The sequence below is a fragment of the Mytilus californianus genome, unplaced genomic scaffold (genome assembly GCF_021869535.1).
Source record: "Mytilus californianus isolate M0D057914Y unplaced genomic scaffold, xbMytCali1.0.p SCAF_4, whole genome shotgun sequence".
Lineage (NCBI taxonomy): Eukaryota > Metazoa > Mollusca > Bivalvia > Mytilida > Mytilidae > Mytilus > Mytilus californianus.
Window position 1 is genome coordinate 72214583 of NW_026262690.1, and position 72089 is coordinate 72286671.

The 72089-nt window shown below is 31.2% G+C and overlaps 3 protein-coding genes across 12 annotated transcripts; 2 read left to right on the top strand and 1 right to left on the bottom strand.

Annotated features, from left to right (window-relative positions):
* Positions 1–524: 524 nt before the first annotated feature.
* Positions 525–20159, bottom strand: LOC127738465 (uncharacterized). 8 transcript variants are annotated; one of them, XM_052249722.1, is made up of 26 exons: positions 20105–20159; positions 19071–19214; positions 18022–18117; positions 17238–17438; positions 16648–16854; positions 14712–14849; positions 13447–13512; positions 12932–13045; positions 12212–12322; positions 10924–11046; positions 10473–10568; positions 9720–9833; positions 9293–9412; positions 8568–8690; positions 7888–7983; positions 6438–6551; positions 6026–6145; positions 5601–5723; positions 5206–5295; positions 4764–4877; positions 4287–4370; positions 3621–3734; positions 3198–3317; positions 2482–2604; positions 1328–1816; positions 525–588 (listed from the first exon to the last, which is right to left on the bottom strand). In XM_052249722.1, exons 1-25 carry the CDS (start codon positions 20148–20150, stop codon positions 1338–1340), a joined length of 3276 nt encoding a protein of 1091 aa, XP_052105682.1. In that variant the 5' UTR covers positions 20151–20159; the 3' UTR covers positions 525–588; positions 1328–1337. The 8 variants fall into 8 exon arrangements, with proteins under 8 accessions (XP_052105682.1, XP_052105681.1, XP_052105683.1 ...); XM_052249721.1 differs by having other exon boundaries at positions 13447–13515; XM_052249723.1 differs by lacking the exons at positions 4287–4370; positions 4764–4877 and having other exon boundaries at positions 13447–13515.
* Positions 20160–26278: 6119 nt separating this feature from the next.
* Positions 26279–38949, top strand: LOC127738468 (uncharacterized). 2 transcript variants are annotated; one of them, XM_052249731.1, is made up of 14 exons: positions 26279–26330; positions 27676–27861; positions 29302–29397; positions 29807–30007; positions 30616–30828; positions 31945–32070; positions 32570–32704; positions 33022–33150; positions 34156–34287; positions 34654–34782; positions 35317–35826; positions 36832–36960; positions 37895–37948; positions 38890–38949. In XM_052249731.1, the coding sequence occupies exons 1-13, from the start codon at positions 26285–26287 to the stop codon at positions 37945–37947; spliced, it is 2085 nt and encodes a 694-aa protein (XP_052105691.1). In that variant the 5' UTR covers positions 26279–26284; the 3' UTR covers position 37948; positions 38890–38949. The 2 variants fall into 2 exon arrangements, with proteins under 2 accessions (XP_052105691.1, XP_052105692.1); XM_052249732.1 differs by having other exon boundaries at positions 32573–32704.
* Positions 38950–48544: 9595 nt separating this feature from the next.
* Positions 48545–70942, top strand: LOC127738467 (uncharacterized). Of its 2 annotated transcripts, XM_052249729.1 has the most exons (23): positions 48545–48596; positions 49342–49482; positions 50884–50979; positions 51415–51615; positions 52310–52522; positions 53352–53477; positions 54141–54272; positions 56116–56244; positions 56806–56937; positions 57247–57375; positions 57940–58068; positions 61810–61938; positions 62340–62471; positions 62872–63000; positions 63431–63847; positions 64836–64931; positions 65592–65792; positions 66487–66699; positions 67482–67607; positions 68078–68209; positions 68516–68644; positions 70096–70149; positions 70885–70942. In XM_052249729.1, the coding sequence occupies exons 1-22, from the start codon at positions 48551–48553 to the stop codon at positions 70146–70148; spliced, it is 3231 nt and encodes a 1076-aa protein (XP_052105689.1). In that variant the 5' UTR covers positions 48545–48550; the 3' UTR covers position 70149; positions 70885–70942. The 2 variants fall into 2 exon arrangements, with proteins under 2 accessions (XP_052105689.1, XP_052105690.1); XM_052249730.1 differs by lacking the exons at positions 57247–57375; positions 57940–58068.
* Positions 70943–72089: the final 1147 nt, after the last annotated feature.

The following is a 72089-nucleotide window of genomic DNA, read 5'->3' on the forward strand; positions in this document are numbered from 1 at the left end:
TCTGTTTCGTTGCTTACTTAATGTTGTCAATATAACGGAACTAAAAACAACCGTCATACCAGTGGGAAGTTTAGCTAGCTATAAATACAGGTTTAACCCACCATTTTCTTCGGAAAACGCCTGTACCAAATCAGGAATATGACAGTTGTGTTACAATTGTTCCGTAAATTGATAGCGTATGATTTTGTCAGATTTTATAGACTTCCCCTATTTGAATTTGACTTGGAGTTCAGTATTTTTGTTTTTTTCCCGAATGTTAACGTGATAGTTCACCGGGTAAAAATCCACAGGTGTTCATGTCACCCATCGAGACATGTTTGTCTGCCTCAGACCTGACGAATGTTTGCTCGTATCTTACAATTCGCAAGCTTGGTGGAAAAGTTCTAATTTGTTAGTCTAGCTTTTTTTATATTTAGACATGCATTGGACTCTTGATGTCCCTCACATCAGCACCATGCTACCGATAATACAATTATGTAGTAATTTTATTTCAGATATGAGAGAAAAAACAAGTAACAGCGATATAGATGTTGATAATATATTTATTGTTTATCTTTTATGTAAAGTTTCCAACAAACCTTCACAATTCTGAAATAGAAGAATTAGGTTTATGTTATAACAAATTAACTGAGTAATTGTATATAATGCATTTATTGGTCAAAGATCGTCAATGGTAATTTTAAGAGGTTTTTTAAGTTTATAAGCACATAGAAAAGCCTTCGAATTTGGGTTTCGATCGGTTTTCGTATTTGAATTTATACACTAAAAGATAGTACAGGCCTGCAAAAGATTTTTTTTAAAAGATATATCTCTACATTGTTACAAAGTAAATTTCATTAAAAAATTAAAACAACACGTTATAAATTTCATGCTTTAACATAACGATAAAAAGATCTAATTAAAGCAAACATCTGTAATAGAATGCAACATTAAATAGAATTTGATTGAAGTTGTTTAATTTCTAGTAAGTAACCTCGATAACCATTCATCGACAGATAAACACTTTACAAGAAGCGACCTCTGAGGATTCATTATAATACTGGAACTTAGTTTCTAAGATTTAATTGGTAATTGTGAACCTAAATTTTAAGTGTCTAACGAATCACAAATTACAAATAAGCTTGTTTACAGACTTTTGTAAAGCCATGTACCAACGAATTCACGACATTTTTTTCCTCCATCCACGAAAATTGACCCCACGAAAATAATGGAATCAATAGGTTCATATAAAGGAAATTTTTGGCTTATGAATTCATGAGATTTGAACATCGGCAAACTACCGTTACCTTTAACTTAGATAAACATTAAAATCATATAGTACACTTACTCGTTCATTTCTATTTGTAATATCCGTAAGAACCATGGCTGACTGTCTTTATCACCGTTCCGGCGGGTGCATACACACCTCCCTTTGCATAGCCATAGTGATGGGCCGCTGCGATTGCGTGTTCATGTTTAGTATTTATTATTTCTTTATTAATCACATGGGTTTTGTGTTGGTGTTCACGTTCCATTAGGTGACGCTTGTGCTGTTCTTCTAGAGATTCCAGGTGTGATTTAGAATGTTTTTGTAGACGGTACAGATGGTTATTTGCAATTTTTAAGAACCTTTTAATGTGACTATTGGCCTCAGATGATAGTCTGTTAACATGTTTGTTGGCTACGTCGTGTATATTTCTGGCATGGGTCTTGGCTACAAGGTTTATCCTTCCAATGTGAGAATTGGCGACATTATGGATCCTTTGCACATGGTGAGCTGCAATCTTTTGATGAAGGTATAGATTCTTTCTCAGATAACTATAATCGTAATTTGGACCTTTAAATAATAAATATAATGCAAATTAAGCAGCTAAAATAAAGGAATACGTTTCAGTCGCATGTTTCTAATTTTGATCAAGCATTTGAAAGCGATACAATAATATATCTGAGACGAAGTTATAAATTCGTGAGGAATATAAAAGGAATTGTCAGTTGAAATTGATAAATTTTCGAACAATATAGAATTAATAACCATTTGAGGTACTTTTTAAAATTAAATGATACATTAATTCAATAAATTTGTGCTTAAACTAGGTTGGAACAAGATATGTTTGATTGTTTCTTTTTTCTTTAGGTTTCTTTTGAGTTTTTTTTTCGTATTTATTGTGAAGATGTGGTGGTGGTGTAGGGGGCTGTTTTTTTATTTATTTAATGTCCAATGGCTTTTGTTACTAGGAAATGTTTAATAATTTAGGATTTGCCCTGGAATGAAATTATACGAGGAACCCATTTTGACCAAACTTTAATCATTTTATTAACTGCTGGAATGGCCAATTACAGAAAACAAGCCCGACGATAAATTTATAGACAAACAATCCGAAAATTAATGAAAATAAAAATATAAAACTAACAATTTTTGCTAGAGTACTACTGCAGATTACATGTTAATAGGGTAAAAATAAAAAAAGTAAATAAAAATTTACAAAAATATTTTTATACTACCTGACTTTATAAAAAGATGTTCATTGTAAAGTCTCCCAAAACATTGATCAACATTATGGTACGAGCGGTAACAATAATTCCATGCTTTATAAAAGCGGGCTTTGCTGCAACTCAGTTTGAAACCTGGTAAAAACATAAATAATGGAGAATTCTTTGTTAGTTCTTGTTGAAATTTCCTCTTATTATTCCTGGTGATATGAAATTTAGTCAAACTAAAACAAGCACAACTTATAGTTTTAGTTATACTTGTGGTATTAGTTTAATGCTGTCATCCTTGAATTTATTGTTTTGCTTCGATCTCGATTGATAATATAACAATTAAAGTTTACATATGAACTCGAGGTCAACGTAAGGTTATATCAACGAACAGACATATATAGACATCGGCCATTACCTTTAGTTGATAAACATGTATGTCAGTTAGGTAGATTGAATCTCATACAAAAGCCATAATTGTATAATACATGCATAAATATAATGGTTAAAAACTTTGAAAAGTATATTTTTTTTTTGAAGTCGTCTATGTTTTTTCTGCGCTTAAATTTAAAACAAAATGCAGCAAATATGTAGGTTACAGACTTTTTAATTTATCCTTTCTGGCAATACACAACCATGGAATGCTTTAAAGTATCGTAATATCTAACAACACCTTTCTTTATTGGAATACCTACTCATTGACAGAAAGAGTTTTAAATACCTTGTAGAGAAAAAATTACCTGCTCCTTTATAGAGGAAGTTTCCACCAACAATACTAAATCCATGGTGTGCTTTATAATATCCATAGTCTCCATTGTAACTAGCACCAATATGAGCATGACCGTAATCACCATAGTAATCTTAAATTCAAAGTGTATTATACATGAGTAGTGAATTTAACAAAATGTAAACACATTCCCTTTATCTATTTACAGAAACTCTTATTTCATAGTTACTAGACATAGTATCGACAATAGAGATTTTGCAAGTATGTTCATGAACAATTGTAATTATGAAAAAACATGGTCAGATTCTATATGATTAACTTCTTTACCCATATGATATCTCATCTGAACTTTATCATGGTAAATCATATTCAAATAACATGTAATAAGATAATTGTTATAAATTAATTGTAATATCTAAATAAATAAACATGTTACCAAAGATGTGTCGTTTGAAGAGATTGTCAAAGCACACACTTCTGTCGTGGTAATGGTTGTAGCAATTGTCCCATACTCTATAAAAGCGTCTTCTATTACATTTTAATCTGTAAGCTGAAAAGTCAAAAGAACCCAACAGTAAGCTATCCATTGGCAAGGTATGTGTTTCAAACTGAAGAATATTTGTCAACATATTATTTTTGTCGTTTGAATTTTAGAATAAACACGCACAGATGAACCAATTGAGAATATAATCAAGTTTTCTAATGTAAATTTAAATTCCTTTGCCTAGCTATCAAAAGAAACATCAATATTAAGTCAAATTTATACTCGTATATACAGTTAAATTTCAAAAACTTTGAATTCATATTTTGTAAATTATTTGTAATTAAGGAATGTATGTCCCCCATGCATATATCTCTTATTCCTTGTCCAGGTTCGGTTTTTGTTTGCTCCTTTTTTGGATTTAGTAGCTCTCAAAGATTGTATTCAGTTCGGATTTAAAAAATAATGAAAATACTGAAATATATTTGTCGAAATGCACGTCTGGTGCATTAAAATCATTACCGCTGAAATGTTTATTCAAAAAATAGAAAAGAAAAAAATGCTGATTGAATAATAAGAACGAAATGTGACACTGCCACTTTGAAACCATACTTAATTTACCTTTCCCAAGATATGAAAATCTTCTGTGACGTATCTTAAATCCGAGGTATTTGTATCCATGATAATGAGAACGGTGTCCATAGCCTTCATTATAAAAAATCAATATAAAAACATTTAATACGTATATGTACATTCTTAATGTAGGACTTCTTTTTATAGAAAATAATTAGTACCGGGAAAAAAGAAGAGGAATAGAAAAGAACATTTTTTTTTCTCAATATTTTAAAGCTCTCACGATAGGTGAAATATGACTTGCTATAGCATATTTTGTTAACAGTTCAACATAAATTATCTTCTTAACACAATAACTGAACACTATCATCCAAAATTATAAAAAAAAGATATGATTAGGCACCTTAATTTATTTATCCACAAGATCACTCGTCTTAGTTTTAACATCACAAATCGTATTTAAATATCATGTAATGTGTTGTTTCTTTTAAATTAAATGTAATGTCTGAATATATGAATACTTACCGAAGATGTGTTGTTTGAAGAGATTGTCAAAACACACACTTCTGCTGTGGTAAGTGTTGTAGCAATCGTCCCATAGTCTATAAAAGCGCCTTCTACCACATTTTAATCTGTAAGCTGAAATTGAAAGACTCGTACATAAAGCAAGCATTTAGTAAGTGTTAATTTTCAAACTTGGGGTATTTTTCACCAACTTATTTTTGTCGTTTGATCTATAGAATGAACACTCGCATTTGAACATTTCTTCAGGTTTTTAAATGTTCATTTTAATTCATTTGCGTAGTCGTTTACAATTACATTCAGGTAAATGTGAAAGAACACTTGTTTATACATTTACATATAATAAAAACTGGAATTCTGATTTAGTAATTCAGAGAAAAGATATTTACTTAATTACAAAAAAAAATTATTTGACATTGTTGTTTTGAAACCATACTTAATTTACCTTTCCCAAGATATGAAAATCTTCTGTGACGTATCTTGAATCCAAGGAATTTGTATCCATGATAATTAGAATGGTAACCATGGCCACCATCTTGAAAGATAGAAATAAAACACATGATACGTCTGTATACATACTTTTATGAAATACTTATTCATAGAAAATTGTATTCAGGAATTAAAACCGTTTTATAGTTGTCAGTTTTAAGCAAAAGGGAATAAAAAAGTACGTTTTGTTCAATACGTAAACAAATTGCAAATATTAAGGCAGTTCAAATATTTAAATTGATAAATGATTTCGAATAATTTGAAAATGAAGATATTGCACAATGAACTCCGATGAAATATCACTTGCAAAAATAAAGATGTTTTACAGTTAAAACCATCATCATAAATTACCTAGGGCCACAAAAAGATGGTCGTTCAACAATTGCCCGTAACATACATCTACACTATGATAAGTGCCGTAACAAGATCTCCAAGCTCTGTAAAAACGTGTTCTGCTACAACTGAGCTTGTAAGCTGAAAATTTGTAAAAGAGAGAATTTGATTACATGTAATAATCACCAAGTAAATGAACTTAAATATCAAGCAAAGTAATAATGGAAAACTATTAAATCAAACATAGAAAAAAAAAATAATAAAATATTAAAGTTTGTCTATGAAAAAAAAAATGATTATCAAAGGTATATTAGGTTTTCTTGTATGACTTTACATGCAACTAAGATATCTTCTGCATACAACAGTTATGATTTATATCCCGATTAATTCAGAATTTGTGGTTTGGTAAAGTAAGTAAACTCTGATATGGCAAGGAAACTCACCTGCTCCGTTGTAGGAGAATCCTCCGTTTACAATACTGAATCCATGATGAGCCTTATAGTATCCAAAGTCGTCAGTGTAATCACCCCCGTGCACAATGGAAGATGTATCATGGTAGTAATCTTTATAATATTTTTAAAAGAAACAACACATTTTGAAATGAAAGCATATACGGTATTATATTTTAATGATTGTAAAACGACAATTAAAAATTGAAAACAAAAATCGTCTAAACACCTGCGTTATATAATTTTAAACAAGTATGATAATTTTATTCGAAAAAAATTAATTCGAAATGATACGACAAACAAGAATAATAACGATGTGGAGTCTGGTTTAATCATTGAATAAGTGTATTTTTCTTTTTAAAATTTCAATGAAATAAAATGTGTTATTGCACATATATGTATTTACCAAAGAAGTGTTGTTTATAGATTTTGTTGAAGCACAAATTTCTGCTGTGGTAATGGACGTAGCAGTCGTCCCATAGTTTATAAAAACGTCTTGTACTACATTTCAGTCTGTAGGCTGAAAAAAAATGTCATTTTGAATATCAATTTCACAAGTTGCATCTACACCTTTCTGCTATAGACTGAAAGGTCAGATATTTGATTCGATATGAAAACCTGTGATTTGTCTAAAATTTAACATTTACCGTAAAATAATCTGATCTTTCTTGATTTATGCAGCCTAATAACCAGAAATATTGAACAAATAGTTAAAATAGTACAAATAAAAAGCAAAAGAGACAATTGTAACACATTACAATTGCAGCAGTTAAAGGTTGAAAGCAAAACGTTAGCAGTACAACTTGCTTCAGACAGATTTAAAATGCATCAATGGTCGTTAACTTTTATATGATAATTGAATCTTACCGAATTTGACCAAACTATTGGATTTAACTACTAATCAGAACGAAGAGCATCTAATGCAAATAAAGGCAACAGTAGTATACCGCTATTCGAAATTCATATATCGATTGAGAAAAAAACAAATCCGGGTTACAAACTAAAACTGAGGGAAACACATCAAATATAAGAGGAGAGCAACGACACAACAGAAACACAACACTAAAATGCAACACACACAGAAACGAACTATAATATATTAATGGCCATTTTCCTGACTTGGCACAGGACATTTTAAGAAAAAGGGTGCTAATATTCAGAGCAAATGCTATCAATTAGGAAATACCTGTATTGTATTTTAAGCTTGGCCTTCGTAAAACGTAGATTTTTCCTGTCTCAAATTGAGTTTACCTAGCCTAGCTTAAAATACAATACAGTTATCTCCATTCCAATTCCACATATTAAAATAAATTCCATTTTAGTAAATATTTTGGCTTAAAAATGCCATTAATGGAAAAGTCCGCGAAACTGTTACATCGTCTTTGGCATCTATACAATTTGACGTCATAGGTATACTCCTGATTTCAAACATAATCACGAGAAGTATTTACTAGTATACTTTTCGTGCTCTTCTGAATGGTTTGAATATTGACAAAAAGAAGATTATGAGGCAAAAAATGTGACTTTTTTGTACATTTTTTTGAGAAATTAGATACCAAAAAATTTTCGAAATCAAAAGCTAATTTCTTGGTTACGGACTGGTATAACATGGAATCTAACCCTTCAAATATATGTCAACGTCCAATGAAATCATCATTATAATCGAATTGCATTAAAATTACAATTAATGCTTAATAATAACATTGGACTATACAAAATAAAATATAAACCTCATGAAATGCCCTTATTGATCCTTTTAGTTACAGAGGAGCAAGTCAATGCATTTCCTATTAATGATACACATAATTAAAATAAAAATGCAAATAAATGTAAGGTTATAGTTTTATAATTTTTACCTTTTCCATGATAGCTAAATCGTCTATGATTTAACCTGAATCCAAGATATTTGTATCCATGGTAACTAGTGTGTACAGGGTATGTATCTCCATGGTCTAAAAAGATAATGAATTATAATTGCAAAACTAGTTTAGATTTCATATCAATACGAATTTAATTTTTAACCAAATTATATATTTGTATCCATGGTAACTAGTGTGTACAGGGTATGTTTCTCCATGGTCTAAAAAGATAATGAATTATAATTGCAAATCTAGTTTAGATTTCATATCAATACGAATTTAATCTTTAACCAAATTATAATTTGAAAAATACAAATATTCTTCTAAGTCTAAATTTTGAAAGTAAGATGGTATCCTTGACCACTTTCTATAAAAATAGAAATGAAACTTATGTTACGTCTGTAAACATACTTTAATGTCAGGCATATTTTTGTTTTAAATGTTGTATTCACGAATAAAAAACGGTTTTCATATTATATAGTTTAAGGAAAAAAGGAATGGAAAAGCACGTTTTTTATACCGTGACAAAGTGAAAATTTTTAGACATTTTTAAAAAATAGTAGCGTAAAAAATTATAGTTTATAAACGTAAATATTGCAAAATTACAATGTAATTAGATGTAATATCGCTTGCAAAAGTATAGATCTTTTACAGTTAAAACCATCATCATAAATTACCTAGGGCCACAAAAAGATGGTCGTTCAACAATCGATCGTAACATACATCTACACTATGATAAGTGCCGTAACAAGATCTCCAAGCTTTGTAAAAACGTGTTCTGCTACAACTGAGCTTGTAAGCTGAAACATTGTGATATAGCATTTGATTAAATGTGTTAATTACCAATATATATGTATTGTATATCCAGATATTTACTAATAACCAAACAATTACATCAATTTAAAAACATACAAACTAATAAAATATTGTTGTTCAGTGGTTGTCGTTTGTTGGTGTGGTTCATTGGTGTTTCTTGATTCTCGTTTTTTATATAGATTAGACCGTTGTTTTTCCTGTTTGAATTGTTTTACACTAGTCATTTTGTGGCCCTTTATAATAGCTTGCAGTTCGGTGTGAGCCACGGCTCCGTGTTGAAGGCCTTTCCTTGAAATATCATTGTTAACTTTTTTGTACATTGCGACTTGAATGAAGAATTGTCTCATTCGCGCTCATATCACATCTTCTTATTTATAATAAAATATTTACTTATTTAAAGATATGAATTTGTCTATGAAAAAGGATTGATTTCTCAAAGGTGTATTTGGTTCTTCTTGTATGGCTTTGATGCACGAAACTAATATATAATTTGTATACAACAATTATGCGTTATGTCTCAATTAATTACGAATTTGTATTGGTGATTTGGTAAAGTATTAAAATCTAATATAACAAAGGAACTCACCTACTCCGTTGTAGGAAAATCCCCCGTTTACAATACTGAATCCGTGATGAGCCTTGTAGTATCCAAAGTCGTTAATGTAATCACCCCCGTGCACAATAGAAGATGAATCATGGTAGTAGTCTTTAAAGTATTTCGAAAGAAAGCATATTTTAAAATGAAAGCATACATAGTTTTACACTATATCCTTGAAATGATATTACAAGGATTAATTAAAGATAATGAAAGCAAAAATCGTCTAAAAACCTGCGTTATGTATATTCAAACTAGTATGATCATTTTGGCTGAAAGAATATATCGAATTAATATGACTAACAAGATTAACGATGCGTAGTCTGGTTTAACAATGGAATAAGTGCTTTATTTTGTTGTTTTTTTTTTTAAATATTTCAATAAAAAGAAATTTATTATTGAACATATATGTATTTACCAAAGAAGTGTTGTTTATAGATTTTGTTGAAGCACAAATTTCTGCTGTGGTAGTGGAAGTAGCAGTCGTCCCATAGTTTATAAAAACGTCTTGTACTACATTTCAGTCTGTAGGCTGAAAAAAGATGTCATTTTGATACTAATCGTACATGTTACTATTCCGTTCTGCTATAGAATGAAATTTAAATTCATCTATCTAATTCGATAAAAAAAAAAACTATAGTTTTGTCGAATTTAACATTAACCCGAAAATAACCTGTTCTTTCTAAATAACCAGACATATTGAACAAATATTTTAAATAATACAAGTAAAAAGCAAAAGAGACAATAATAACACATTAAAAGATATCATCACAACAGTTTGAAGTTATTAAAAATAATGCTAGAGGCACCCCTTGCTTCAGACAGGTAAGGTATGCATCTTTCGTCGTTTAGTTTTATATAATAGTTGCATCTTACCGAATTTTACCACTTTATTGAATTTAACCATTGATTAGAACGACGAGAATTAAATGCAAAATAGAATGTGCTAATATTCAGAGCAAACAATATCAATAATTAAAATATGCTTGGTAGTAACGGTGACGGTTTAAACATTGTACTATATAAAATGATAAATATCTTTAAATGGCCTTATTGTTCCTTTTAGTTACAGAGGAGGACGTCGATGTATGACCTATTAATATTTCACATAATTAAAATAAGTAGACAAATAAATCATGCAAATGTTGGGAAATAGTTTTATCATTTTTACCTCTCCCATGATAGCTAAATCTTCTATGATGTAGCTTGAATCCAAGATATTTGTATCCATGGTAACTAGTGTGTACAGGGTATGTACCTCCATGGTCTTAAAAAGATAATAAACTATATTTGCCAATCTTACTTACATTTCATACAAATACGAATTCAAATTTTAACTAAATTATAAACAATGGTTTTTCATTTATCTTAAAAATATATATATAAATAAAGAGATACATATTTGAAAAATAGAAATATGCTTCTAAGTCTCGCATTTTTTTATCAATTGTTTTAGTTTTAGTTTCAAATTTCAAATTGTGATGCAGAACAGTATGTTTCAGCATCAATTTCAAAATCTTAAAATATTCTAATTATAAAAGTAAGCCTTTTATTTTGCATAGATAAATGTTCGTTTTCAACAAATGAATTGAAAAGGAATTTCAGATATCAAACCAAATTACCTAAGGACACAAACAGATGGTTTTTGTACAATCGTCCAAAACATACATCTACACTGTGGTAAGAGTCGTAGCAATTGTGCCATGATCTGTAGAAACGGTCTGTATTGCAGCTCAATTTGTAAGCTGTAAGAAGCAAAATATAACCAATATGTCATTGCAACTTTTAAAAGGATAAGGTGTATTAGGACTCATTGGGCCTTGTTAATTCACCTAAAATAAAGCATTGCTTGATTTCACCAGTAATTATATTTCTTAAGCATCTGAAAAAAAAAGCTTTTCAAATCTTTTTGATATTAGCTTAGCCTTGATGACACAATTTGACTGTCGCGACTTTAATATGATGTCCTACTGCGATATTTGTCTGATTTTAGCAAGGATAGACCGTATAAGAACATTTTGGTTAAATTATCGTAGAGCACAATCATCATTAAAATATTTTGAATAGATAAACTAAAGTATACTTACTGTATAAATATCTTAAAAAGCGACAGCTCTATATTATTTCTTAGTAGTCATGATGTTGCATGATTTCACAGTTTAACGAATTTACGGTCATTTTTTGCCGGTTTAACTCATGCAAAACCAAAAACAACATTGTTCTAATAAAAAACATATATTCAACATTTAAGTCTGAGATAGTTTGAAATATATTTGATTTTAGGACCACTTTGGACCCAGATCGTTGTCGATATTCAAATAACATAAATCCGTTAAAAAGGTACAAATCGTATTTAAAAAATAAACTTAGTTAATCGCATCAACTCCAAAAAGAGCGAGACCGGGCGCATCTTAAACTATCAATCATTATGCTCTACTTTCTAGAAGAGACATCGATTGTCGAAATGCGCATCTTGTGCAGTAAAATTGATATCGTTTGAGTTATTCTAATACAGCTCAAACAGAGTTATATCCCTTCATCAGGCATAATTTAAGAGCTTGTCATTTGTATTTACCATTGAATGGGGATCTAGAGTTTTATATAGTTCAAACTGTTTTGCCATCCATCCTTTCACCTTTTCTATTTCTTAGTTTTAATACGTTTATGTATATGTGTTTAAGGATTGAATTCCTTTTTTTATTTGTAATGTTATTAGAGTATAAAAGAGTTGACCGAAGCACCGTTACATACTTAAATGTGCGCTCGATCAACGCTTTTATAACCCTAATAATTTACAAAAAAGAGCATCCAATTCTTATAACTATATTTACATGCTACAAACATGAAATTACTTAATTCTAAAGTAGTATTGTTATACAAATCCTAAATAATTTGTTTTCAGCACATTACCGACATGCTTGTAAGTGAATCCTCCATTAACTAAATGGAAACCGTGATGACTGTTGTAATAGCCAAGGTAATCAAAATCACCACTTGCATAGCCACTGTCTATATGGTAACCTTTAAAAGATAAATTTGTATCAAGCAATTCTGTCAAATAAAAATCATCACCACATATTTAACAATTTATAATAAATCTATTTTAGGCGATTCGTAGATTAAAATCCCTTTAATCTGGTGTTAACCGTAAATGCTTAAGGTTCCATATGTTTATATATATAAAAAAGCTAAAAAAAAAAATGTCAACGGCACTTCTACATGTAGCCATGTCTTCCTTCTTCGGGTGAATTTATGGCTGTTTTTTTCCATTTAAATCATTTTTTGAAAATATTTCCGGAAGTAGTTTTAACCATTGGGTACTAACATCAATGGGATTCTTGACTTATGTCCCCCTACTTCCATATCGCTATTTAGCGCTTGATATATTGTAAAGACATCTGTCTATCATTGAAGATTGTACGCAAGATAACTTTTAAATTTCTGTGTCGTTGGGTTATTGTTGACATTGACGTATACCCCCATTTAATGTACCTTTATTGATACCATTTTGTTAATGCAATGGTTTGGGCAAAGACTGAAACCGCTATTGGTGCATTAAAATAATCTCACTGATCAATAGGAATTCAATTACTTTCTAAGTGCATAATAGAAGCGATAAAAAATATTTACCAAATAGACCCTGTTTATAGAGTCTGTCAAAGCACACACTGCCTTTGTGGTAATGTCCGTAGCAATCATCCCATAGTCTATAAAATCTACTCTCACTACACTTCAGTGTGTAAGCTGAAATTTAAGTATTTGATAGTTAATTCATTGTAATTATAAAAAATCCTTAATTCACAAGAGTTATCATACAACACAATACAATAACAATCAATAGACTAAGTACCCTTACAAATTTCATATTGTAAAAATGAACTTCTGAAATTATTAATGCCATTCTAAAAAGAACTATAAGAGACGGATTTTAAAAAAGTACTAGTATGTTTACACATTCAAAAAAAAGCTATTAAAAATAAAGTTAAGTCATAAATCATATGCAAACGAATTTTCCTTGTGTGAAATTTTAGAATTACGTAAAGCATCAAGTATCCCCCAAATCACAACCTTTACTTTTAAAATGTAAAATGTAAATGTTTGTGCAATTAGATACACTCTTCGCCAGAATTTTTTTACTATTTTACCTTTTCCGTGATATGAGAATCCTCCATGAACTATTTTGAATCCAAGTTGATCATATCCATGGTATCCTACATGAAAACGAAAAATTTACAATTTCAGTATTTCTTTAAAAATATCCATTACACAAATAGAGTAAATGCCTCTTTTTTCTCAATTCTTTTTTTTTTAGGATTTTATTTACGAAATGTTTTCATAAGACTTTGTTTTCAAAAAAAAAAATTATTAACTACATATAATATTCAAAAGAACAATGTTCAACCTCCAGAAGAAAAAAACTGTTATTTTATCGCACGATTTGATTTAATTTGCATATTGAGCTCATTTAGATATGAACACGATGTGTTAAAAAAATACCGACTGAAGTATGAACACTTGTGAGTATGAATCATGTAATATCTTAGAATCCATTTATATTCAATGTCAGATTTTATTGTATGACGCAATTATTTATATAATTATCCTCTTTCAGAATAAACTGGCTTAATCTTCTCTAATAATTTTTGCATTTGCATTTGCTGTTTAATTTCATTTGTTGTTATATATAAATGACATAGTTACAAGTGCATTGTAGTTTCATTAGTTAGAAATGTAAGCATGGTATTTAAAAGAAGTCATGAACAACTAATGGAGATTTAGAACGATTCAGATTTCAATATTAAAACGAATTCTTAAAAATCATCGACTGAAGTATGTATTAATCATAACCATCTCGTTGTCGAGTGGTCTAAGTAGTCCGTATGCAGTGCAGTTATTACTTAGTCTAGCTTGTCGTCACTGGGGTTGTTAGCTGGTACCCCACTCGAAGCAAGGTACGCTCAAATTCGATCTTAACTGATAAGGAAAACAATTTTTTCGGCCAAAAGGCAATGGTGTTTTTCGGGTACTCCTTCTTCCTGTACCAATAAAATCTAGCCACCATGAGAAAAGGCCTGTTTACTGAAAGTGGCGTTAAAGACCAACAATCAGTCTTTCATAAAAAGCTTATTGTCTTGCATTTTAACAACATTGAGTGGATTAAAGATGTTTATGAGAATAACAGTTTTGGCATATTGAAAAGTCCGATTCTTTTAAAAGTGTTTTTGTTTTGAAAATGACCAATCTTATTCATCTTGATACGCTACATCAATACTTTTGAATATGTGAGTAATGACATAAAAACTAGTTTCGTATTTGAAAGTAGAATTTTATGAACTAAATAATAATATTGATACAACAAACAGAAATAATTCGTGATCAAATTAAATCCATAATATGAAATCTTAGGTACCTATTGAACTTGAAGAATAAGACACAAATAGATGTTGCTGTTGAAGATATCCAAAGCACCGACCCACACTGTGATATTGGGTGTAACATTTATTCCACACACTGTAAAAACGAGTTCTACTGCAGCTTAACTTGTACGCTGAAATTAATTATAAAAAATAGGCATACTAAAAATATACTAGTATGTTCTTGTTTTGTGCTGTTATGCCATGCACTACTCACGATTAGGGGAGGGTTAAGCATTTGAAAAACTGTAGCACCGTTATATTCTGTATGTGCCTTCCTAATTAAGTCAAGAGCCTGTAATTCAGTGGTTGTCGTTGATCGCTCGCTGTCTATCATATTTGTTTTTCGTTTATTGTTTTGTACATAAATAAGCCTGTTTGTTTTCACGTTTTAATTGTTTTACATTTTGTCATGTCGGTTGTCTCATGGGCAGTCATACCACATCTCTTTATTTGTAAATTAGTTTTGTTATTTAATCAATTATTTATCAAATGAATAACAGATAGTTTTTACGTCACATCCGGTTTCTACAAAAAAGGGTCGAAAAAAATGTTCCCTTGAATTTGACAGTTGTAGGAAATTAACCCTGTATTTCATTGCAGAAAAAACATTCCTGAGTCATAAACATATACCTTGGGTGTTTCAAAGGACCATTATTTTTTTTTTTGTGTTTCTATAAAAATATTTTGGAAACTTGAGGTGACATGGTTACTAAAGCTTGTTAACAGGGAAAAAAAGCGGTGAAAATTTAATTGGTTTACTTCTGGTGATGGTTATTATCTTATTTGCAATGAAATGTTATGTGAAATTTTCAGTGTAGTACTGGACAGGATAAAACTTCACCCCATGCCAAATATTTCTTTATTGGAAACAAAGATAGGTTCTGCGCAATATTTTGTAAAAGCCAATTTAAGGTAGATGGGGTGTCTAAATTATAATCCATAGAATTTTTTAATAATTTGCTAAAATGAAGTTTATATCATGATTTAAAAAAAATAATAAAAAGAATGGGTCACGGGGCTTATTTTTACGCTACAGGTTGTGCAAAATTGACAGATTTTGTATAGATTATGCATGGAAAACCCAATTTTCTGCCATAAAACGAAAACTACACCATAGAATTTTGAGATAAAATATGAGAAGATAGCTCTAGTATTATGCTTTCAAATAAGAAAAAGAAAAAATGGGGTCACGGGACCCGTTTTCTTGCTACATAATAAAATAAGTAAATTCCAAACACATTCTATTGTAAAAGTAACTTTATCTGAATTTTCTGCCCTTACATTTGAGTTGCCTCCCCTCATGTGGCAAAGTTAGAAAAAAATGTTTCAAACAAAAGTATTCTGTTTTTTGTAAAATACAACCATAAATATAATAAAACATGTCATTTTCTTTATTGAAATGAAAATTCTTACACGTGAATTACCTGTTACTCTCAAAATTTGCACATTTTATTAAAGATCTAGACCGACTGTTTTCTGGTATTTCAAAATCCAAGATGAAGGAAGACACCCTATTTACCTTAACAAAGACTAGTAGGTGAAAACAATGGTGGTATTACTCCTGTATATATAAGTTTCGAACTGACGTTTTTTGAGTTTGAGTTGTTCCCTTTGTCGCCATTTTGGCGGAGAAATGGTGGATTTTCTTATTTGACTAACTTAATAGAGACATGTAAAATAAACAAGTTTAATGAGTTGCAGATCCTTACTAGATCGTAAATGCATTAATTGAGGCCTATAAAAATTAAATGGTTCCGAAACAACATTTTATAAAGTCCAGCGGTCAGTATAACAAGACGAATTTGGCTGATAATGAAAGAATTTTAGCATGTAGGCCTCTAACATGGTGACAAAGGGGAAATAACTATTGTTCTAATTGCGTCAATCAGAATCTATCTTATAGAACGATAAGTCTTTGTATAATATTACCATGTCCATGGTAGCTGAAACGACCATTTACTATTTTAAAGCCATGGTAACCAGTAGTTCCTCCAACAACACCAGTTAAAGGATGGGGTGCTCCAATCAAACCTTGCTTTTGTAATTTTGGCACACAAATGCTTGCATGATGGAAGGCATTATAACAAGATGTCATTGTCCATATAAATTCCAATGACCTTACATGGTAATGGTAAACTGAAAAAAAAACAGATTTTGATAAGAATATAGAATTGTAAGATAATGCTAGAAACCTTTTTTTCTTAAAGTATTGCAAGGATAAAAATATTCAACATATGTTAAGAAAGTAAAATTCACATGCATGCACTTTCAAATCTTTAAATTTTCTCCCCTCGCATTACAAAATACTGTTTAAAATGAAAATAACTTATATGCTATCGTACATACATGTGTATTGTAAACAGATAAAATTGACCATAAAATTGTCATATAAAAACTTCATAACATTGATTAGATTAGCCAAAATGATAAAAATCATATTACATGATAATTTAGGCTAGGGAAGAAATCCATAAGCATACAAAAAAGTCATAAAAAGTTTGATGTTTTTCTTTACTGACCGGTTTCATGATAAATAATTCCTCTCCTCACAAATTTAACCCCAAGTCCAAAGCTACGACCATATTTCTGGTAGGCGTGGCGATGTCCAATCAGCCCAGTCTTTATAAGACCCGGGAAGCAATCTCCTATCGATCCATTGTCATTAAAACATGCACTGAATGCATTGTATAACTTCAGGGGTTCACATTTACGTGCATAATCTGTGAAAATATCAATTAAATTGAATAACTGATTTTATTTTCTTCCCATAAATAAATTGATTTTGTAGTTAAAATGTAGAGATTTTTATTTTGTTTACTATTATAGACATGTCTCTTATAGTCTGTGTCTACATTTATTTATTTATTTAATTGTTTTCTCGTCTTGTTTTTGTAAAGATTGTTTTCCTTGTCTGTTCTGACGCTTTGATTTAGTCTTTGCTTACTTATCTATATCTCGTAGTGTGTAATCGAAAAATAAATAAAACCATCTTAAATCTGGTACATCATATGTTAATTTCAAAAATGTATTTCTTATCAGAGGTGCTCGACATCAAGTATAGGAAATGCAGAAGCATAAAAATTGAATAATAATTAATCCAAAACATGATTTAAAAAAAAAGGACAAACTGAAAAAGTAAAAATTCTTCATTTTTTCTATGCATAATTTTACATTAAATTGCATCTCAGCGGTTACAAAATAAATTGTCAAAATCATCTTTATTTAAAATCTGGCGCCCACGATTATGAAGATACCAGAATTCCTATTCTTGTAGCCTCATTGAAATACTATATATTTACTTACAGTAGTTTTTGTAGCGGAGGCCGTTTCCAATCAGATCAATACCGAATTGATGGAAGCGCCTATAAAGACGTCCGACCACTATTTTATGAAAATGTCCTGCAAGAATATAAAGAAATAGTTATCATGACACTCAATAGATTGAATAGAGATGTCCCTAAAAGACAAAAATGTCTTAAGTTAAAAGTAAATATGCATTGAATCCCGAATAAAATAAGCATACTAATATACAAGTTTTGATTAATTGTTTGGTTAATGTTGTTTAAATTGGTTAAAGGCAAAAGAATATAGCACTCCGTACTTCAAGTTTATAGATTTTATTTTAATGAACCTCTTTAGTAAGAGGTGAAAATTTCATAAATCTTATTTTTTTACATTCTCAACAAATCACAGCTTTTGCATTCGATAATAATCAAATCATAGATTTTTGTCAACAATTGTGCAAAAGTTGTTTTTTACCTGCCGTGAATGTTTTTTGATATCTACGAATGAATGTTATTTGTTTTCACTTAAGGATGTTTGCTACTCTGTTTCAAAATAACAAGCTTTTTAAAACACTGTTATAAATTGATAGTATATAAATGAAGGAACAAAAAAGCAGAAAAAAATGAAGGGTCCGTGTGCTTGTTTTCGAGATATAAGCCATTGAAAATTGGGCGGGGAATGATTCTCTCTAGTTTTTTAAACATTTAACATTGGCACCTTATTTCTTTCAAAAACAATGAAAGATTTTATAAGATTTTTAAATATGGTTTTTGAAACTATATGTAATGAAATAAAGAAAAGAAGAGAAGGGGTTAGCAGGCAAACCTTTTAATGGCACTACATGGATAAAACCAGAGAATTCCGAATATCTAGCAAACAATCAAAAACATGAGGAGCGAACATCCTTAAATATACTGATACGTATATGTTATTGGTTGCATTGTCATCCAATAAAATTATGTGAAATGGTCAAATGTTTATAACTGTATTATTTTATACACAATTTAAGGATAAGTTATCAATCAATTCCTCAACATTTTATAAGAAAATAAGATTAACATACGCACCAGAGTGTTGAATGTGACCTGCAGCGTAATCGTTGCCATATCCAGTTAACAGATCCTTGTAACTATTAAGATGGTTCTTATATAATCCAGTATGTCCTAGTATGCCCCCATGACGGTAAGAGCCATATCCTTCGGTGATAGTGGCTGTAATGAAATATCGAAAATGACAATTTTATGTTATCATATTTTTACAGCTTACAAAATTGGCCGGTTATAACAAAAGACCAACTGTATTAACTCTAATCCACACATAAATAAAGAGAAAATGAAAAAAAAAATCTGCTTTAAAGGATGAAGACACTAGTAAACAGAAAATAGTAAACGACGAGACTTGGCACAACATCCATCATTTATCTTGATAGAATTTACAATTTGATGCTTTAATGTCAGGTTAAAATTAAACAAACTTAAATAAGCAGTTTTTTTTTCTCTCGATATAAGGTTTAGAATATATGTCTGGTGAGTCATATCAAAATGTAGAATAAAACGAATCCACCCTATCAGTTTTCCAAAATTTCTTAAATATTGAAACATTCGGCATGAAATTTTTGTACCCCCTTTATACACATACAATAAAACTGATGAAAATAATAATTACATTTATCTTGGATTATCATTTTTAGAACCATCATCATTATTGACTATGTTTATTCGCCGATAAACACACAAAAAAACCCTTAAATCTTTAGACACAGAATAATTAACATATCTCTCCTATATGGACAATTTCCACGTGTGATTAAAAAAACAGCAGCTTAGCTTGTTTTTTTAAAGAGTTATCTTTCTTTTCAGCAGTCTGCATAGAAAAAAAAAAACACTTTGAAATCCGAAGTTTTCAAGGCATAGAAAAATATCACAATATACAATAATATTTTGCAGGTAAACCTTGCGTTTTTGAGAGTGCAATTATAAGAAAATAAAATGTAATATTAAAAATGAAGAAACTAGCCTTGCACTTTCGACAATTAAAATAAGTGAAAAATCATATAAAATTTATGACATGGATATGCCCAACAGTAAGTCAATCAACTTACCTGCCACACAGACAACCAGTAAAAGAGTGAACACTCCTCGAGTCATGTCGATGGTTATGTTGCTGTATCATCATCAAGTTTCTTTATATAGTATTATTCACTACCATGTGTTGCATAATAAGTATCTTGACTTTTGCACATACCATGTAAAGTTTCATAGAAGTTATTCCATGCGTAGTATGTTTGTGTTATCAATTTTATTTCCTCATCAAAGACTTATCTTATTTTGTTTACATTTCATTTGCTTTGGATGATTTATCTTACATAACCTGCATCTTTTTTTTTTATTATTTTAACAATTCGTGAAGTTGTAAAGACATATGAAAGGAGCAAGGTCATACTCAAAAGTTGCTAGTTTTGCATAAAACTTACAATAACATTTACCATGTAAACGTTTCGGGTTAATCTTTAATGCTCACCTAAGCAGCTGAAATTCCTTCGAATTATTTTTGAAGAACACTAAAAAAATCGTTAAAACCTTGAAATCGTTGATACCTTGTATATAGACCTTAAATCGGCTTATATTATGTCGATAACAAATTAAATATTGATTTCAATGTACATGATGTATGCAGATGACAAGGGGAAAAACATACAGTACTCATTCAACTCGTTGACATTTCTTACGGAAGGAATTTTTTTTAAAAAGATAAATACAATTTTTTGTTTTAATCAAATAAAACGAAAATTGTAAAACATTAATTGTTATATGAACACAGATAAATTCTACTTTTGTTTTGACGTGTGCTGAACATTTTTTTTTTAAATTCGTTAAAAAAGAAAACCAAATTTAGCAGTTATCAGAGATGTTCTGAGCGACACTTAAGTCCAAAGTCCATGGTTAACTTGATACTTGACCTTAAAATTTAACAGTTTGTATCTGCAAGTCAGTGTCTTTTATTGATGCAGAAAAATCCATTCAGTGGAAACAATTTGAGATATTAAGGCATAATGTATATAAATATAAGAAGATGTGGTATGAGTGCCAATGAGACAACTCTCCATCCAAGTCAAAAGTTATAAAAGTAAACTATTATAGGTCACAGTACGGTCTTCAACACGGAGCCTTGGCTCACACCGAACAGTAAGCTATAAAGGGCCCCAACAAATTACTAGTGTAAAACCATTCAAACTAGAAAACCAACGGTCTAATCTATATAAAAAACGAGAAACGAGAAACGGTTTATATATAAATAAAGGAACTAACAGGTACACGACAATGAGGGTGGTAAAGGGTTATTTTCGTGCAACGTGTTTTGCCATTTTTATTTCACGTGCAACGTGTTTTGCCATTTTTATTTCACGTGCAACGTGTTTTGCCATTTTTATTTTACGTGCAACTGTGAAAAAGGTTCGTTATTCATCGTGTTTCGTGAAATCGGTAAAAATATCAACGTGCAAGAAATTTTTAATTGTTCGTTCATTGTGAAATGACAATTCTATTTCGCGTTCTTCCGTGCAGATACCCCCCCTTTACGCCCCTCGACAATATGACAACACAAAAAACCAAAATACATCTTGAGGTCAACATACTGCCATCTACAATAAAACTCAAAACTCAAGTTATAATGATTTTGTTTTAAGTAAGCTACATTCATACTAAATATTATTGTTATACACATATGAACTTTCACGTTACTACAATCTGTCGATACCTATATTTTGGCGTTGCACAAGATTATGTTTTTCTCAGACTATTACTAAGAGTCTTTTATTACACTAATTCCATTGGAAGTTGGATGTGTATTGATTGATATTTAAGTCTTAGATAGATATAAGAAGATGTGGTATGAGTGCCAATGAGACAACTCTCCATCCAAGTCACAATTTGAAAAAGTAAACCATTATAGGTCAAAGTAGGGCTTTCAACACGGAGCCTTGGCTCACACCGAACAGCAAGCTATAAAGGGCCCCAAAATTACTAGTGTAGTGTAAAACCCTTCAAACAGGAAAAACAACGGTCTAATCTATATAAAAAAACGAGAAACACTTATGAACCACATCAACAAACGACAACCACTGAACATCAGGTTCCTGACTAAGGATAGGTGCAAACAAATGCAGCGGGTTTAAACGTTTTAACAGGCGCCAACCTTCACCCTAACCTTAAACAGTGGTATAACATTACAACATAAAAACACACATAATAGAATATCAATTGAAATGACTTAACTCGATCAAAAATACAATACACAAAAACAAGTGAATATACACTGAACGAATGTTTGATCTGTGACACAATATAAATAAAAAAGATGTTTCAATGTCAAAAAGACAACTTTAACCTAGGACAAAATGGCGTTAAATAAAGTAACGTACACAAGTACATTTAAATATAATAATTTTGTTGTAAGGAGTACAGAAACATTTTGTACAAAATACATTTGCTATTCATAGTACGAGTACAGAAGTGAAAATTTTTCCTTATACTAAATACTTGGTAAGGTGGTACATATTAAAAATAGTAAGTTATCTTGTGCAATGCCAAAATAAAAGTAACGACAGGCAGTAGGATAGTTAAGATTTAACCTTATAATAAATATGTATTTTCACTTCGTACTATGAACATCAAAATTATTTATTTTGTAAAAATAATTCCTTTCTCTATTGGTACTGTACACGTATACCTAACAACAAAATTATTTTCATTTACCTGTGTTTAAAGTTTTTGCAAATGGATGGTATTTTTGTTCGAGCATATAGTTTTTCTTTAATTGTTTAACATTTCTTACCGATATAACATGTTACTTTTATTATTCTTCCCTTAGTTTATTTATTTTGTATCAATATTATTTATTTTGTAAAAATATTTCCTTTCTCTATTGGTACTGTACACGTATACCTAACAACAAAATTATTTTCATTTACCTGTGTTTAAAGTTATTGCAAATGGATGGTATTTTTGTTCGAGCATTTTGTTTTTCTTTAATTGTTTAACATTTCTTACCGATATAACATGTTATTTTTATTATTCTTCCCTTAGTTTATTTATTTTGTATTTACATTGTGTCATAGGTCAAATTTATTTGTTCAGTGTATTGTCAATGGTGTTAATATGTCCTTTGATTGAGTTAAGCTATTTCAGTTGATATTTTATAGTGTGTCTTTCTATGTTGTGATGTTACACTATTGTTTCAGAAAAAGGGTGAAGGTTTGGAACCATTAAAACGTTTAAACCCGCTGCATTTGTTTGCACCTGTCCTAAGTCAGGAATCTGATGTTCAGTTGTTGTCGTTTGTTGATGTGGTTCATAAGTGTTTCTCGTTTCTCGTTTTTTATATAGATTAGACCGTTGGTTTTCCCGTTTGAATGGTTTTACACTAGTTATTTTTTGGGGCCCTTTATAGCTTACTGTTCGGTGTGAGCCAAGGCTCCGTGTTGAAGACCGTACTGTGACCTATAATGTTTTACTTTTATATATTTTGACTTGGATGGAGAGTTGTCTCATTGGCACTCATACCACATCTTCTTATATCTATGATGTTATGTATAGATAAAACAATTTCTAAATAGAAAATGAACGTGGGTGTGTATATAAACATCCCAAAAAACCATTCGAAAAGAATTCAAATTAAGTTATGTTTTAATTTGTTGATGACAAAATCGATGCTAGTGCCAATGAAAACAATATTCAAAGATCTTATTACAACATTAATAAGATAACCTTTACTAATAACTTTGTAAGTCTGTTCAAAGGTTCGATAAGTTTACACGGATCACATGGTGATTTCCGCGCTTTTAGTACAATATTACCCTAAAATTTAGGATGTGCAATACCATTTTAAAGTTTTCTACAGGCACAACCAAATTTACTACTCAAATCTTTGTATCTATGATACATGACTTTATGTATTAGTAAACGTTGTTATGAACTTTCACCTAGCTGTCAGTAAATGCGAATACTCTCGGATCTGTATTTTTTGTGTCTTTTTTGTTGTAAGGAATGTATAAGTACCCTGCTACGTCTGGTCTGTCTCATTGTTTGATGTTTTTCTGCTTTGCATCGATCTGATGAGTTAAGTCCTTTTTAACTACTTCTTATGTTTTGTTTTTATGTTGTGCTGTAATACCTTATGTTTTTCTGTTGTGCTGTAACACCACTGTCTCTGGTTATGGGAGGGGTGAGCGCTCACAAACATGTTTAACCCCGCCACATTCTTTGTCTGTGTGTCCCGAGGTCAGTAGGTCAGTGGTTGTCGTTGGTTCATGTCTGTCACTTTTTTTTTAAATTGTTTTGTTATGAATTATGCCTTTAATTTCTCAATTGAATTGTTTCACATTTTTCATGTCAGGGCTTTTTATAACCGACTGTATAGTATGGGTTTTTCTCATTGTTGAATGCCGTAAAGTTGCATATAATTGCTTACATCAACTTCATTTCAACTTTGGTGGATAGTTGTCTCACTAGCAATCATACCACATCGCCTTATTTCTATATTCTAAACTTTTTGATAATTGTTTTCAATATATAAAAATGGCAGCATTTGCTATAAATTTATTGCTTTGGGATAAAATACGACATATTTTGTTAATAGTTAACAAAAGGTAAAACATGGTAAAACACGCTTCACAGACGAGCAAGTGATAAGTATGCTGAAGTTTCTCATTGACAGCACATTTGTTGAATTTGGAGGTAGACTTTTTCAGCAAGTTGTCGGCATTCCTATGGGAACGAACTGTGCGCCTCTCCTTGCCGACCTCTTCTTATTTTCATATTAGTCGGAGTTCATTCAGACACTTGTCAAAAACAAGAAAATCAAAGAAACCCGATCATTTAATTTCACATTCAGATATATTGATGATGCTCTTTTCATTAACAATCCAAACTTTTCTGACTGAATTTTGTAATTATGAATTTTCCCGACCTTAGCAGCAATATACCAACTTCACCTGCATATTGGATATAAATTTCCAAACTTATTTGGTATTCAAGAGCTTGCAACTACTACTCAGACTTGATAAAACGTTACAGTGTCTAAGCAGAAAGTTGATGAGCCAAGGTTATGTCAAAGAACGTCTCGTCCTGTTTTTAAAAAAGTTCATTGGAAGAAACCAAGACCTTGTTGATAAATATTCCGTGTAAACTTCACAAATGATACATGATGGTCTTAAAGTATAGATTCTAGGTACTGGCGTTGTGTATCATCTTAATTACGTGTTAAAGTTCCCCCGTTGTTGTCCTTGTATATTTTTAACCTTTACTGTTTATCCATATTTGATTATATATTTAAGACGTGGATCGGTACTTATACATCCCGCCATTGTGTTATTGTGCTATGGTCAATTTTGAGTTCTTGTCTTTCATTTTTGCTTATGTACTTTTTCTATATGCCATTTTTTGTTTCTTTGTTGAAACAGTTATTTGTTTTTATAGTGATTAAGATTATATTACAATGTTGACTGCTGTACCCCAATTTTTGACGTTTTTACCTATTATGTCTGTTTGTTTTGCTCACACATTGTTGTCAATATAATGGAATTCTATGCGACTGTCATACAAGTGAGAGGTTTAGCAAGCTATAAAATCATGTTTAATCCACCATTGTCTACATAAGGAAATGCCTGTACCAGGTCAGGAATATGACAGTTGTTTTCCATCCGTTAGATGTGTTTGAGCTTTTGATTTTGACATTTTCTAAAGGACTTTTTTTTTTTTTTTTTTTTTTGTTATTTTTTTTTTTTGTTTTTCGTCTGCTCTTTTATTTTTGTGTATTACGTTTTGATTGTTGAACGTAACTACAATATAAAGAAAGTGTCCATGATTGAGAGAAAAATATTCAAAATATTATTGCTGCACAATAAAAATAGTATTGAATATTAACTAAATGATATGTTTACATCCACGTGTTAATTAAACCATCATCTTCCTAATTTTCATGTACAATTGGAATGTTTAATATCTGCCTTTCATGTACAGAAAATATGATTCATAAAAGAACAAGAAATATCAGACAATATTGTCGACTGATTTCGTAAAAATTAATGAATTGGAAACATACTTTGATATAGTTTCTGAGGAGGAAAAGCAACACAGGATCAGACGTTATACGACATGTTAACATACAACAAGAAAAAAATACAAATAATTTTATTGTATTCAAACAATGAACATGCAACATATGGTTTTTTTAAAATAATATATAAGTAGGTACTTTGACTTTTGAAAGTACATCCGTAAAAATGGCTTGTGGGATACTAGTCCTTCTCATTGCAGCAATTGCTGCATGTAAGTATTCACGGGGATTTATAATTTGCTAATTTCATTTTACGCTTTATTCTGAAAAGCTAATTGAATCTAGAATTTAAATTTCTTTCTAACAAAAGGATTAGTTGTTTTGTATGTTAAAAGTATTGGAAACTATTATAAAACAAAAGACAAAATACTAATGAAAATTATTCCAAAACAATGGACTTAAAAGTAATGAAAATTATTCTAAAACAAAAGACTTAATAGTGATGGAAAATATTCTAAAACGAAAGACAAAAAAGGAATGAAAATTATTCTTAAAGAAAAGACTGAAGTAATGTGCAAAATTTAATGAGTAAATGAGAAAAAAACGTTGTGGGACTCAATCAGCAGACGATTTAGTTATTAAATGTAGAAAATAAATTGTGCTGAAAATATATTTTAAGTTCCTTCGTGTTCATAGGTGTGAACTGAGTCTTCTAGTATAGTAGTCTCTTGTTTGAATTGTAAAGAAATTTAAAGCGTATTCAATTACATCACTGTTACAGTTTAGCTTAAGATTCCACATAACCACATAAAGATTATGGCTATGTATTGACCATAAGTTTTTTCTATCTTGTCTTCTGGTAACTTAAGAGTCGTGCAAATAATATGTTTGTCTTTTTTCCTTGTTTGTCCTTAAGTTAATATTTAAATGAATATCTTTGCAAATCTAAAAATCGTTTTAACAGAACCGACTGGATCAAACCAAATACTCGAAAATTGGAATTTGCTCATCCTCCACTAGGCAGGTGGCATTTAGGAGTAATAGCGAACACGTGTTGGCTGCGAGTCATAATAATGTCTGAATAGGGTAACATGTCTTCCTGTACTTTATTACTCTTGTTAACTAGCACTAAAAACGCGGCTCAATGTGTCGATCTAGTCAAAAGTAGGGATTATATGCATAACGTATTAACATGTTCTCGTCCTGCATGTAATATTCGACATTCCACATTGAACGTTACTCACCAATCAAATTGAATCATTAGCATCATTCTCGACATTATGACTGTACTTTGAGCCGCCGAGGAAAACAATTAAATATTGTATTTTGTCTATATCCCATTTGAGAATTATAAGATTAGTTATGTTAAGTTCCAACTAAGGTTATACTGCCTTTTATGATAGGGTTTTGAAGTGTAATTTTTCTATTACTTATACCTTTAAGCCATCATACCTCGTGGAAGGCCTTACAAACTTTTAATACATTTTTTTGTTTTATCTTTTGAAAAACATGCAACTTATTAGTAATTCAAACTAAAAGATCGGGACAATATGCTTTCAAGTTGTTCCGTTTAAAAATTTTCATTTGTGTTGATAAATCATTTATATTAAATTTCAGCTACTACGGGGTATAGCAGTAATGACTATTATCCTGATGGTAAAGACGATTACAGCTACAAAGCAGTGAACTCCTACAGCTACAAACCTAAATTAGTTAAATCAACTGCATATTCAAGTTCAAGCTCCCATGTTTCTCACCATCACGGCCATCATGCGGGTTATGCCGGGCACAAACTTATTACTGGTATTATTCTTAATGTAAACGTCTTATATTTAGTTGTATGGTTACATAAACGTCATGTGAACTCTGTTCGATAGTTGTCTCATGGTTAATCATACCACATCTCAATTTTCATTTTATGAGGGTCCTCGGTGGCGGAATGGTCTATGTAGTAGAATACTGTATCACTAACCTGTCAACACTGAAGTTGTGAGTTCGATTTCCGCACGTGGCAGGTGCGCTCGACTCCAATCCTAATTGACTTGTAATGTCACTTTTCCTCCGGAGGTCAGTGGTTTATCCGGGCACTCCGGCTTCCTCCACTGATAAAAAAACTGACCTCCACGAAATAGCAAAATAGTGCTGAAAGTGGGGTTAAACATCAATCAATCAACAAATCAATATTTTCATATTAAGTAAGAGCATATTTAAATTGTATGATCTCGGCAGAAAATATTTTTTTTCGGTATTCACACATTCTATACAAAATACCAATTATGTGTCTTTAATCAAGCTTGCCGAGGGAACTCGACATATTCCAAAGTCATGCTATGAATTATGTACCCTCTTGTTATTCAAGCTTCATGTAATAAACTTTTGTAAAAAAAAAGTCCCAATTTTTTTTCAGGCTGGCAACTTTATTACCAATCGAGTTGCTTGTTTGAAAATTAATTATAATGTCAAAAAGCCAATATCTAGTCGATGCACATGAGTTTAGCGATACTCATTATTATTTTCAGTTTACTTGTATGTAATAACTGCTGCTTTAACTATCGTATTTAACTTTCATATATGCAGGTCGTTGATGTGTTACATTACAGTTTGACAGTATTTCAAAACATTTTTTTTTATCAAAGACAGTCATTTCATGAATCATATTTATCTTGCAGTCTAAATGCATATAATAACCCATACTAAAACATATATTCTCTTTGGACACTACTCCTATAACGAGTAAACTGTATTTTCCAAATTATTGTTAATGTCACAGTTGGCTTCGGTGTCGCCTTCTTAGCCACTCGCTCAAGCAATGTTGATGTTTATTTTAGTTGTAGTAGCTTAACTCATCAAAGACACCAGGCTTATAATTGTGAATGCCAGACGCGTCTTTTGTCTACAAAGTAATCAACAGAAACGCTCGAAAGATGAATCAGAAAAGTTTAAAAGGCCAAAAGAGAGTATAAAAGCTGAGCTTTTCTTCTTTTTGAAAGCTCGTTCGAATATATATATTATATTTTCGTGCATTGAACGTATATCTTATATTTAGCTAGTTGACTAGTATTAACAGTTTTCCTACCGAAGGTCTGTGGTTCTCTCCGGTTACTCCGGCTCCCTCCACTAATAAATACTGACCGCCACGAAATGGCACAATAGTGTTGAAAGTGGCGTTAAAAACCAATCAATCAATCAATCAATCAATCAATCAATCAATCAATATATTTAGCTATTTTCTTGAACTTCTAGGACATGCCCACAGATTTAAGGTAGGACGTATATTTAAACGTTTCCACAGACTTGGTGTTGAACTTATCGGACGTGGAGTCAGATATAATGGATTTTGTGAGTTATATTATACACTAAACGTTTGACTTTTTTTAAAATACTTTACTTTGGATAAAATTAGTTTATGTGAAATATTTTGTATGAAAATTTTTAGTTATTGAAAGAAAGCTACCAAAGCCCACAGACAGTTCTAATAAAAACAAGTTATTTCAAATGCAAGTTACATTTTTTATTCTAAACTTAGCTGCAATTACCGAAGAACAATTATGCTTTAGTGCCAAATATTGAATGAACAATACAAATAATGAACAAATAAGAAAAGCTGTTCTATAAGGAATAGTTATTGGCATTGCATAATTGCACAGTTTTATCTGTTTTTCTTGTCTTTTTTTTCAATCAAGAACATGCTATAGTTGGTTTTAATGTTCACATGCATTAATTCAAAATTATTTATCTATTATGGCAGACTATGGACGCCTTTGCAGTGCAAAAAAACTGTACGGTGCACTGAATTCCTGTTATGAAGATTATGGTGATATAGGCGATTGTTTCCCTGGTCTGATTAAACAAGGGTTGATTGGTAGACGTCACATTTACCATAAATACGGTCATGGATTTGGCTTAGGTGTCACTTTTGTAAAGAGAGGCATTGTTTATGGAAGATCTTGTAAGTAAAAACTCATTTTTTTGCAATGGAAATAAGTTATGTTCACCGAATGAGCAAATAAAAAAACGTAGTCTTATTACGCATTATTGTATCCAAACTATATGAGACATTTGAAACAAAAGAACACATAACCCATGCACAAAGTATCGTGAAACGAATGAATTTCAAATTATCCATTCACATTACATTACATTGGTTTCAACGTTTAAAAGCGTTCATTGCCAGCCGGGTAAATGTCTGCAGCAATATAACAGTGACAAGACTTTATATTGAATTAAATGCAAATCATGCAGATCTTATAGATACTTTTGGTACTTGTCCTCAAATCAGTTGGTAATCTCTGAATTGTTAGTTTTATACACCGTAATATTTTAAATTTGATTTGTTTTTCATATAACTCTTGCTTATGATGGAAGTTTCAAGCATTACCAAATTGCCATACCTGTTTTTTTTTTAGGCTTACCAAACGGTATGAGTATTGATAATTGTTGAAGGCCGTACGGTAAAATATAGTTGTTAACAGCCTCGTTTTTTTTAGCTCTGGTGGATAAACGTCTAATTGGCAATCATACCACATCTCCTTTTTAATATTAACATTTTTTTTTCAGTTTATAAATTTGGGTGCCGTCGACCAAAGTTCATTCGTTATATGACTTCCTGCTACAATAAGTTCCACCATGCAAGCACTTGTGTGTCAGTGTTGAGAAAACGACATCTAATCAGAACACCTCATTCATATCATGGTCACATGCATCTTGCTGGATACACACGTTTCCGCAGATTTAAGATTCGCCATGGGAGATTCAGATATGGAGGAAAATGTGAGTTATGTATAGATAATTTGAAAAACAAACGAGTATTAACAATCTATCACACACAACAAAACACAACTAACAAAATAAACTAATTAAAAGACCTCAACCATATGAAACTATACTGTTATATTTCTAATTGATGTTGACAGTTAGTTATAGACATTTTCTTGAGAATTTCAATTTTATGTAATGAACGAATACGAATTTTCATTATACATATAAAGTTGTTAACACATTAATCTTTAAATGTGATTTTGTATTTTATCTATTTGAAAAGAAATAAAATACAATTTTACAATAATTCAACAAAAAAGTGCGTCAATATTTTACTGTATCTTTTGCCTTTCGCCACAAAATATAAATGTGTGAAAAGTTGAGTGCTAAATAAATGTTGAACCTTGTATTAATGTGCCTATGCGTCAGTTATACAAATATTGATTGTTGTATTTTCATAATTATTGTCTATGAGAACCTTGTGTCATTTTTTACGTTTTTTTTGCACCTTTGTAAAATTAATTTGTCTATTCTCCAACCAATTATAGGCTAGAGGGCTAGATGATAGAATGATCCCGGTAAGGGGGTGGGTTGGTCGCCCGCTAACATGTTTAATCCCGCCACATTCTGTATATGCCTGTCCAAAGTCAGGAGCCTGTTATTCAGTGGTTGTCGTTTGTTGCTGTATATCATATTTGTATTTCGTTCATTGTTTTTACATCAATCAGGCCTTTAGTTTTCTCGTGTGAATTGTTTTACATTTGTCATTTTGGGACCTTTTATAGCTGACTATGTGGTACGGGTTTTGCTCATTGTTGAAGGCCATGCGGTGACCTATAGTTGTCAACTTCATTTGTTCTCTGGTGAAGAGTTGTTTCATTGGCAATTATACAACATCTTCTCGTTCTTATAGAACTCATCATAAGGGGCGGGAAATCGCCGACCCTTAAAACCCTTTCATTACCTCTAACTAAGAAGTTTGGTCGATTGAAGTAGAAGATTACCCTTCAACCGTGCCTCCATTTTACTTTGATTTGAGGGGTGTTTATGTTGTTTACAATTTTATCTGCTAATGGTTGTCTTTGCTTCTTGGTATCTTCTTACTTTTTGTGTTTTTATTGCATATAGATTACAAACTGAGTTGCAATAAGAGACGTTTCTACAGTCATTGGAACAGATGTTACGGTCGATACCATAGTGTTGGAAGATGCTTTGGATACCTAAGAAGAAAACATCTGTTTTCATATTATAATGGTAATTATGTTCACATGTACAACGTACAAATGTAAAGTGTTAAACCTAAGTTAACTTTTACGTTTTTCAATACTGCCCTTAGGTATATTTGGCTATTATCTTTTGCTTTCTTTAGGCCAGTTAGCTCCCAAATTACTTATTCATCATTTGCTTTCCAATAGTAATTGTTTATACCTGTTTTGATAAGAATAGTTATCCTTTTTTTCAAAATCCTTAAAAAATAATTGATTTGTTGTTGGTTGCTTAATAATGAATATAAAAGCCGTGATTGCTTCAAAATGAAAGAAAATATATTTCTATAAGGGTAAAAGTCATTTTTTTTCTTAACGAATTTAATGCATTGACAAAGTATTTGTTCTTACATTTATTTCGAATATTTTATGTGAAAGTTTAGATTAGTATGTTTATCAAGTAAATGAACTCATCATAGATTCAAGGATTAACAATCTTTCAATCCGTTTAACTGTCTATTTTGAATTTTCTGTTTACATAAAATTAGCAGGTTACTCAAGTGGTGTGGCTTATAATGCATACAGACCTGGTTACAGCAGTGGAATTAAATATGACTATGGTTATTACAAAAGCCATCATGGATTTACAATTAGAAATAATAGATTTTCATATGGAGGAATTGGTAAGCGAATCTAGAAATGCTAATGAATATATTTGAATAAAGGTAATTACGCAGGAAGATTGAAAAAAGTTAATGCACTGGTCATAACACTGAACAGCTGTTTTAAAAATATTTGACATTTCCAAAACAATTTTCATTTGAAAGCAATAAAAGTAAAAATGTTCAAAAATTGGTAATGCTCATGCCTATATTTCAGTTAAATTCATATAGATGTACGAAAAATTATATGCTGTTGTTAATATTTATAAGACTCGTTTGAGAAATTCAGTCGTATTTCATTAAAACCATTTTGATATAAAAATGACTTTGAATTACAGGATATAAACTGAAGTGCGGAAGAAGTCGATTTTACAGACTATGGGGTCAATGCTATAACCGATATCACAGTGTAGGAAGCTGTTTTGGACGACTGAGACGACAACATCTATTCTATAGATACGGCGGAGGTATACTATAAAATTTCACTTTATAACATTAAAGCAAACATATATACATTTTTTTGTGATTCTAGTAACTTTTACGAATCCGTTGGGATTAAACGTCTTAAAGTATTTATAAGGTAAGGTTTCCATGTTTTTCGTAACTTTTTCTATAATCAGGCACTACATGTTTTTCTGTTTTATTATAAATCAATCTATTTTGTTAAAACAACAACACAAACGAAAGTAGTAAAATTACACTTTGAATATATGACACCAAAACAGATTGCAGTCAAAATGTAAAAGTCTAAGCGTAAACAAACATACATGTCGGATGGAATCATTCACAGCTCCATTCTTCATTCATAGTAAAATATGGTTCGTCTTCAGTGTAGTCTCTTATCCTTATTTCATGACAGTGCTCACTTTTGTAGAAGTTGTTATAATTCCTGGTTCTCTGCTCTCATCAAGTTGGTATTTTTTATTTAAAATCTGGTTGATATAAGCTAAAAAAACAAAACAGTTAGCAGTAGTGCTAATTTTTTACCTCAATTCCATTTATAGTTGATTTATAAAAAAAAAACCAATTATTTATGATTTTATTATACATCTGTACAACAGGCTTATCAGATATAACTAATAATTCACTTTCCCAAAATCATTTCCATGTCAACAGCTTACTTACCGTTATCAAACATGAGGTGCAATTTTAACAAAGATTTCCAGATCTATTGATATATTGTGAATTTTCTTCCGTACAAAAAGGTTATACACTACATTTTCTCGTTACGAGTGTTGTTGAAATATAATACTTATCTAGAATAAAAAAATAAACCAAAACACATTTTGTCCCAGGTGAAATGAAATGTTAATTGTTCTTGAAGATATTACTATCAGAACTAGATGATCATTTAAGTTAAAAACAACTAGAAGATAATTTTTCATTGGTTAAAATTTACATCACCGCATTGTTAAAAGGTATTTAAAACCTTTTCATCGTTGACTTATTTTTTTATGTTTATTATTATCTAGAAGATTATTCCCATGTCGGTGGTGATGCATACGGACCTGATTACAGTTCAGGGCCTATATTTGACCATAGTTATTACAGTAGCCATCATGGATTCAGAATAAGACATCATAGATTTTCATATAACGGAATTGGTGAGGGAATTTGAAATACTTTTTTAAGTGGATAACGCCAATGACAGGCTGATAATCATAGCAAACACTCTATTGTATAATGTTATAACAATCAACCGCTTGCTATCTATAGAATGCATGGCTGTCTACTTGTAAACAAGGAAAAAAAAGACATTTGCTAAAGTAAGAATAACATTATGATATAAATTGCTTATAATTCATATATCTAATTTCATAGAAGATACTTGTCAAAGCATTTATTTTTTCAGTATTTATTTTATGTATATTAACAGGAGAGTAATCTTATGTAGTATTTTAGTTAACTAATGTTCGTTGATGCATTTTAAGAATTTAACACACTAGACAAAAGATAAATTTTACTTGCAGCATACAAACTGAAATGTAGTAGAAGCCGGTTCTATAGACTATGGGGTCAATGCTATCATCGTTATCATAGTGTGGGGACCTGCTTTGGACGACTAAGAAGTCATCATCTTTTCTATAGATACATTGGAGGTATATCTTTCAAATTTTATTTTGTTATGTGTTGCTCATGAACTTCATCAAATACACATTAAACTCTCTTTTTTGAATTACTGCGCACTTTTTAATATTTATGTTTTCATTTTAAAATGTACCTTTCGAAGAAGAAAGTAACGACTATACCACTGATGCTATCGATTATAATTGAATATCTTAGATTGTTTAAACTGATATCACAAGCAATTTATGTATTTGATATTTATGATTACTTAATTTTGAAATCAACTTTAAAAAGAGTTATTTATATTCGGTTTTTTTTCTACAAAACATTTTTTTTTAGGAATTTTTGGTCTTTAATGCTGTTCAACTTCGTACTTTATTTAGCCTTTAGACTTTTTTTGATACAAGTGTAACTGATGGGTCTTTTGTAGACGAAACGCACTTCTGGCGTACAAAATTTCAATCCTTGTATCTATGATGAGTTTATGTATACAGAGATAACACTCCAAACGAGTTCAATATGCAATATATGACTAGTTTAACAGTTATTTTTTTATCATTTTACAGACCATCATGCTATTCTGAACAAGCACCTGTATCTTCACAAAAAAATTGCTGATAACCATGCAAGAAGAATCCATAATGTAGCCAAGAGTCATGTCGCGAGAATATCTCACGTATCAAACAAACATGTTCGAAACATTCAATACCAGGCTAACAAACACGTGAGCAGAATTGCAAACGAGGCTAGAAGTCATATGAATAGATTTAAACAACTCGTAGATTACCATCTTAAACGACTCCACAAACACACAAAATATCATTTGTCAGCTGCTCAACATCAACATAAGAAGCATTTGAATGAACGCCAGTATCAGAACAACAAGCATGAGTTAAACGTGAGACGTCTCCATAAGAAACACGAATATAATCTCAAGAAACATGGTTATGCTTATGGTCATGGCCACGGTCACGGTCACGGTCACGGTCACGGGCATGTAGTAAGTTACCAAGATTACTACAGTAAATATCATGGATTTAAACTGGATCATCACAGATTTTCATATGGTGGCAAAGGTAAGATGAAATGTACTTGAATAGTTTATTTGGCTCAACGCTATTAAAGTCCACGAGAATGATTACTAAGACATGCCCACAAATACAATACCAATATATCATTCTCAATATAAGCAAGTCTAAATTGAAGACAACGTTCAAACTTATGATTGCGTTGGATGAAAACCGCAATTTTTATACGTGTGCTTGCAAAAAAAAATTCTTGATAGAGGGGTCTAAATACAGCACAAACAACATTTTCCAAAAGACCTGAAAAGTTAAAAAGTATATTAAGTATATTCAGTTTCTTCACATGACAGGTTAAGATTTTATCAGGTGTAAATTGGTGGATTACGTAAGATAACATTCAGTATAAAATGTAATCAAGAAAATGATAAATGCTTAATGGTAGCTTACTACATTTAATGGGGCATACTTAATTGAAAAATCAGCGAATCTAAGATATAAATTGAATTGTAAGGGAATGGGCAGACTGTTCAAGTCCAATAACTCTAGATACGAAATATAAAAAATGGAGATAAAGTACGTTTACAAACTGCGTTAAAATAAAATTCTTTGTGAAAAGTAAATTGTATATTTATCATAAACATAACTATTCGTGGGTACAGAAAATACGATATTCACATCTTTCGTTTTCCTCTAACTTGTATACCTATTTTATATCTCAAATGAACGTTTTCAAACGATGTTTTTCAATGTTCATAATATCCATATATTTTGACTGAAACATCATTTAAAGCCCTGCACATGTACACTTAGTCTAGAGTAGATGACAGCAATACTATAATGAAAAAAGAGACATATGTATAAATTAATATTCTTGTTATGACTATATAGAACGCATTTAATTTCTAAGTAATTGAATTGAAGAACCCTATACCAAGTAAACAGGAAAACAATTCGAACAGTCAATATGTATCGAAGTAGTATCAAGTCTTTTACTCATCATTTACAGTTTCATACTTTAAAACTTATAAGAATATGTTGTATGAAATTTATTTATAGCATACCAACTGACATGTGGAGATAGCCGATTCTATAATTATTGGAGTGATTGCTGGTCTCATCATCATAGTAGAAGCGTCTGCTTTGGACAACTTAGGAAAAGGCACCTGTTTGATGTATACTCAGACGGTAAAATACATTATATTAGCATATTATAAACATATTATAGTTAATACACATTCACAGAATTAACGGAAAGAGTTGATTAAACATTCGCCCACATATAGTGTATAGGATTTGTTTGGGGGGAATAACCTGTTTTCATGTATGATTTTGTTTAAATATTTTAGCCAGTTTTTTCTCTTGTGTTATTGACTAAAAAATAAAAGTGCTGAAGGGCTGATGTTCCTCCAACATATACCTGCTGTTTCCGAAACCTAAACTTTTTAGTGTAGGATATAGATTTTCATAAGTTTTTATTTGCTTCGAACTATCTTTAAGTAACTGCGATTACTCTGAGACCCGTACTTTGTGTTTTTTGTGTTACTATCGATCTGATGAATGAATCCCTTTTTCAACTGATTTTTATAGTTTTGTCTTTTGTTGTACTGTTTCACCCCTGTCCCATGTTAGGTGGAGGTTTTGGCGCCAGCAAATACGTTAAACCCAACCACATTCTGTGTTTGCCTGTCCCAAATCAAGAGCCTGTTATTCAGCGGTTGTCGTTTATTGCTGTACATCATATTTGTTCTTCGTTTATTGTTTCGGGGCCTAATTATTGCAAGAAGGACAAATTATAGAAAAATGTTTGGGTATGCTGGAAAGTAATTCTTTTTGAAGACAAGACGCGAGTTTAGTCAAATCATATTATAAAAAGTTCAAATGCATGCATATAGCTTTTTTTGAAATGGGAATCATTTCTCATCAATTCCACTGTTTGAAACTTATAATTTTTACACAAACATTGCCTGATTTTTTCAATTTAAAAACATAAGGAACACAAATTATAATATCGCATTTTAGGAAAAAAGTGCGTGCTTTGCCAATAACAGAAATGTTACAGTAGTTGATAATTGTACATAATGTGTTATCACTTTTGCAATTATTTTGCTTTTACAATTAGGATATGATGAAGAGGACGATTACGAACCAGCAGTCAAACAATCAGCATACTAATGTAAGATATTTATTATGTTTAACACAGTGCCAAATACAATAAATCTACATTCATACCAATCAGAATTCTTTCAAATTTTATACATATTATAGAAGAGAGGAGATTGATACCTAAGGGATAACGCATTTCCCTTTGATATTATAGATTATTTAAAACAAAAACATTTAAAAGTTTTTTACCCTCTGATATTATAGATAATTTAAAACAATTTTAATTATTTTTTTCCTTTTAAACCACCGACCCCTATGCACCCAACATGGCAGAAATGACGTATATAATATCATTTCTTTCCGTCAAAATGATTTTCTTTGTAAACAAATGCTATACAGAATAAGTCGTATTAAGCTGTTCTATGTTTCTTTTGGATCATTTTAAAACTCAGAGGAGAAAACCCTCTACATTCTGATAAATCAATTAGAAAATGTATACAGGGAAGACAAGTCCCAATCAAACGTTAAATGGATAACATAGATATATTTATGATTTATCTTAATACAACTTGTAAAAAGGTATATATATATATATTAAAGATAAACATATGATTGAATAATATGCCTTAATAATGAAGTATTTTTCCGCAAACGTGATACAAGATGATGAAAATAACACAGGAGTACATCTAACGCCATCATGAGCAAATCAAATAGCAGAACTATACAGGTCTCTTGGAGCCTTGAGTCCTTCTCTGACACTAATTGTTTTTATGTTACTTGTATGTTATTAGAATTATCATATGATCGAAATTTCTACTTTCGAGGTTTTGATGCGAATTTTTATTACTTATCATAAACCATACACAATAACAATTTTGGGAAGTACGAATGATATGCCTCTGAGACCAGTATCGTTATCGGTATTAAAAGTTAATATATACTTAAGAAGTAAAATGTGAACTGTTTGCAATGTAATTGAATTGATATTCTTTCTTTTTTTTATTGTAGGAATACCTCAATATTGTTTATGGACTTTTGAAATAAAATAACTAAATATTTAATGATTAACTTCGTTTCTGTTTTATTCATTTTAAGCCTTTGGGCTAGAAAATATGCAATGAACTCAATACCTAAAAAATATAAAACCGAAATGCCTGAACCACTGATATAAACTGGGAAACGTAGTGGACCATTTAAAAATGACCACCATATTCTTGACTTTCGACAATCAACAATTAAGAAAGGATTTGAAAAAGATTCAGACTGACTTTTAATTTACAACTTGTGCAAAAGTGATTTAAAGTATAAATTTGTCTTTGATTTAAAGTTAAGACATTAAACACAAAAAGTCACGAGGTTAATATTTCAATTCCGTATTGATTTCGTGTTTAAACTGATTTTAATCTAATGTTCATATTGAGTCTTATGGGATGGATACTTATCAGAGACTAGAGGATTATTACTATAAGTAATTGTACGACTTTAAATGAAGAAACCTATACCGTAAAGCCAGCAATAAAAGGTTCCAAAAATGTTCAAAGAAATCAAACCAATGACCTGATTTATACTCAAACAATGAACGAAACACAAATATGCCAGAAAGCCATTAGATTACAGGCTCCTGACTTGGAACAGGCAAATAAAGAATATGACGGGGTTAAACATATTTGTGAGCGCTCAACCTACACCCCCTTTTACCTCGTTAAAATGACGAAAAGATAAACAACAGTCAACAAACAATATAGAAAAGATTGAGCTGGGTTGATGTGAGGTTCTCTGAATGATCCTGGCACCCTTTATGTTGCTCAGAACTGCACAACATAAGAATGAATGAACTATAAAACTCAGTTAGAAAATGGTTAATTCACCACATCGACAAGACGTAAAAAAAATGAAAACATTCCTTTCTTACAGTACTCGCAGTAACTCAAAGATTGTTTAAAGTAAATTACAACTAAGAATAGTTATCAAAGGTACCAGGATTATCATTTAATACGCCAGACGACCGTTTCGTCTTCATAAGACTCATCAGTGACGCTCAGATCGAAATAGTTATAAAGCCAAACAAGTACAAAGTTGAAGAGCATTGAGGACCCAAAATTCCAAAAAGTTGTGCCAAATACGGCTAAGGTAATCTAATCCTGGGATAAGAAAATCCTTAGTTTTCCGAAAAATTCAAAATTTTGTAACAGATAATTTATATAAATGACCATATAATTGATATTCATGTCAACACCGAAGTGCTGACTACTGGGCTGGTGATACCCTCGGGGACGAAACGTCCACCAGCAGCGGCATCTACCCAGTGGTGTAAATAGTTATCAAAGGTACCAGGATTATAATTTAATACGCCAGACGCGCATTTTGTCTACATACGACTCATCAGTGACGCTCAGACCAAAATAGTTATAAAGCCAAACAAGTACAAAGTTGAAGAGAAAGTATGATTTCTTTATGAAAGCAAAAACACATTCAACATATTTAGTGTATAGGCGTCATTAGCAGAATAAGAAAAGTGTGCCTTTGCGAAATTCTTAAAACGTATCGACAGGGTATAGAACATTAATTGTTCATAACTGTAAAGCAATCATTTAGTTATGTTTTAATTTATTGAAAATGAAAACAATGTGAGTACCAATAAAGCCAATATTCAAAGATCTTACAGCAGTGTTGAATGCAAAATCCATATACCAAGACAGGAATAGGACAATTGTTTTCCACTGGTTCCGTTTGTTGACAACATTGGATTTTGTCAGTTACAAAACTTCTCCTTTTGAATTTGCCTTGGAGTTCGGTATTTTTGTTATATTTTTTTTGTAACCTCTAAGAATAAGTTTATTCAAAGGACCCGTAAGTTAACATAGATCTTACATCAACTACTTCTTCCTGAACATGCATGAAATATTTGCCACTGGACGTTAAGCAACCAATATTCAATCAATACATCAACTTCTTGTTTAAGAAACAATATCAATCACCGTAAAAATTCGAATGAGATATTCCGTTTGTTATACGATTTTAACATTTACAGTCAAACACCCAAACATTCAAACCACATTATTGTTTCTATGTTAGAATTTATTAAAGGTTTTGAGTAGTTTGTGGTTACTCACGTACTTAAACATGTACCAGTTTTAAATAGATAACAATCGTCGCCTGTAAAGTCACAGGCTATGCAAACGGAATGTGAATTAGACACATCGGCAGAAGGGGTCAAAAGAACATCAACAGTACAAACAAGGAACAATCACGAATTTCTGAAGCGATGATAACTAAATCTAGTAGTCAGGAAGAAATTGACTCATTACAAATGAAATACAATTCTACAATGGCAATTTAGACTGCAAAAATTTATTGACGATACAAAAACCTTATCAAAGTTACAAAGATAATAATTGTGTATGCCCTTATCGAAACAGTTTGAAAGCCAAATCAAACAAAAAACTTAAACAGAATGAAACAGAAATAATGCAAATGTGTCCAATTTACGGTTATGGCAATCAATGCTTAGAGATTGAAAACCTTAGTGTTTCGAAAAATTTATTTCATAGCTTTGTAGATATACAAAAAATGAACACATCAAACATCTTTCATGTCCTTCACAAAACGATTTACTAAAGGGCTGGTGATACACTCGGAGACGAAACACTCACCAACATTAGCACCGACACAGTGGTAATAACAGCTCATCAAGGATACCAGGTTCAACCCACCATTTTTCTTAAATGTCCTGTACCAAGTCAGGAATATGGCAATTGTTATCACATAGTCCGTTTTTATGTATGTTGGCGTTTGTTTTTGTAGCAGTTCAGTGTTTCTCTTGTTCCGTTTTGTTTCCTCTTATAGTTGATGTGTTTCCCTCAGTTTTGGTTTGTGACCCGAATTTGTTTCAGTTAAATCGATTTATGACTATTGAACAGCGGTATACTACTATTGCCTTTGTTAATGATTTGGAATACCTTTCCAGACGCTCATGTCGTCTAAACAAGACGCATCAGTGGCGTTCTAATCAAAAGAGAGAAATTAAAACGGATGATACAAACACAAACTTAAAATACAGCTTACGTTGACCGTTATAGAACAACCGTTTCACAGATGATATCGGATATGTTCCTTATGTCATAGCTACAATACCCTTCCCTTTTCACGAATGTGACCTACCGAATTAAACTATTTACCCGCTTTGTAATAACATAAGCAACACGACGGGTGCCACATGTGGAGCAGGATCTGCTTACCCTTCCGGAGCACCTGAGATCACCCCAGTTTTTGGTGGGGTTCGTGTTGCGTAGTCTTTAGTTTTCTATGTTGTGTCATGTGTACTATTATTTGTCTGTTTGTCTTTTTATTTTTGGCCATGGCGTTGTCAGTTTGTTTTCGATCTATGAGTTTGACTGTCCCTCTGGTATCTTTTGTCCCTCTTTTAAGGATGTTCGCTCCTTTTGTTTTCATTTTCTTGTCAGATTTTCGGAATCCTTTGGATTCTTATCCATGTAGTGCCATTAAAAATATATGCCCGCTAACTCCTACTTTTCTTTTCACAATTTTGTTACATATAGTTTTAAAAGCCATATTTGAAAATCTTGTAAAATCCTTGTTATTTTTTTATTGTTTTTGAATGAAAAAGGTGCCCATGTTAAATGTGTGAAAGATCTAGAAAAAATCATTTCCCGCCAAATTTTCACTGGCTTATATCTCGAAAACAAGCACACGGACCCTTCATTTTTTTTTTCTTCTTTTTTAGTTCCTTCATTTATAGACTATCAATTTATAACAGTCTTAAAACGCTTGTTATTTTGAAATAGAGTATCGAACATCCTTAATATTTACTGTTTCCTTTTTATGACATATCTCTTTTGATGAAACACATTAAATTGTGGTACGCTATTTAATCTCAGCCTGTAATTAATAGGTAAAGGAGAGTCGAAATATATCAACGGGGTTTTCATAAGTCAAAGTCAAACTGACAACGCGTTGGCAAGAAAACGAAAAATGACGAAAATATAAACAACAGTCTACAAACAACATAGAAAAAATTTAGCAACACGAACCCTTTCATAAAACCTGAGTTGATGTCAGGTTCTCTGAAATGACCCCAGCACCCTTTATGTTATTCAGAAAAAAAGTACATTTTTACCTATTTCTAGCTCACTTGGCTTGAAGGGCAAATTTAGCTTTTCTCATCCCTTGCTGTCGTCTGTAAATATTTGCAAAAGTCTTGTGCTATGAAATTACTGGACCAATTGGAACAAAAAGTTATCATCGTTAAGATATCTATTTAAAAATTGGTTCAGAAATCCGCCTTCCGACAAACATTGCTAAGTTATACAAGCTAAGCACAAGTTTTGTCGTTTTCCTTATATACCGATGAAACACATTTTCAGGGACATATATTAATAGAATGTTCAGTTCTAGCTACTGTTTTTTTAATGAAAACATTCAGACTACTCCTTATAGGAATTGTTGTCCTTAAAAACTGTTTTACCAATTTCTGCAATTTGGCTATAATCTCGAAATGTATAATAAAGAAAAAAAGTATAGCAAAAGTATTTGCAGGACGAGACCTTCAAAAAAGTCAAATAGCCGGAAATGTCAGTCGACTTTTAATAAAAGGTATTGCCTTTAACTAATTGTTTCCCGGTGTTTGCAACTGTTTGCTGTTATCTTGAGAACTAAAACAGATAGCGATAGAATACAATGGTTAAAATGATCAGCAGGATACGATCGACAAAATGATAAATATGACAAAACTCGACAGCTGACTCCTGGTAGGATGTTTTGCCCTTGAATATCGAATTTCGCCCATTTCTGTGGTTTTGTGGAATCTATAGCAGAAAGAGCAGGACAAGATTATGGCTTCAGTAAAAAGTACAAATGCATTAAATGCATAATATATGACTGACACCTATGATATCAATAAGATTTATACAAGATATGTATATCTTATATAATCTTAAGTTTTGTAACACATCATTTCTGACTTTTAATTATTCAGAACTAAGAAGAAAACATTTTTAGTATTTGCTTTGGCCCACTGCTGAATAAGATTTGATTTTGGTTTTTTGCTTGAAATAATATTCTAATTTAATTATTTCAATTTTATGCACAAAATAAAAGAAAAAAAAACAACAACAAAAAAAAAAAAAACACGTGAGCCATACAACATCCTAGGAGCCTTGAGTTTTGCTAATTTTTTATTTTTGTCTTAACCCCGAAACTTAAAATAAAAATGGACAGAAACTAATTTACCAAATCTAAGTTATTTGCATTATTATATGTAGCTAGTAGTAGGTGGAAAATTTTATAGCAAAAATTACCAATAAGATAAATTAATCAACATGGTTAAAATTGTCTATTGACTGTGTGTAGGCGTTTTTGCCCTCAAAAGACGACAGTTATTCTTTTTTTTTATCAAATTAATGACAGGTTATGTTGACAAACTATAGATGACAGAGAGAAAATTTATACATCAAAATCAATCAGCTATATAAGATCTACAGACATGTCAACATGACCGCAATTACTTGATCATTCAACGACTGATTGCTCTTCAGTGACAGTTGTTTGCGAATTTTGTATTTTTATCAATAATGTTAGCATTGCTATTGCAAGCAATAGCGGATGATGGCACCCCGAACTGGACATTGCAACAGTAACATTAAATATTTTGAATATACCAAAGTCAAATGGCACATCTATACATGCTAGACTTTCATGCATTTGAATCTCCCCTATTTTTTTCATCTCGTAGAACAAAATGTAATTATCCCGTAAATTTTGAAATCTATAAATAGTTTGGAAAATCTGTTGAATTTAAAATTATACCCGAGCGCGAGATAGAATGTGGCGTCACGTGATGCTCGAATATGTTATCATAGACCTAGCACTTTAATATCAGTTTAGAGGGGAATTTTGAACAGAAAACATGTGTATACATTGACGTAGTAGCATACTAACTGTTCATTCTTTATTAGTTAATGGATGGTTGATCGCAAATCACACGATACATGCATTTCATATGTATTTTATTCTGTACAATGTTATAACACGTTTATCGATTAATTTCAGCTAATGTATATATTTTAGCAGGTTTTTGAATGTGAAAGTGCAGAAATGTCACTAATATTTTCTCTTTTAGTTCCCTTTTTAGGTCAGAACATCAAGCGGGACGCACGTGTTTATTCATTGTTAATCGATTCAGTTTTCATTCTTTTAAAGTACATTGGTTACGATTCTCGTTTCCAAGCACGATTTTTGCATAGAGCAAAAGGATGTTTAATGGATTTTTTTTCTTCTAATAGAAAAACAAAGAATATGGGGTATACATCCAATAGACCGGAACATGCACAGTAAAAAACACACAAAAAGCATAGGTAGATCGCTTTTAATGCTGTTCTTCGTCTTAAAGTCCCATTGAGGCCTTCAACACGGAGCAGAAAAATTCTCACCTCACTGCAAGTTTAAAACTGCCGCTAGCGACGGCTTGGGCGGAATTCTTTGCAAAAATAATTTGGATAGACTTTGTATGATGTAACACCATCAAATTGGGCTGGTAAAAAAAAAACATACTGGAAAGAAGTACAGATTTAAAATAAAACAGTTCCTACGCATAGGTGAAAAAATAAAACTATGTAGAATATATTTTAGTTATTAAGGTATCAAGTAAAAGGTGAAGGACTGGTGATCCTTGTAGATCACATATTGACTGATAATTGTGAATAATACAAAAATGTATGAAAGAATTCTAAAATTGAGGGCACATATTGCCTGTTTCTAAGATATGAAGTACCTGGTTTGGTGTATCCAACATTCGGATAACCAGTACGGTCTGGTGTATAAATAACGTATATTGATCCCGCCCCCATAAAATGTTTGGAAGGGATATTCTAGAAGAAGTTAGCAGTACAGATTTGTATTTGATCGTATGCACATACACTTAATTACAGAACTTAAACTCACATTGACGATGTATTTTTATGCATTTTCAGTTTTTCCCATTGTTGCTGTTTTAATGGCAACGACAGCCATTTGAAAATTTTAAAGATAGATAACATTTCAATAAAATTTAACCGGGTTTGATCTTGAAACTTGTAAGAAACTGTTTCTTTAACTTTTTCTCCCATATGGTTCAATACTGCACTTTTAGTCATATCTACATAGTAACAGCAGCAATCTTGACAATTTGAAACGGCAAATAATTCTACAGTTTATACCCTGAATTCAGAGGGCAGGTTTTGGGGTCGTATCTCTAACGGTTGATAAAGTATGAATGACTTAAGGATTTATTGTCATTTTCTCACATTTGGATTGTTTCTATGGCAATGATGGCCATTTTGAAAGTTATAAAGATGGATGGCACACCTTCGAATGACGAGTTATATTATCTGAAAGTTTCATCAAATTTGGAACACTTTTCAATTTTTCTAATTTTTGGCGTTCCCATGGTAACGACGGCCATCTTGGAATTCAAAACCTTAAGTGAACATCTGCACATAGGTCTCATTAAGGTGCATATTTATCAATGAGAATAAAAGCATCAAATAAGCTAAGAGAACTGAATTGGAAATCGACTCCTTATATCAGTTATTGTCCTTAAATCATAATTTTATCTCTTTTTGCAGTGTGGCTATCACCTTGAGAACTAAAATAGATAGAGATACACTTTCTGAAAAACAGATCAACGAAATAAGAATTGAAATACGTTGATATAACTTAAATTGTAAATGAAAATTTTAATAGGCGAAGAGAAGCAGTGAACAGCTGAAATGAGTAACAAGATAAGCATTAACCAAAGGGTTAACATTACTGAAATATATTTAGCACTTATTGCAAGAAAAGAACTTTTGAGATTTGTAAACATCTTTAAAACTATAAGATAAAATTTACATAAAAAACGTGAATTTTGCAGAACACACAATGTATTTTTTTTTTACTTTTTACTTATCTACAGAATAAAACCATAGCAATTGAGCAGAGTCAGAGTAGTTTTACAATCTTCACAAGGACCTCTTTATATTTTGTGATGGTAATAATGAATGCTCAATGAAATAAATATATGATGGTCTCTAGAACTGAAGATCAATAATACTGCCCAAGACATGCTGAAAATAAATTTACAGCACTTTAAAATTCAATGAAGCCACATACGATTTGAAATAGGAAAAATTTTTTGTTCACAATGCAAATTTTTATTCCCGACGAAAAACAAAATGAAATAAGTAATCTAGTCTTATAACGGATGACAACGATGTTTCTGTCCACGTAAAACCTAGTGCTTAACCCCAACAAAAGAAATTAATAGATCGTCTTCATAGCAATTTTTTCTTCTCGTTTCCTTCTTGTAGATTTAAAGGACCTGTCTTATAAATAACATTTAGATTATTTTTTCAATCTTGAAATTGAATTTGACCATTATCAATTATTCTGGAATATACATGTGTACAATCAGTTCAGTGAAATTCAACAACATGGTACATGCATTGTGTGTTTTTTTAAATAACTTATTCAAAGAAAAACTGCGTGTTTGATAGGCACTTTTTAGATATATATGAATGGTTAAAATGTAAAAGGCACTTTTTCACCATAACTGAATCGTTGCTAAGGACTTATGTAATGACATTCATCCCAGACCTTTAATCTATGGTCTTGTTAAAAGTCCATATAAGCATTTTTGACATAACCTTGACTTCATAATATTAACCTTTCAACAAAATAAATGTCCTGAACGTTTTACGATGTATAATATGCCTCTTTCATTGTCTTTTTTTTTAAATTCTAATTAATATACCAACGGTTAAAGGTCAGGAAATCAATGACCTTTGATCTAGGGTCAAATTGAAGGTCATCTTGTGCTAAATAGTTTTCACATCATCGTCATTCAATAAATATTACTTATTGGGTTATCTCCATAACATAATCTTTCTAATGAAAAAAGAAAAAAATGACATTTACATAGCAATAGTCATAAATTCGGAATCTCAAACAATTTATTGTAAGTAAATTACAAGAAATATTGATACTTTCTATTCATAACATCAATTTAAAAGTAGGTGGATGCAAAAAAGTATAACTTACCCATGCAATAATTTGCCTTCACAAAAAACAATTAAAAATATCCTATGCTCCTTCGGTTGTGACCATATTCAGCAAAATAATTATATATATGGCATTGCTGTATTTTTGTTAAGCATAATGTTTCTGAAAAATGTATATAAATATCATTAAATGAAATCTGATTTTTCTTCAGATTGTCTGCAAATTAGTTGATTGTTCAATGCTGAATCCCAAACATTTTACTGGGAAACCTGTCGACTTGGTTGCCATGGCTACCGTGGCCTAGCAATATTTTTGGTGGCATTTTCATGACTTTTTCCGCTGATTATATGAGAAGGTTAAGTGTTAGGAAAATCATTGACTATGCGCGCCGATCCCCCCATATAAAATGGTTGGTTATTACAGAAAATTGGTCTTAATGAATCGGAAACATACTTTGATTTAGTTTCTGAGGAGGAAAAACAACACAGGATCAGACTTTATACGACATGTTAACATTAATCAAGAAAACAATACAAATCTGTTTATTGTAATCAAATATTAAAGATGCAACATATGGTTCCTTCCGAATAGTATATAAGAAAGTTCTTTGACTGATGAAAGTACATCCGTCAAAATGGCTTGTGGGATACTAGTCCTTCTCATTGCTGCGATTGCTGCATGTAAGTATCCATCAGTTTTACTTTGATAACTTTATTTGGAAAAAGTTTTCGTCTGAATAGCTGAGCATGACTTTAAAACTTTACTAGTTTCTAACAATAGATTCGACTGATTTGTATGTTACTAGTAATACAAATTATTATAAAACAAAAAACTTAAAAGAAAGAGAAAAAAAGTTGAGTAGGGTAAGTGCGAAAGAACGTTGTGGAAAAAAAACAGCAGATCGTTTAGTTATAAAATGTCAAAAACATTTTTTGCTGAAAAATCATTTATTATCATCTATGCTTTCATTAACTTAAGAGTCATGCAAATAAAATGTTTGTATTTTTCTTTAAATGGTATATAAAATCATTGAATTAGCTCATTGTTCGATTTGGAAACAGAATTGATGGAAAAATTGAACTAATGTAATTTTGGAGTGTAAAATCAAATTTATGGTTTAGATAATTTTTAACATGCATGGAATGAACTGTAATCATCTTTACTATTACATGTAACACATTTTCTTGTCTTATCACAATCAAATATTCTTTTGAAAAAAAGAATGCAAATATATGTCTTTGATTTTTTTATGAAATTCATTGTGTGACAAAAAGGGCATTTATTCTAAATAAGGTTACTGGAAACTGAAATAAGATGAATCAGTGATGCAAACTAAAAGATCGAGATGGGAAGGGGGTATGATTTTAAGTTTTCCAGTTTACAATTTTTTATTTCTGTTAATAAATAGTTTATATCAAATTTCAGCTACTAATGGGTATAGCAGTAATGGTTATTATCCTGATGGTAAAGACTCCTACAGCTACACACCTAAAGTAGTTAAATCTACTGCATATGCAAGCTCAAGCTCCTATCATGCGGGTTATGCTGGGCACAAACTTATTACTGGTATGACTATTAAATATATATATATATATATATATATATATAAGTTCCTAATTTGTACTTCTTATATTGAGTTGTATGGTTACAACCATGTCATTTGAACTCTGTTTGATAGTTATCTCATTGTCAATCATACCACACCTCTTTGATCATTTTTATATTAAGTTAAAGAATATCTGAAATGTATGATATCGGCAGATGATATTGTATACTAGTACATACATTCAATATAAAGTATTATCGTATGTGTTTTACCAAGTTTGGCGAAGAAATTCGACAATTTCCGAAGTTATGCTATAAATTATGTATACTCTTGTTATTTATTTAAGATTCAAGAAATAAACTTTTGTAAAGGTTGGCAACTTTATTACCAATCGAGTTGCTTGCTTAATAATCAACGAATGTCTGAAAAAAGACCAACATACGGGCGATGAACACGAGTTTAGCTATACTCATTATTATTTCAATGTATCGGTATATTATAACTCCTGCTTTACTATCGTATCTTACTTTCATATACCCTCACTCAGGTCCGTGATGTGTTACATTACAGTTTGAAAAATATCAAAACATATTTTGAATCAATGACAGTCATTTTATCAATCAAATATATCTTGAATTCCTAAGTTTTGTCTTTTTGAGTCCGCGATTACGATTAATACAAGAAACAAAGAACTTAAACCATCTAAAACAGATATTCATAAAACGCAAATTCTAATTCATTTGGCAAAAACTGAAAGTAAAACAACTAATACGTATATAGAATTCAATAAAATTGGTAAATATCTTTTGTTCATATACTGGTGTCTGTCTCATTTGCGTTTTCTTTATTTCGCCTTTTATTTCAAATTCATTATATCAAAGGTAACATTATCAGATTTTAACATATTTTCCAGTTTTATAGCAACACTAACATAAATATGGCTTATTCTACTTTTAGATTTAAGGGTTTTCAAAGAATATGAATAAGTGATAAAGAAATACTCATCATCTTTACCAAATTTATTACTGCATTTAACTATATCTAATGTAAAAATATTAACACAAATATGCATTTGTGTATTGTTGTTCTGTAAAATAAAGGTGTATACATAAACCAATGCGTATAGTGTTCAAAACAAAAATCACCTCTTTGCATACTGATTTTATTTTGAGCAAACTGTATTATCTGTATTGTAGTCTTTAATGTTTTGTCCATACAGTTATTAACGTGACAGTTCACTTTGATGTCGTCTTTGCAATCCGAGTTCAATCAATGTTAACATTTAATTTAGTTATGTTAGCTACAATAGAGAATAACAAAGCTTGCCTGTTTTTCCTGTTTTGTAATCTAGTTCGAATAAATATCATACTTTCCTGCATTGAACATAGATATTATATTTTGCTATTGTCTTGTACTTTTAGGACATGCCTACAGATTTAAAGTAGGACGCATATTCAATCGTTTCCACAGACTTGGTGTTGAACTTATCGGACGTGGAATCAAATATAATGGATTCTGTGAGTAATACTTTACGCCACGTTTAGACTCTTGTTTAAACACTTTTCTTTTCCGAGAAGATTGCATTATTTCTATTGAATTGAATGTGACAAATTTTGTATGAACTTTTCTAGTTATTAAAATAAAGCTACCAAAGTCCACAGGCAGTGTTAATTAAAAAGCAAGTAATTTCAAATGCAAGTTACATTTTTTATTCTGAATTGTACTCAATTACCAAAGAACAGATATGTTTTAGTGTCAAATATTGAATGAAAAATGAAAATAATGTACAAATAAAATAAGAAAATCTGTTCTGTACAGTATTAGTTATTTTCATTGTATAACTGCAAAGTTTTGTCTGTTATTCTTGTGTGTTTATTTTTATTTCTAAGAAAGTCTGAGCTGCGTTGAATGCTTACATGCATGCATTTAAAATTATATATCTTTTATTGCAGACTATGGACGTCTTTGCAGTGCGACACAACTGTACGGTGCACTAAATTCCTGTTATGAATCTTATGGTAATATCAGAGACTGTTTCCCTGGTTTGATTAAACAAGGATTGATTGGAAGACGCCATATTTACCACAAATATGGCCATGGATTTGGCTTAGGTGTCACCTTTGTAAAGAGAGGCATTGTTTATGGAAGATCATGTTAGTACAAATTAATTTTTTCAAATTGAATCATGTTTATCGAATGAGCAAATCAGAAAACGAAATCTGATAATGCTTCATCACATTTTATGTCTAGTTCTTGTACATATATGTTTGCATTTTACCAAAGTACAACATTTAAATACATTCATTTCAATTAAAAATAAGTGTACCCGCACTATATGAGAGATTTGAAACGAAATGAACTTAAACCATTCACAAAGTCTCGTGAGACGAGAGAAATGCAAATTATCCATTCACATTACATTACATCGGTTTCAATGTTTAAAAGTGTTCATTTCCTACAGAGTAACTGTCTGCAGCAATATGAAATTGATTAGACTTGATATCGATTAAAATGAAAATTATGCTGATTTTCTTAATACTTTTTGCATTTGTCCTCGAGTCAGTTGGACTAGGTAATCTCTGAATTGTAACTTTTATACACTGTAATATGTTAAATTTATTGTTAAGCATTTAATTTAACTATTGCTAATGGTGGAAGTTTCAAGCATTAACAAATTGTTGTATCTCTATACTATGGCTTATCAAACGGTATGCGTTTTGATAATTGTTGAAGGTCGTACGGTAACATATAGTTGTTAACAGTTTCGTCCTTTGGGTTCTGGTGGATAGTTGTTCCAATGGCATTCATAGCACATCTCTTTATTTTTATATTAGCTATCTTTTTCAGTTTACAAATTTGGGTGCCGTCGACCAAAGTTCATCCGTTATATGACTTCCTGCTACAATAAGTTCCATCATGCAAGCACGTGTGTGTCAGTGTTGAGAAAACGACATCTAATCAGAACACCTCATTCATATCATGGTCACATACATCTTGCTGGATACACACGTTTCCGCAGATTTAAGATTCGCCATGGGAGATTCAGATATGGAGGAAGATGTAAGTAATTTTTATTTAATGGAAAACAAACGAAAATTAACAATTCATCACACACAAAACAACAAATAAACTTATTAAAACACCACAACCGTATGAACATATACTGTTATATTCAAAATTAATGTTGACGATTAGTTATAGATATTGGCTTAATAATTTCAAAACAATGTAATGAACGCATACGAATGTTATATATTTATGTACGGTTTATAACACATTTATTGTTTATGTATGTTTTTTATATGTATGAAAAGAAATAAAGTGGGTTTTTTTTTAATATTCAAAAGAAAGGTGCCTGAATTTTTTCTGTAACTCTTATTTTACGCCAAAAAAAAAATTAAATGGGTGAAAAGTTGAGAACTAAATAGATGTTCAACGTTGATATGAAGTAATGTGTTTATCCCTCATTTATACAGATATTGAATATTGTGTTTTCGTATTTTCGTCCGTGGTAAACTTTGTATCACTCTTAAAAGATTTCTTGGCACCTTTGTAAAATTGATTGACAATTTGTCTAATCTTTAAGTAATATGAGGCTAGAACTCATCATAAGGGGGAGGTGACCGTCAGGCTTTCATAACACTCTCATTACCTCTAGCTAAAGTGGTTGGCAGATTGAAGCTGATTACCCTACTCCTTTGCCTTCATTTTACTTTGATTTTGTTGGTATGCATGTTGTTCAAAGGTTTCCTTTTCTCTCTAGTCTTCTGCGCTGTTTGTCTGTTATTTTGTTTTTTTTTTGTTTTTTTTTGTCATTTGTTTTTGTTCTGCTTATTATTTTTGTTGCCATCTTGGTATCTTTTTACTTTTGTGTCTATATTTGAAATAGATTACAAACTGAGCTGCAATAAAAGACGTTTCTATAGTTATTGGAACAGATGTTATGGCAGATACCATAGTGTTGGTAGATGCTTTGGATACCTAAGAAGAAAACATTTGTTTTCATATTATAATGGTAATTATGTACACATTAAGCACATACAAATTTAAAGTTTTAAGTCTAAGCAAACTTTGTATGTTTTTCAAGTTGTCCTTAAGTGAACATGACAATCCTCTTGATGTTATCTTTAGAACATATAGCTCCCAAACTATTTAAACATTATTAGCTTTCCATTAGTAATTTTTATCATATCAGTTTTAATAAAAATTGGTTTTTTTTTAAATTCGTAGAAAGTGCACCTTGTCAAGCCGTGATTGCCAAAACATAACATATTTTTATCAGGATAAAAGACAGCTTTTTAAAAAAAAAAAATGCATTGGCAAATTATTAATTCGTATAATTACTTCGAATATTATATGCGACAGTTAAGATTAGTTTATTTAACAATAGAGTAGTAGAATATTAAATGCTATCTTTTACAATCCATTTACTGTGGATTAATTAATTTTCGTGGGTATAAATTTTCGTTGATTGAGGAAAACTTGCATTTCCGTGGGTATTTGATTTCGTGGTGTTGTCAATCTCTGCATACACAGCCTATAGAAAATTTGTAATTCGTTGAACAGTTGAATTCGTGGTTAACATGTACCCACGAAACCCACGAAAATTGGTATCCAACGAATAATAATGAATCCACAGCAACTAATTATTTTGAAATTTCTGTTTACATATAAATAGCAGGTTACTCAAGTGTTGCTACCAATGCATACGGAGCTGGTTACAGTAGTGGAATTACATTTGACTATGGCTATTACAGAAGTCATCATGGATTTAGTATAAGAAATAATAGATTTACTTATGGCGGAATTGGTAAGGAAATCTTAAAATACTAACAGATTTTTATATACCTATATGGAGTTATTTCCTTTCAAAACGACCTGGACGACACCAAGTTTCAATGAAATGTGCTTTAAGGCATAACATAATGACCTGCGTCAGGTTATTATTTTCCCTGATTAAAATGCAAACTATAGATTACTAAAACATTTAATCTGTGTTGTTGCCAATTGGGTTTTATTGTCCCTTTTTTTCTTTAACACTTTTAATAACATTTTTACCACTTCTTAGATTGTGGTTAAACATCTATGTCGTCTGTCTGCTAAGTACCGAACGTGACCTATTCCCGAATATGACTGTTATACCGAATGTGAATTTGCATTGCTATACGACGTGTCTCGGTATTTTGTACATCCAAAATTCATGTATTTATTTTTAATGTTTCTGATATAGTTTCGGTTGGATAATGTGTTATGTCTTATCGTTTGTAGTCAAAATAATTATAAAATAGCTTTTCAATACCATCATTGTCATTAAAATTGTTTGGACTGGTATTGTGAAAACAATTGTATAAAGTTCGAGATTGCATGTTCGTTACGTAAGTGCGTCAATGTTTGTGATGTCCTGTGGTGTATGTCGTTGATAGAAGATTTTCGCTGTTGCTCTGCGGTTTGCATGTTGTGTCGACTGTTATATTATTTATTTGTTCGTTTCTCTGTGATGATTGTTTGTGCTGTCACGTTGTGTTGTCATTTTAGCGATATATTTTTTAACATTGCAATGTAAGCAGGAGGTTTGGCTAGCCATAAAAACAGGTTCAACCCACCATTTGTTCTTAAAATGTCCTGTTTTAAGTCAGGAATATGGCAGTTGTTATCAAATAGTTCGTTTCTATGTATGTTGGCGTTTGATTTTGTTGCACTTCAATGTTCCTGTTGTTCCTTTGTTTTCTTTTATAGTTGATGTGTTTCCCCGGATTTGTTATCTCTTAATCGATTTATGACTTTTGAACTCCGGTATACTACTGTTACCTTTATTTAGACAGTAATAATTCTTTAATCCGTGTATTAGGCTGGAACAAATACCCTTTTGTAATGATAAAATATTCCTATTTTCTACAGGGGAACAGCCACGTTCTTTAAAAAAGGTGGGGGAGAGGGGTATAATATTTCATCCTAATTCTCAATTTTTGAAGAAAAAAATGAATTGCCAGACAAAAGGGGAGAAAACAATTATTCTGAAAAGTTCGTTAAAATATGTTAAAAAAATAATCTGCTTTTCTGCGATTAAATTGTCATGAAACAAGAGAAATAACACAGCACGCCCTTTAAATACTAGTAGATTATATGATAATTACTTACAAAGTGACTTGCATTTTTGTACATCTTAACAACTCAGTTGCTTCTAGCTTCATGCAATTACTATATCATTTATATGGTAACTGGAGAGTGATTTGTAATGTATATACATGTATCTAAATTAATTTTTGAGTTTTATTTTACTCCGGTCGGTCTTTCATTTGATCAATCTTGACACCCTTCGGTGTGTTATACGACAACAAAAGCCTTAAAATATGGATTATCTATAACGTGTTTGAGTAAAGTAAAATACAGGAAGATAAGAATATTAAACACACTGATGGTTTAATGAATTAATGCACTACAATATTAATGAACAGCTGACACTAAATTTTTTACATTCCTATACAATTTCAATTTGAATGCTTTGATGGAAAAATAGTAAAAATTTGGTAATGTCCATGCCTATATGTACGAACACAATAACATGCTGTCGGTTATATCATTAATACTCGTTTTAGAAATTCAGAAGCATTCTGTTATACGCATCATGAAATGAAAATGAATTTGAATTACAGGATATAAACTGATGTGCGCAAGAAGCCGATTTTACAGACTATGGGGTCAATGCTATAACCGATACCACAGTGTAGGAAGCTGCTTTGGACGACTGAGACGACAACATCTATTCTATAAATACGGTGGAGGTAAACTATCAAATGACATTTTAAAACAAACATATATACATTTTTTTGCGATTCTAGTCCCTGGAGTTGTACGTCCTATAATTTTTAACAGGTTAGGTTTCAAAAAAACAAAATTTCCTTTCGTAAACTTTGTTAACATACAAGTTTGAAGTCTAAGTAAACTTTTAATGTTTTTCAAGTTGTCCTTAGATGAAAATGGTTATTCTCTTGATGTATCTTTAGAACATTTAGTTCCTTGATTATTTATACATCATTGTCTTCCTAATAGAGAATTTTATTAAATCTGTTTTAATTAAAATAAGAATTGTTTTTTTTTATTTTCAAATTCTTAAAAAGTACACATTGTCAAGCCGTAATTGCCAAAAATAATTTATTCTAATCAGAATAAAAGACAGATTTTTAAGAATTTAATGCATTGGCAAAGTATTTATTCGTATAATTACTTCGAATATTGTATAGTTTAAATTAGTTTACTTAACAAGAGAGTAGGGACATGTTGAATGATATCTTTTTCAATCCATTTAACTATATACTTTGCAATTTCTGTTTACATATAATTAGCAGGTTACTCAAGTGTTGCTATCAATGCATACGGACCTGGTTACAGCAGTGGAATTACATTTGACTATGGCTATTATAGAAGTCATCATGGGTTTAGTATAAGAAATAACAGATTTACATATGGCGGAATTGGTAAGGAATCTTAAAATACTAATAGATTTATATTTAAGTAAAGTCAAATACAGGATGATAAAAATAGTAAACACACTGGTGGTTGAATGAATATATGCATAACAAAGAACAGCTGACACTAAAATGTTTTCATCCCTTTACAATTTCAATTTGAATGCTTTGATGGAAAAATAGTCAAACATTGGTAATGCTCATGCCTATATGTACGAACAAAATAACATGCTGTTGATTATATCATTAAGACTCGTTTGAGAAATTCAGTAGCATTTTATTATAAGCATCATGAAATAAAAATGACTTTATATTAAGGATATAAACTGATGTGCGCAAGAAGCCGATTTTACAGACTATGGGGTCAATGCTATAACCGATACCACAGTGTAGGAAGCTGCTTTGGACGACTGAGACGGCAACATCTATTCTATAGATACGGTGAAGGTATACTGTCAAATGACATTTTAAAGCAAACATACATACATTTTTTGTGATTCTAGTCCCTGGAGTTGTACGTCCTATAATATTTAAAAGGTTATGTTTCAAAACAATTTCCTTTTGTAAACTTTGTTTACATATAAATTCAAAGTTTTTAAGTCTAAGTAAACTTTTAGTGTTTTTCAAGTTGTCTTTATTTGATCATGGCTATTCTCTCGCATTATGTTTAGAACTTTTAGCTCCCCAATTAATTATACATCATTGGCTTTCCAATAAAGATTTTTATTATATCTGTTTTAATAAAAAAGTATTTTGTTTTAAATTTGTAGAAAGTACACATTGGCCAGCCGTGATTGCCAAAATATAATATATTTTATTTATCAGGGTAAAAGACAGCTATTTAAGAATGTAATGCATTGGCAAAGTATTTATTCGTATAATTACTTCGAATAGTGTGTGTGACAGTGTAAATTAGTTTACTTAACAAGAGAGTAGTGAAATGTTGAATGAAATCTTTTTGAATCCATTTAACTATCTATTTTGCAATTTCTGTTTACATATTATTAACAGGTTACTCGAGTGTTGCTACCAATGCATACGGACCTGGTTACAGCAGTGGAATTACATTTGACTATGGCTATTACAGAAGTCATCATGGATTTAGTATAAGAAATAATAGATTTATATATGGCGGAATTGGTAAGGAAATCTTAAAGTATTGATAGATTTATGTTTGAGTAAAGTTAAATACAGGAAGATTGAATTAGTACAGCCCTTGGATGGTGTAAAGAGGTAGGGCCAATTTCCCCTGATTTTTTTTTCACAGAAGGGCCAATTTCAAAAAGTGCTGAAAGAATAAAATTTACGATAAAAACATGAAATAAAAATGTTTGTTGGTCCATATCTCGATTTTTATGTATTATGTTATGTCTGGAGAATAGTAAATTTAACCTCCAAAAAAAGGACGAAAGTCAAATATGCGGAATTTACGGTGTTTAAGGTTGGAAAAACAGGGAATCCCCCTAGAAGGACACTTCAAACCAAAACAAAGTTATGTGTTTGTTGTTGTTGTAATTTATACAACTTTTCCCCTCAAAAATGAAATTGGTTTAGTGTGTCCTTAATACCTTAAAAACAACTTCTTTAATAAAAAGTGGAACATCACTAAATTTTACCTATATAGCTGCTTAATAGCGACTATGTTTTCAAGAGTCGCCGTGGTTCCATCGGTAGCGTTTAAAACTGTAAATAATGGATTGTTTTTAATATGGGGTTCAAATCTCACGCTATTTTTTCTCATTTTTTATGTTGAAATATTAAAATGTTATGTTTCTATCACATTTTTTCGGATGTTTGTTTAATTCAAAAAGTCACACTGAAGTAGGTTCTTGTACATAAACAATAACACGAGAATTGATTATATAGCAATGAAGTCCAAATGTTGTGTGTGTTATACACATAGCGAAAAAAGGCCATAGCAGACAAATTTCAAAACAACAAAAACATTTTTTTCTAAAACTTGAACAAGAACGTTTTAGAAAATGGTATGATATGTAACAAATGCAGACAGTAATTTTATCGCTAATCCACCAACTGTGTAGATACTAGTATTGGCATTGTTACATTGTACCACCGTCCCTACACCGGAACCTAAGTCATCAGAAAATGAAACAACACCACAGAAAAAATCAATTACACTACCAATCGTGACTGTAGGTAACACATCAAGAAAGTGTTGAATCTGTATCACAACATAGGGTCGATCCATTTGGTACAATGCCATGCAAAAAAGACCAGATTACATGTGTTTGTTACGCAAGCCGTTCTAGTACCAACTGGTGTAAGCTGTTGTCCGGTTCATATAGACGGTAAACCTTAAAAGCTGGAACAGTGTATAGATATAGATACATCCAGATTGAGGAAAACAAAATCCCAGTTAAATGCGTCCGATATTTTTTGGCTTTTTGGCATTAAAACAGAGACCGATCTTGAATCAGATTAGCTGATTTATATCAGATAATTAGATTTTTAATGTTTCTTGTATTTATATTTAACCCCCTTTTTTAGGCGCCACTTAGGGGCATTCAGTTTTTCGGTCTGTGCGTCCGTTCGTTCGTTTGTCCGTCCGTCCGTCCGTCCCTTCGTTCGTTCGTCCGTCTGTCCCGTTTCAGGTTAAAGTTTTTGGTCAAGGTAGTTTTTGATGAAGTGGAAGTCCAACCAACTTGAAACTTAGTACACATGATCTCTATGATATGATCTTTCTCAGTTGAATGATAAATTACAGTTTTTATCCCAATTTCATGGTTCACTGAACATAGAAAATGATAGTACGAGTGGGGCATCCGTGTACTATGGACACATTCTTGTTTAATATTTTGTTAGTTTTAAGTTAAACAAAGCTGTGAAATACATGTACGCTACAAATCACCTACCAACATTAACACGCTAACTGAAGCACCATGTTTTTTTAATACAAAACTAATTTTGAATATGTATTAGTTGATAATTCATATCTTAATGCTCCTCAGACAAAATCAATATTGGTTTTGATAAACAAAAAAAATCAATAGTCTTGGCCTTGATTATTGTAGGAATACCTGTTCAAGGTATGAAAATAGATGATGTGACGTGTTTTCATATACTAGTAATATAATTAGTATCTATCGGGCTATTTAAAAACATGATTTACCTAGCTAGTCAAATGAAAAAAACTCACGGGAAAATGGCCCTACCTCTTTCCCCAAAAAACGTGTATGGTGTAATGGTGTATGGCATATGGCAATTGTGGAAGGTGTATGGTGCTATAATGTATGGTGTAAGGGGAATGGTGTAATGGTGTAATGTGCAATTGTTAATGATGTGAATGAATGGTGTACGACATTTAAAACTATGCAAAATAGTGATAAGAACTGATTTTAAATCTTATACATTAATTTACAATATTGTGATCAAAATTTGTTTTTTAAAACAAATAAATAATTTTGTAGTTGCACGCTTTCTTAGAAATTAAATTGCATTATGGTGTAACGTGTAAGGTGTATGGTGCAAAGGTGTAACGTGTATGGTGTAATAGCACAGGGTGTATGGTGTAATAGTGTATGGTGAATGGTGTAATGGTGTATGGTGTTAGTGGGAAGTTTACACCATCCAAGGACTGTAAACACTCTGGTGGTTTAATGAATAAATGCATGTCAATGAACAGCTGACACTTATAATTTTTACATTTCAATACAATTTCAATTTGAATGCTTCGATGGAAAAATAGTCAAATAGGCAACAGTAGTATACCGCTGTTCAATAGTCATAATCGATTAAGCGAAAACAAATCCGGGTTACAAACTAAAACTAAAGGAAACACATCAACTATAAGAGGAAAACAACGGAACAACAGAAACACTGAACTGCAACATAAACAAACGCCAACATACATAGAAAAGGACTATTTGATAACAAACGCCATATTCCTGACTTGGAACAGGACATTTTAAGAAAAAAATGGTGGGTTGAACCTGGTTTTATGGCTAGCCAAACCTCCCACTTATATGTCAATGCTAAAAATACCGCTAAAATGACAACATTACGTGACATGAATGCAGTACAAATAAATGCAAGAACACTCAAAACAGAAAAATACATAAATAAATGATATAATAGTACATTCCAAAATGTAAACCACTGAATAACAACGGACACATCCCATGAATTTGCGACAGTACACCAGTACACCACAAACGAAGTATAAACTGCGCGTCATACGAATGTATCAACGCCACAAAAAGTGACGTACTTGTGACGTTTGTATTATCAAAAGTAAATTTCTAAAAAAAGAATAGATTTGTTGTATTGTAGACATGTACAAGAATATAATTCGTTATCAAAGGTACCAGGCTTATAATTTGATACGCCAGACGCGCGTTTCTTTTGGGATTGAGTTTGTAATGGTGTTATTTTATGTATTTTCCAACCATGACAAGAATGCTAAAATGGAATTGTGTTTCTTATGGTGTTTTTATTTCTATTTTCTAACCATGTCGGTTTTTCGTATCAATCAAAACTGTGTATAAACAAAAACATTATGTCCATATAGTAGCTTTAAACTTAAATCATATTAATGAAATAGCTGATTTATTATCTTAACTTTTACATACATGTAAAAAATAAAAATAAAATAACTGTAATATAAGGCAATATGTATAAGAACAAACAGTAAACACACTTGAAAACAAACAACATGACACAAAAAACACTGTAACCAAACCACGAGTAACTCGACTATACTGACTAATAAGACATATGTGAAATTTCCAAAAATTGATAATGTTCATGCCTATATGTACGAACAAAATAACATGCTGTTGATTATATCATTAGGACTCGTTCGAGAAATTCGGTAGCTTTTTGTTATAACCATCATGAAATAAAAATGACTTTGAATCACAGGATATAAACTGATGTGCGCAAGAAGCCGATTTTACAGACTATGGGGCCAATGCTATAACCGATACCACAGTGTAGGAAGCTGCTTTGGACGACTGAGACGACAACATCTATTCTATAGATACGATGGAGGTATACTACCAAATGACATTTTAAAGCAAATATATTTAATTATTTTGTGATTCTAGTCCCTGGAAATATATGTCCTATAATATTTAAAAAGTAAGGTTTCAAAAAAACAAAAATTTCCTTTCGTGCATAAAGGTTATACATTACATTTGCTCATTACGAATGAAGTTGAAGTTTAAAAAACCAGGAATCAATAAATAAAAAACAAAAAAAAACAGTTTGTTCCTGGTTAAATGTAATTTAAATTGTTTTCAAAGATATTTCGATTTGAAATTGATGATGATTGAAAGTAAAAGGCAGCTTTAAGGTTCTTATTTATTTGTTGGTGTGTACATCAAAACAATATCAAAAGGTAAAAAACTTTTTCATCGTTAAGTTTAATTTTCTATGCTTATAATATCTAGACGATTACTTCCAAGTTGGCGGTAATGCATACGGAGTTGATTACAGTCCTGAGCCTATATTTGACCGTAGTTACTACAGTAGTCATCATGGATTCAGAATAAGACATCAAAGATTTTCATATAACGGAATTGGTGAGCGAATATAAAAATACATAATCATTTTTAAATGAAAGAAAAAACAATCGCGGGACGATAAAAATAGTTCCCATACTGATCGTTTGACGATATAGCACTGAACTGCTTCCCATTAAGAATATATGTTAATTTCCAGACAAAGAAAACAAAGACAGTCGCTAAAATATTGATAAAATGATAAAGTAAAAATTCTCATAATTCATTTATTGCATCATACAAGATACTTGCAGTCCATTTATTTAGAACAACTCTTTATGAATGTCTGATTTCATATTTTTCAGCATTTATTTCATGGCTATTAACCGGAGATTATTCTCATGCAGTATTTTTAGTTAATTAAGGCTCGTTAATACATTTTAAGAATTCAATACCCTAGAAAACTTGTTTTTAATTGCAGCATACAGACTGAAATGTAGTAGAAGTCGGTTCTATAGACTCTGGGGTCAATGCTATCATCGTTATCATAGTGTGGGGACCTGCTTTGGACGACTAAGAAGTCATCATCTCTTCTATAGATACCTTGGAGGTATATTTTTCAAACTGTATATCATGCTATATGACATTATATATATATGTTTTGTGTTGCTTATGAACTTATCAAATACACATTATACTTTCTTTTTTGATTTATTTTGCAATTTTTTTATTTATTTTTTTCATTTTTAAAATGTACTTTTTAATGGAGAAAATTACGACTAGACCATTGTTGCTATCAATTTTATAGAATATTATAGATTGCTCATATTGATATCCCCAGCAATTTCTGTATTTAATATAAAAGATTATATGATTTTCAAATCAACTATTAACAGGGTTATTTCTATTCGGTTTTTTTAAATTGATATTTTTGCATCAAAATAAAAATCGTTAACACTTTTATATACCATAACACGTCAAACGAGTTCAATATGCCATATATAACTAGAAGTAAAGTTATTTTCTTTATCATTTTACAGACCATCAGGCTATTCTGAACAAGCACCTGTATCTGCACAAGAAAATTGCTGATAACCATGTAAGAAGAATCCATAATGTAGCCAAGAGTCATGTCGCGAAAATATCACACGTATCGAACAAACATGTTCGAAACATTCAATTCCAGGCTAACAAACACGTAAGCAGAATTGCAAACGAGGCTAGAAGTCATATGAATAGATTTAAACAACTCGTAGATTACCATATTAGACGACTCCACAAACACACAAAATATCATTTGTCAGCTGCAGAACATCAACATAAGAAGCATTTGAATGAACGCCAGTATCAGAACAACAAGCATGAGTTAAACGTGAGACGTCTCCATAAGAAACATGAATATAATCTCAAGAAACATGGTTATGCTTATGGTCACAGTTTTTCATATGGTGGCAAAGGTAAAATCAAATATACCAAAATAAATCATTTGGCCCCAAACTATTAAAGCCAACACCAATTATTACTTACACAAGAGGTGGACAAAGACGCCAACAACTACAAACCTAAATTAGTTAAATTAAATGCATATTCAAGGTCAAGCTTCTATGTTTCTCACGGTCATGGCCATCAAGCGGGTTATGCTGGGCAAAAACTGATTACTGGTATGACTAACAGAGCTAATTATCTCGATCTACATCTAGAAAGTGATAATGAGGGTCGACTGATAACAAAACATTACGACAAAAGAGATGATTTCAGCTTTCAAATTGTGAACTCTCCATTTCTATGTAGCAACATTCCAGCAGCGCCTGCATATGGAGTATATATCTCCATTTGAAACACATATTCCAGGGCTTGTGTTTCTTAACATGATTTTCCTGATAGAGGGTAACTGCTCACAAGAAAGTTATAAAACCAAGAGATCCGAATGGTGAAGTTGAAATTATCCCTCTGAAAATTTTACGGACGCCATCACGAGTTGGTTAACCGTAATGGAATATCTGTTTCACAGATGACGACGAATATGTTCCAATCGTCGAAACCACAATCCCGCCCTCTTTTTTCCCGAATGTAACCTAGTGAATTAGACTTATCATCGAGGTTGTTCTTAAATGAGTAACACGAAGGGTTTCACATGTAGAGCAGGATCTCCTTACCCTTCTGGGACACCTGAGAACACCCTCTGTTTTTTGGTATTTCAGTATTGTCTGTATTTGAATCTCTAATTTATTGTCCATATAGTTATTAACGCCACAGTTCACTTTGATTTCGTCTTTGCAGTTCGAGTCCAAGCAATGCTAATATTTATTATAGTTGTGTTAGCTACTAAGGAGAATAACAAAGCTTACCTTTTTCCCTGTTTTGGAAGCTAGTTCGAATAAATATCATATTTTCCTGCTTTGAACATAGATCTTATTATATTTCCCTATTGTCTTGTACTTCTAGGACATGCCTACAGATTTAAAGTAGGACGCATATTCAATCGTTTCCACAGACTTGGTGTTGAACTTATCGGACGCGGAATCAAATATAATGGATTCTGTGAGTATTACTTTACACTACGTTAGACTCTTGTTAAAGGTTGCAATTCTGTACTACCCCTCCTTTCACTTTGTGTCTTCCTCAAAATTCATTTGGCCGCTATCCATGTGTATTTATACTGGTAACATTCCCAAGGTCTGTCTCTTTGAGATAAAACATAGAGATCATATCTGCGAACTAGTACGTAAACAAACCAAAATATCTATGAATATTTTATATCTCCCCAAAAGAGGCGTGGTTTGTGAAACAACTGTATTTAAAAAGTGCAACCTAAAATACTTAACTTTTCCAGGAAATGACATTATTTCTATTGAATTGAATATGACAAACTTGTATGAACATTTCTAGTTATTGAAATAAAGCTACTAAAGTTCACAGGCAGTGTTAATAAAAACAAGTAATTTCAAATGCAATTTACATTTTTTATTCTAAATTGTGCCCAAGTTACCAAAGAACAGATATGTTTTAGTGTCAAATATTGAATGAAAATGAAAATAATGAACCAAATGAAAAAAGAAATCTGTAAAGTGTTAGTTATTTTCATTGTATAATTGCAAAGTTTTATCTGTTTTTCTTGTGTGTTGTTTTAAATCTAGGAAAGTCTGAGCTGCCCTTAATATTTACATGCAAGCATTTATAATTATATGGTTTTTTTTGCAGACTATGGACGTCTTTGCAGTGCGACACAACTGTACGGTGCACTAAATTCCTGTTATGAAGATTATGGTGATATAAGCAATTGTTTCCCTGGTCTGATTAAACAAGGATTGATTGGTAGACGCCATATTTACCATAAATATGGCCATGGATTTGGCTTAGGTGTCACCTTTGTAAAAAGGGGCATTGTTTATGGAAGATCATGTGAGTACAAATTTTTGAAATTGAATTGTGTTTATCGAATGAGCAAATCTGAAAACGAAATCTGATAATGCTTTATCGTTTTACATGTCTCGATCTTGTACATATATGTTAGGAGTTTACTAAATTTAAACATTTAAATACATACATTTCAATTGAAAATAATTGTAACCACAATTTATTAGAAATTTGACACGAAATGAAACTTAAAACATGCACACAGTATCGTTAGACGAGAGAAAAGCAAATCATCCATTCATATTACATTACATCGGTTTCAATATTTAAAAGCTTTCATTGCCTATAGACTAACTGTCTGCAGCAATATAAAAATTACAATGTTTTATATCGAATTAAATGCAAATCATGCAGATCGTAATAAAACATTTTGAATTGTCTCAAGTCAGTTGGACTGAGAACTCTCTGAATTGTAAATTTTATACACTGTAATTTGTTAAATTTATTGTTTCGCTCGTTAGCAGCCTTTTATATAACTCTTGATAAAGATGGAAGTTTCAAGCATTTACAAATTGTTGTATCTCTATTTAGGTTAACCAACTGGAATACGTTTTGATAATTGTTGAAAGTCGTACGGTAACATATAGTTAACAGCATCGTCCTTTGGGCTCTGGTGGATAATTGTCTCATTGACAATCATTCCACATCTCATTATTTTTATATGAACTTTTTTTTTCAGTTTACAAATATGGGTGCCGTCGATCAAAGTTCATTCGTTATATGACTTCCTGCTACAATAAGTTCCATCATGCAAGCACGTGTGTGTCAGTGTTGAGAAAACGACATCTAATTGCAACACCTCATTCATATCATGGTCACATACATCTTGCCGGGTACACACGTTTCCGCAGATTTGCGATTCACGGTGGGAGATTCAGATACGGAGGAAGATGTAAGTAATGTATACATAAATGAACACCAAACAAGAATTAACAATTATCATACACAAAACAACAAACAAAATAAACATTATATAAGGAATTGATTTTGATGATTAGTTATAAACACTTACTTAACCATTTCAAACAAATGTGGTGTACACATACGAATGTTGCATTATATATTTACTGTTTATATCACATTTATTCTTAAATGTGGTTTTTGTATTTTATCTATATGAAAAGAAATAAAATGCCTTTTTTTCAATTATTCAAAAGAAAAGTGCTTGAACATTTTACTGTATCTTATGGCTATTCGATAAAAAATATTAATGGGTGAACATTTGAGTACTAGATAAATGTTCAACCATGTATTAATGTGCCTGTGCCTCATTTATACAAACATTGATTTTGGTATCTTCATAATTTTTGTCTATGGGAACTTTTGCGTTAATTTCAAAAGATATTTTCGCGCCTTTGTAAAATTGAGTGAGTTTTTGTCTATTCTCTAACCAATTTTAGACTAGAACTCATTATAAGGAGCAGGCGATCTTCAGACCTTAAAACCCTTTCATAACTTCTCGCTGAGAAGTTTGGTTGATTGACACAGAAAACCCTCCCTGTGCCTTTTATGTTGTTTTAATTTTACTTTCTTTCTAGTGTTCTGTTCTGTTCTGTTTTGTTTTGTTTGTCTGTTACTTTGTCTTTTATTGCCAGCTGTCCTCTTTCTGCTAATTGGTTTGGTTTTTTTTGCACTCTTGGTATCTCTTACTGTTTATGTTTTTATTTGAAACAGATTACAAACTGAGCTGCAGTAAGAAACGTTTCTACAGTTATTGGAACAGATGTTATGGTCGATACCATAGTGTTGGTAGATGCTTTGGATACCTAAAAAAGAAAAATCTGTTTTCATATTATAATGGTAATTATGTATGCATGTACCACATTTAATTGTGTCAAACCTAAATAATGGTTTTACGTTTTTCAAGGTTGCACTTAGGTGAACCTGGCTATGCTTTTGAGATATCTTTATGTCATAATGCTCCTTAATTATTTATACATCTTTGGCTTTCGAATAATGATTGTTTATATATGTTTTCATTAAAATAGTTATTATTTTTCAAAACTCGTGGAAAACGATTGATTGGTTGTTGGTTGCTTACAAATGAATATCAAAGCCGTGATTGCCTAGAAATGAAAAAAAATATTTCTATCATGTAAAAAATCAGTTCTTTTTTTTAAAGAATTTAATGTATTGACAAAGTATGTATTCGTATTAAGATTTCATATATTTTATGTGAAAATTTGAATAAGTATGTTTATCAAGTAAGTCATTTAAGTCATTCCGTTTAAGTAACTATTTTAAATTTTCTGTTTACATATACTTAACAGGTTACTCAAGTGGTGTGGTTTATAATACATACGGACCTGGTTACAGCAATGGAATTACATTTGACTATGGTTATTACAAAAGTCATCATGGATTTACAATTAGAAATAATAAGTTTTCATATGGCGGAATTGGTAAGCGAATATAGAAATGCTAACAGGTTTATATTTGAGTAAAACTAATAACGCAGGAAGATTTTAAATAAGTAAATGCACTAGTTGTCTAAATACATAACACTGAACAGCTGGTACTGAATGTTTTTGACATTCTCATTCAATTTGGATTTGAATGCAATGGAAAAATAGTCTAAATGGTAATGTCTATGCATATATATTTCCGTTAAATGCCTATAAAAAAAATAGCATGCTGTTGATTATGTCAATAAGACTAGCTTTAAAAATTCAGTAACATCTTGATATGAAAATGACTTTAAATTACAGGATATCAACTTATGTGTGGAAGAAGTCGATTCTACAGACTATGGGGTGAATGCTATAACCAATACAATAGTGTAAGCAGCTGCTTTGGGCGACTGAGACGACAACATCTATTCTATAGATACGGTGGAGGTAGGTAGTATACTATGAAATTACAGTTTAAAGCAAGCGTATATACATTTTGTTTTGTGATTCAAGTCTGTTTTACGAATTCGTTGGAGTGAAAGGGGCATTAGCTACGAGGTATAACAAAATCAAAATAGGATATAATAATATTGTTCAATCATTAATGAAAGTGAAATAATGAACTAATAATTTGCTGTTAGCAGTCAATTTGGTTCAATATTTACCAAATAAGCTAAGAAACATCGCTGATGAATTATTTACTTGCAAGTGATAATTCTATTTCATTGAATCCGTATTCATGTGACCTTCAATTTAACCCTTTTGATGGAGATTGATTACACATGTATTCAGCTATCAAAAAAAAAGAATGTCAACATTGAAAGTGAAACAAGGGTTAACCATTTGGTTGACTGATTCGATCACAAACAATAATTTTTATACAGGAAAAAAACGATGATAAATATACTTTTTATTCTACAATAAGAATTAAAACAGATCTAGAAAAGTCCATACGTTGCTTTGGAAAACTAAGGAAAAGGCACTTTTTAATGTATACTTGGACGGTAAAATACATTATATTAGCATATCATAAAAATATTATATTTACTACATTTGACATTCACATAATCAACTAACAGATGTGTCATTTCGGGGCCTTTTGTATGTTTGCTCATTGTTGAAGACTGTACGGTGATCTATAGCTGTTAACTTCTATGTCCTTTGGTCTCTGGTGGAGAGTTGTCTCATTGGCAATTATTTCGTATTTTCTCATTTTCATATTAACAGAGTTGATTAATCATTCGCCAACATGTAGTGTAAACTTTTATCTTGGAATACTCTGATTTCATGTTTAATTCTGTTTAAATATTTTTGACATTTACCTCCCTCGTCGTATCGACTGTAAAACATAAAAGGTGCTGAGGTGCCTTGTTAAATATACCTGTCGCTGCCAATAACTAAACCTGAACAACATGGACTGTAAAAGTTCATTGTAGTATCATATTACCAGCTGGCTGTTAAATCATTCTCCTCCACGTGTTGCATAATGAACAAACAAAAATAACAAAATAGCAGAACATTATACAGAACCGTTCTTGCAGTATGCTTTAAAGTTGGGTTCATTTTATAATAAAAGGTTCAGGTGCATATATATCTTTTCTCTGAAGTTTTGATACACATTGTGTATTGACGTTCTGTGATTATATGTAAGTTGTTAGGAATTGAACTGATTTCTTATCAAATCCACTTTTTGAAAATTTTTACACAAACATTGCTAGATCTTAACAAAAAAAAAACAAAAACAAAAAAAAACAGAAGAACACAAATTTAGTATTATCTGAAAAAAAAATCCTGTAACATTGTGTCTAATTGGCAATCATACCACATCTCCTTATTTTTATATTGCTTTCCCAAAAACTGAAATGTTTAGATTATAATTATTTTGTTTTTACAATTAGGATATGATGGAGAGGATGGTTACGTAGCAGTAGTCAAAGAAAAAGTGTACTAATGTTAGTATTATGTTCAATAATATATTACACACAGTGCCAAATATAAGTAATATATATTTATACAATTCAGTGTCGTTTTGTATTCTTTAAAAATAATATAAAACACACTTCCCTAAGGTATTATAGATAACTAGAAAAAAAAATGGCCTTTAAAATCACCGACTTATATGCACCCAACACGGCAGAAATGCTTTAATTTGATCGTATTAAAACTCAAAAGGGACGAAACCCTGTATATTCTTATAAATCAATTTCTAAATTTCCACTTTTCTGTATGTTTCAGACTATACTAAAAGATTAAATGTTTTGCAATTATAGATCACAAATGTAAATACTGCTAATCAACAAGAAAAGGTATATCAGAGAAGATTTGTGTCAATCAATATTATATCTTTATTTTATATCTTAAAAATCTATAGAAAAAGTATATATGTATATTAGAGATAAATATATGATTGGGTAATATGCATGAATAATGAAGTATTTGTTCTGCAAACGTGATACAAGAAAATGATATAGGATAACACCCAACACCATCATACACAAATAAAGGGACAGAACTGTACAGAGTGTACGTATAAAATGTCTCTATTACTAGTAACTTGTTAGAAGTTGTATTCGCTTTAGAAGTAAAATATGAACTGTTTTCTTTGCCATATTTTTATTTTCTTTGCCATATTTTTATTATTTTCGGACTGTTTCTTTGATTGATATTCTTTTTTTTTTTCATTGTAGGAATACCTCTATACTGTATATGGACTTATGAAATGAAATAAAAACATTTTACTATTAAGTTTGGTTGTTTTTATGCAATTTAAGACTATGCAATAAACTCAATACCTATAACATTTAAAACATGAATCACTGCAAAAAACTTGAAGACGTAATCGAACAATTGAAAAATGACAATCATATTACTGACATTACACAATTATTTGACAAAGCTTGAAACTTAATTTAGATTTACCATGTTTCAATAGTAATTTAAAGTGAATATTTTACTATGAATTGAAGTTAAGTCAAAAAAAGTCACGAGGCTAATAGTTTAATACCTTATTGATTTCGTCTAATAACCGATTTTATTCAACTGTCCCTAATGAGTCTGATAAGCAGATAAGATGGAATACCCAAATGAAACCAGAGGATTTTGTGGTAAACAAGTATAAGTCTCTGTATGACCTTCAAAATGAGCAAACCCACACCGTATAGCCAGCAATAAAAGGTTAAAAAATCAAACATACAAACCAACGGCCTAATTTATGATAAACAATAAACGAAGAACAAAGATTTCTGAAATCAATCAACGACAGCCTCCCGACTAAGACTGGGCACATAAGTAATGTGACGGGCTAAAAATGTTTGTGAGCGCTCATTTGTCTCCTTACCACGGACATTGGTATAAATGCACAACATAAAAAAAATAGTGTAAAACTCAGTTAGAACGGGAATGATTCCAAATATCGACGCGATGTTAAAAAAGCAACGAATGAAATGAAAACATTCCTTTCTTACAATACTCACAGTAACTGAAAGCAAGTCAATTACACCTTAACGATTAGATAGATTTGAATATGAAAACAGGGAATATGTCAAAAAGACAACAACCCGACACAAGAGCAGAAAACATTCCAAGGCTACCAATGGGTCTTCAACGCAGCTAAAAAAATCCCACACCCGGAGGCGGGCTTCAGCTGACCCCTAAACCAAAATATATACTAGTTCAGTGGAATGGACGCCACACTTAACTCCGAAACATAATTATTAACCAAAATTAAAAAACTCACAAGACTAATAAAGGCTAGAGGTTCATGAATTGGGATAGGCGCAAAATGACAATGATCAACATAAATTAACAAAGAACTACTAGCAGCTACTAACATGCAAGTTCTAAAACTAAATTAAACTGATCGAAAGATTATGTCGCCATCATATGAAAATCA

Excerpts from the sequence above, each read along its gene's own strand:
- LOC127738465 (XM_052249721.1), bottom strand. The coding sequence starts at position 20,150 with ATGACTCGAGGAGTGTTCACTCTTTTACTGGTTGTCTGTGTGGCAG. Across the intron at positions 13,046-13,446 it reads ATTCTCATATCACGGAAAAG|CTTACACACTGAAGTGTAGT; the intron begins GTAAAATAGTAA and ends CTTAAATTTCAG. Across the intron at positions 9,413-9,719 it reads CTATAAACAACACTTCTTTG|ACTACTACCATGATTCATCT; the intron begins GTAAATACATAT and ends AATACTTTAAAG.
- LOC127738468 (XM_052249731.1), top strand. The coding sequence starts at position 26,285 with ATGGCTTGTGGGATACTAGTCCTTCTCATTGCAGCAATTGCTGCAT. Across the intron at positions 30,008-30,615 it reads CATTGTTTATGGAAGATCTT|TTTATAAATTTGGGTGCCGT; the intron begins GTAAGTAAAAAC and ends TTTTTTTTTCAG. Across the intron at positions 35,827-36,831 it reads ATTTTCATATGGTGGCAAAG|CATACCAACTGACATGTGGA; the intron begins GTAAGATGAAAT and ends ATTTATTTATAG.
- LOC127738467 (XM_052249729.1), top strand. The coding sequence starts at position 48,551 with ATGGCTTGTGGGATACTAGTCCTTCTCATTGCTGCGATTGCTGCAT. Across the intron at positions 53,478-54,140 it reads TTTGTTTTCATATTATAATG|CAGGTTACTCAAGTGTTGCT; the intron begins GTAATTATGTAC and ends ACATATAAATAG. Across the intron at positions 56,245-56,805 it reads ATTCTATAAATACGGTGGAG|CAGGTTACTCAAGTGTTGCT; the intron begins GTAAACTATCAA and ends ACATATAATTAG.